Below are 72,089 nucleotides of genomic sequence, written 5' to 3' on the forward strand. Positions count from 1 at the left end.
CTTCCTTGAGACAAAGATTGAAGCCTTTGATGCAGCAACCTATGGTAATGTGATGACACAAACCGCTTTCTCATGTCTCCTTTCATTTGTTGCCATGTTGTGATAAAATCATCACCAACTCTCCTCCGGGTGCCTTGCTCATTTGTCCACCATTGGAGTGCATAATGGCCAAACTCCATTGCTGCTAACTTCACCTTCTTACCCTCCGAATAATTATGGCAGTCGAATATCATCTCCATCTTCTCTTCCCACTCCAAATATGCCTCGAGATCACTTTTTCCCATGAATGGTGGGATGTTGATCTTGATATTGCTAAGATTGTCATCTGTTTCTTCCCTCCTATACCTTCCACGACCAGCTCTCTCTTGGATAGCAAAGGTTTTGTCCATGCCTTCCTCAAAGTCTCCACCGAAATTCTCCTCCTCAAATTCCTCCCTCGGTCTTTCACGGCCTCCTCGTCCTCGACCTCGACCTTCATGGAATTCTTGCCTATTTCTTGTGTTCGAAATTCCTTGGGAAACTTCTAGCCTTCCCATCCTTTGATTCATGTGCTCAACTTGAGCACTAACCCGTTGTAATTGTTCCAAAACAGCTTTCAATTCCGTTTGCTCACCACTCCCGGTAGCTCGTGGATCACCATGAAATCCTACGGACTCCTCCTCATTAATTCGCAAAGGTGGGTCTCCTCTCCTCACCCTTGAATCTGCCATGTTAGTATGAATAATACAAAAATAAAATATATTCTCACCAGGTTCACTCCCTCATGTGTTTCACTTAATATAAGAACTCAACACTCGTGTTTGCACACTAATTTCGGCTTTTAACCCTCTTTTGTGCTCACACTCTCTTGCCTTTTTCCTCTCAATGAATTATCTCAAAGTTCTAATTAAAACACCCACAAAACAGTAATTAGATCACAAGTATGTTTTAATTAAACCTATCAACAAAACAGTAGATAAAAGTAGACAATACCGAAGAATTCAACAAAACCTAGTTTTCGGCTTTTCCAGGTGAAATAAAGCAAATTAATGAGAAAACTTTGGAATTTTGAAAAACTGGACCAGATGGTACACTACAAAAAAAAATGGGAATTAGCGACTATGTTGTCAGTGACGAAAAAGTAATGGTCACTGAATGAATAAAACAACGACCGATATTTAGTCGCAGAAACGATAGTAAGAGAAACGTGTAGAATTTTGGTTGACCTGTTATGGTGACCAGAAATTTGGTCACAAATATAAATTTTCACTATTTGGTAGTTAAAAAGGCAGGGCGGGAAGCTTTCCCACCTTTTTTTTTTGGCGGGAACATGAAGTTTCAACAACCAACCACTATTGGTCACTAAAAGTATTTATAAAGGACCAATATATTAATCACTAATTATATAAGTTAAAATTTGTTTTTAAGGAAAAATAGCAAATAATGTTAGCATAAGGCATTCCACGACCAAATTATTTTGGGTGGTCAAATGTTATATTTGTGACGAAAATATTGGTCACTAAATAGAATTTAAAATAATAAAATATAAAAAAAAAAGTTTATAATAGGTTTAGTTTAATGCCTTCAGCGACCAACTATGTTTGGTGAGTAAATGCAAGGGCGGGAAACCATCCACATGCTTTTCCATTTTGGCGGGAAGTGAGAACCTTGACTAAATGTAAGAAAAAGAAACATGAAATTGGTAATTTAATGGTTTGAGCTACCATGTCAGTGGCTATTAAATAGATACAAACGGTGTTAATAATAATATTAATAAAATAATCCACAATGAAGCTGCATTTTGTAAAGAAATATTAACTTAAAAAAAAAACAGATTTTATAATTATTTTAGATTTGATTACATATATAGTCCCTAACCTATATGAAGCTGCATTTTACTCCCTTCTAGTTTGTACTTACTTGACAATTTTTTCAATATTTTTGGATGAAATTCATTATGCACTAATGATAGTAGGCAATAGAGTTTAGGGTAAAATGATAAGAAAAAGAATTTAAAATCAAAGTGTGAATCATGGTATACTCAACCACCTTGTTTAAATAGATGTTTCTTAATAATTGTATACTTGATTAAATTTCTGTGAAGTAGTTATATTAACCACTGTCCACACATATAATTTTAGTTAACAATTGATACTTTAAATATAACTAATAACATTATTATATGAATATTTTATATTGAAGCATTTATCATACAAAATATCAAAATTGACATTTCTAAAACAAAATAAAAAATTAAATGTTTACAACCAAATTGCAAATATATCCTTTTTAGGTGAAAAGCTAAAACCAGTGGATGGTTTGATAACGCTCCATATAGACCCATAGATCAATTTATTTACTTTTTGTATTTTTGGTTACAATCCCCATAGAACCATTTTTGGATGGATGATCCCCATAAAACCCTTTAGATGATAAAATTGCACCGGCCCTATTTCCTTTCTAAAACTCTTTCCAAGAGTTGTGCTGCCCCCTTTGGATTGCCTCACCTCTCTGACCTTTCGTTGCTTCTGACTGTTTGGATTGGCATCTCTCTCAAGCTCCATCTCAGGTGTGTTTCCTCTCCCATTTTCTCTCTGTGCTTTTTCTTTTATCTGTTTCTTCATTTTTCCCTAAGTTGCTCATTCCATGAAATGTAGGTGAAAGATGGGTTAGTTCTTTGTTACGTATGAAAAAGAGTCAACTGGATTTAATGAGCTGATAAAGGAAGGATTGAGGGATTTATTAGGGACGTGAGAGGAAGTAAATCTATTCTTAGTAAGAGACATCTATAACTTCTTCTTTTTTTCCCTCTATGTTTGTTGTGGTGTTTTGTGAGAGATAGGTATATTGAGTGAGAGGAGTCTCTGGCCTTATATGTTATTAGTTTTTGGCAATGTGGTTGATATTTTCAAACGATAAAGTTCTAGAAATTTTTCCCACATGTTGATACATAATTGCATTTTTATCTTTTTTCCTATGTTCTTAACATAATGTAATGAGTTTTCATGGATTGGAATTTTCTTGAACTGCTTTGTTGCTTTTGAAAAAAACACAAGCATCGTAATTTGATTGCTTGAGATTTTTTGTTTTTGAGAGATACTGAATCAAAATGTAAAAAAAGAAATAGAAAAGAAAAAAGAAAGAAAAAAAAAAAGGGTAACTGAAAATGGGAAGAAAACTTGAGGTAAAGAAGTAAATATGGTTTTCCAACCTATAAACAAATAAGACAGTTTCTAGATTTTTACTATATTTTGGTTTTTTTGGATTGGGACTTTTAAGAACTTCTAAATTGTTGAATGTTGAATAATGGACTCTGTAACTTGTCTAATAATAAACACCAATAACATAGCAAAATGTAATTGAATATCAATATATAATATTATTGCATACTGGGAATTGAATGGAGAAATCCAATGAGAATAACTCCTGTTGAATATATATAACTAATTGTCTAATTATTATTTATGATCACCTTGTGTAGGCATGGTGCATAATTTGTGGAGATTGGAATACTGATGGCATCCTCCATCTATATAGATGTATATACATATATAAATATGTGGGTTTGAGAAATAGAATAAGAAGGGACTATAACATTTCCACAAGATCAGTGATGATTGCTTCATTTATGCATATATACATGTATGTATATATATATATATACGAATAACAAAAGGATTGAATGATTAAGATTATTGACAATATCAATCCCTTAGATATAGTATTGATATTATTTTTTATGCCTGCAGGATGGTAATATAGGGGAAACAAATATTGCCAAAATATTCCTTTAAATATTCCACCTAAGAGATCAACATATGTACCAGGAAGAGAGACTTTGGTTCCTAGGAGAATTCCTAGGACTACCCCAGCACAAAGAGAGACTTTGGTCCCTAGGAGGTCTCCTAGGATGACCCCAGCAGAAAGAGAGACTTTGGTCCCTAGGAGGACACCATCACAAAGAGAGAATTTGGCTCCTAGGAGGTCTCCTAGGATGACAGCATCATCTAGAAGGACTGCATCGCCTATGGAGACCCCGTCCCCTAGAGGTCAACAACCTATGCAAACACCAGATCATTCCACAACACCAACGCCTAGTGAGACATCAATACCTAGTGGTCTAGAGTATGTGGAAACACCAATTCCAAACATTACATCGTCTAGAGGTCATTCTCCTATAGATCCTATAGATGAGAGTACTGAAGATACACCTGTATCCACTGGTATGTTGGTAATCTATCATATATGTTATGTAAATTGAGAATCTATATTACATAGTATTATTAATTAACATTATTTCACTTTGTAGGTTTAATGAAGAAAAATACACGTGGTATTACGTGTTGAAGTATGGCAATTTTGCCACTTGATGGTGCATGTCACCGGCTAGCATGCACACCTTGGTATCAAATCATTTCCTTTTATGAGTTTATATTTTTTTTTTGTATGTTTTAATTTATGCAAGGTATATTTTGATAATGTTTTGTGCCTAAGTTATGTATGCAAAAGTATAGGCAAAATTATGCACAAAAGAGTAGGAATGTTATGCTTGAAATGCCTATGGTGCTGGATTCATAATTTCCAGCAACATAGTTCCACTATTTATCTTATATCTCAGGTTGCAAATGGAGTTGTGGGCTGAAATTTTGAGGGATGTCTACAGACATATATAGAAGACTATGGTTCACATTTCAGGTCCAAATGACATGGGAAAGTCCATTTTCTATTCCAAACAGATTGCTGTATCTGATGGGCCCAGTATGCAGAGTATGGGTCAGCTTTGGAGCTGTTTGGCCCATGATCCGGTACCAGAACTTTCCTAGCTCTTGGAACAATATTTATTGATGACCAAGGATGCTTCAAACCAAGTTTCATAAGCAGATACAAAGGGGAACTACGTAGGTGAAGCTAGTTTGGTTGTTTACCCAAACTAGTTAAACAATAGGAACTTAGTTCAAACCATGTGCCACTTTTTACTATATTTGGAATAGACATGTTGCAGCTGGTTTTTGACTCTTTTGTGTATGAAAAGTTAGGTGTTGACCATTTTATTTTTTAAATTTCAAATACTTTACTCATTTTGTAAGCTCACATGCTTGGCATGTGTGAACTAGTTGTAATTTCAAGCTTATATAGTAAAATGAATGAAATGGCTACACATCCAAGCCTTATTTTCAAAAGCCAACATGTTCCTCTTCTTCTTATCTCTTCTTCAACACCTTAGAACACTCTAGGAACCCTAAAAACCAGAAAACACCATAACCAAAACCTAAAAACACAACTCACACACAACCATTCCCAAGAGCATCACCAAAAGCTTGCTTGTTGCTAACACTTCAAGCTAGCTTGCTCTTGGTCATAACCTTCTCACCCTAACAAAGTGGTATCAGAGCCAGGTTTATTTTTGTGAGATTTGTGAGGTTTTTGGGCTGGTTCGTTCCATGAGAGTGAAGAGATACTTGAAAGCACAAATATATTTTCATATTCTTTCATACTCGAAAGCAACATTCACATGGCTTCTTGATACGAACCTAGGACGACCTGCTCCTAAACCCGTATTATATTAGCCCGGATCTCAATTAAGTTCAAGTTCTAATGGAATGGACCTCAACCCCTAACCAACCTGTGGTTAGAAACCTTGGTATAATGTAGACGCCACAATAGGGGATGGAAAACCTATTGATAAGTCAAGCTAAAACAACCAATTCTCTAATGGTGTTTTAGGTGTTCTCAAGGAACAAAGAGATAATTAATCTCACAAGTATTTTCTTAATCAAATCAAAGTTTAAAGTTATATTATTAATGAAAAATAAGCCTTTAAATAGGCTTTGAAAGAAACAAAATAAACCCTAAAAACCCTAGGAAAAACCGGCCACTCAATGAAGAATTCTACCTTGGCCGAAACTTTCCTTTTCCTAATCTAATTTGGATTAATTAATTCCTTTATTTTGAATTAGGAATTAATTAATTTACAATGAAAATAATAAAATAATAACTTTCCTAATCTTATTTTTCCAGAAAATTAATAAATAGAAACTAAAAATAATGGTAGTTTCCTAAAACAAAAAGTAGAATAAAATTAGGAAACTAAAATACTAGCTTTTTGACTACATTGACTTTGACCAATTCTTTGACCTCTTTGAGCTTCAAATCAGCTTCTAGATGATTTGTAGGATGCCAAATAAGCTGAATATGAAGTCCCACACGTTGCCCATGCTTGGAAAAATAACAAAAGGCTAATACAGTAAAATACAGTAAAGCCAGCAAGCAATACAGCAAATTCGGCCAAATTGTTGAGGCTGTCCGTACAAGCCCTTTTTGATTGCATTTGAGGCTGCTTTAACTTGATTCCATGACCTCTTAGGCATATGAATTGAACCCATAAAGCATTGGAACCATTTCATGCTTCCCGGACTCCAAAAATGTACCAAAACCGTCACCCGGGTCCGTATCGGCTTCCACCACTTGGATGCTTCGAATAGGGTTTGTATCTTCAAGTATGGACAAGCTCTGTTGAGATTGATTACCCTCTGTATAAATACTCCCAGGTTGCCCTTAAATCTCTTAATTTGAGCTCTTGTGATTGGCCTAGTCTTCATCCGTCTCGAGTCAGCACCCCAGCGGGTTATCGGTTGAGCGGCCTCGGGCGGAATCACATCATTCCCCTCCTCTTGAAAAGGATTTGTCCTCAAATCAAGATCATCACCTTCAGCAAAAGGAGTTAAATCAGCAACATTAAATGCAGCACTCATGTTATACTCACCCGGTAAATCAAGCTTGTAGGCATTCTTGTTATTCGGCTTCAAAACTTGAAAAAGTCCATCCATAGGCGGTATGAGCTTTGACTTTCTTTGTTTAGGAAACCTTTCCTTTTGTAAGTGCAACCAAACCAATTCTCCTGGGTCAAACACTATTACAACAAAATCTAGAAATACATGCTCATTATGGTAAAAATTACACTTTTTAAAGTTAGCAAACAATATTTCCCAAATTTTCAAATTGCCACTAAGTAAAGCTCTCAACAATGCAGATAAAGTTCTATGCAATAAAGACATCTTTAAATAAGTATCTTTAAAATTCATGGTCAGCAATGATTTCTTATTCATAATTACTTTATTAACATCACCAAAGCTAAGATAAAAATTTATATTCTTCCTTTCTTGTCTTCCTTTTCCTTTCTCACTCAATGTCATCTCACCTTCCTCACTCTCGGCTTTTGCACCAAATATTTCACTCTTGGTTTTATTAAAATCTTTCCACACAACCTGAGTATTAGAAGACTTACCTTGGATAGCAAGCTCACCTTTTCCCTCTTGATTGGATGGTAGTCCACTTGGAATTTCATTTGGGAAGACATCTCCAAATTCCTTCAAAAGAGAAATCATTGAACTTGGCAATTCAAGTTCTTCAAAGTTAGTTTGATCATTAAAATAATTTTCTTTATAAATCATGACCAGCAAAGGTTTCTTACACTCAATAACCTTATTAATATCCCCTAAACTCAAATAAAAATTCTGGTTTTTCCTCTCTCTTCTTTCTTTTCTTTTTCTTCCCTCGGTTTGGCTCTCATTGGCGGAAATTTCCGGATTTTGTAGGCTCTCAGGTTTGTTCTCTTTTCTCACCTCTCTCTCGGCTTTTTCTTGGTCTTCCCACTCAATATGAACCTTAGAAACCTTACCTTGGTCAGCAACCTCAACCTTACCTTCTTGAATGGATGGTGAAGCCGTTGGTGCCATGCTTGCTTTTTCCTTGAGCTTTTCGGCTTCTCTCCTTTGTTGCATTTGTAATTGATCCTTGTAAACCTCTTTAGGAGATAATGGTTCCAGCTTGATCTTCTTCCCTTTAAACCTGAAAACAATACTATTTTCTCGACCAAAATGAGTAGCATCTTTATCAAATTGCCATGGTCTACCTAATAGTATATGTCCGGCAATCATAGGCACAATATCACATAAAACTACATCCTCATATCTACCTATATTAAATTTTACTTTGGCTTGTTTGTTTACTTTCATCTCACCACTATCATTAAGCCATTGTAATCTATAAGGTTCTGGATGTTTAATTGTTTTCAAGCCTAATTTATCAACTACAAGATTACTTATCACATTAGTACAACTCCCACTATCTATAATCATGCTACAAATTTTACCTTGTATTTCGCAGCGAGTGTGGAAGATGTTTTCTCTTTGTATCTGCTCCTCATCTTTGTAGACAGCAAGTACTCTCCTTGAAACCAAGCTCAACTCGGCTTTAGATGTATCTACAGGTTCGGTTTCATCTTCATTACATTCCTCCTCTTGCTCGGTTTCAGCTCCACTTTCTTCACTTGCAGATTCCAGCTCACCATCACCCTTTAATACCATGATTCTTCTATTTGGGCATTGGCTGGATATGTGTCCTCTTCCTTGGCACTTAAAACAAATTATTTCTCTAGATTTTTGAGGTTTAGGATCAGATTTTATCTCACCTCTAAGTGCTTGGACAGATTCGGTCTTGACCTCCCTTCTTGGCCGGTTGGTAGATTCTTCTCCTAATTTCGGCCTCAACTTATTTTCATAAGTGGAATTGTTTTTCCAGCCACTTGAACTTGTGCTTCCACTGCTAGAAACTCCTCCAAACCGTGTACTAACACCCCTCCTCTTGAATTGGTTCTCAAGTTTAATGGCTACATGCAACATCTCCTCCAATTCCAAGTATTGTTGTAATTCAAGTTGGTTGGCAATGTCACGGTTTAACCCTCCAAGAAATCTTGCCATTGTTGCCTCTCTATCCTCCCTCATGTTTAACCTCATCATTAACATCTCCATCTCTTTGTAATAATCCTCCACGGACCTACTTCCTTGAGACAAAGATTGAAGCCTTTGATGCAGCAACCTTTGGTAATGGGATGGCACAAACCGCTTCCTCATGACTCCTTTCATTTGTCGCCATGTTGTAATTAAGTCTTCACCAACCCTCCTTCGGGTGCTTTGCTCATTTATCCACCATTGGAGTGCATAATGGCCAAACTCCATTGCTGCCATCTTCACCTTCTTACCTTCCGAATAGTTATGGCAGTCAAAAATCATCTCCATTTTCTCTTCCCACTCCAAATAAGCTTCGGGATCACTTTTACCCATAAAAGGTGGGATATTAACCTTGATATTTCCCAAATCTTCATCTGTATCCTCCCTCCTATATCTCCCACGGCCAGCTCTATCTTGGACAGCAAAGGTTTCGTCCATACCTTCCTCAAAGTCACCGTCCAATGGCTCCTCATCAAATTCCTCTATCAGCCTCTCGCGACCTCCTCGTCCTCGGCCTCGTCCTCCATGGAATTCTTGCCTATTTCTTGTATTCGGCCTTCCTTGTGAGGCTTCTAATCTTCCCACTCTTTGGTTTACATGCTCAAATTGAGCACTCATTCGCTGTATTGATTCCAAAATAGTTCTCAAGTCCACTTGGTCTCCACTTTCGGTAGCTCGGTCATCGCCATGAAATGCTACGGACTCTTCCTCATTGATCCTCAAGGGTGGATCTCCTCTTCTTATTCTAGAATCTGCCATGTTAGTAAAATACTGCAAAAATAAAATAAATCCTCACAATATTCACTCCCTCACGTGTTTCACTCAAACAAGGTCTCGACACTCGTGTTTGCACACTAGTTTCGGCTTTTACCCTCTTTTAAGCTCACACACTCTTGCCTTTTTCCACTCAATGAATTATCTCAAAGCTCTAATTAAAACACCCACAAAACAGTAATTAGATCACTAGTATGTTTTAATTAAACTTATCAACAAAACAGTAGCAAAAAGTAGGCAATACTGAAAGAATCCAACAAATCCTAATTTTTCGGCTTTCTAGACAAGAAAACACAAAATAATGGGAAAACGTTGGAATTTTTGAAAACTGCACCAGTTGTTAGTAGATTATGAGTTCAAGAATAAAATTCCAGAAAAAGAAATTCAAATACGAACAAGAATCAAAGAGAACAAAAATATAGAAAACTGTTGGTTGTTGTTCTTGTAATTCAAGTTTTGTATCAATTCCTTTAACTAATTTTAATCCAAAAAATTTAAGCACCCAAAATCCAAATATCCAGCAGCAAAAATAATTCTCCAGCAACTCAAATATTGAATAAATAATCAAAAAACCAGCAGCTCCAACAAATTTCCAGCAAACAAATCAAACTCCAACAAGCCGAAATACTTTTCTTTTTTTTTTTTTTTTTTTTTAATTCGGCTTTACCTCTTCTTTTTTTTTTCTTTTTTTTTTTTCACTCACAGAACATAAACAACTGCAGTAGCAAGAATAATTACCAAAATTGCAATTCCAACTCCAAAACAAACACCAAACCCGTGACCTCCAAATAAACAAAATGTGCAGTTTTTTTTTTTTTTTTTAAATGTTGCCACAAACTTTTTTTTTTCCTGTTTTCTTTTTTTTTTTTTTTAATATATGAATGCAAATATTTAAGACTAAAACAGCAAAGAAAAATCAACAAAAACCAAATTAACAAGAACAATGATAAAAGAGAACCAACAAACTAGGAAACAAAAATACGATAAAACTAGGAAATCCTAATTCAACTAGGAATGAAATATATATATATTTTTTTTTAAGATGCTGAACGTGTATAGGATGGATGCAACCTTAACCTAATGCTAAAATTGCAGAATAACACAAAAACAAATAAAGCAAATAAAGATAGATCAAACCTGAACAAAATTTAGCTCTGATACCAAATGATACGAACCTAGGACGACCTGCTCCTAAACCCGTATTATATTAGCCCGGATCTCAATTAAGTTCAAGTTCTAATGGAATGGACCTCAACCCCTAACCAACCTGTGGTTAGAAACCTTGGTATAATGTAGACGCCACAATAGGGGATGGAAAACCTATTGATAAGTCAAGCTAAAACAACCAATTCTCTAATGGTGTTTTAGGTGTTCTCAAGGAACAAAGAGATAATTAATCTCACAAGTATTTTCTTAATCAAATCAAAGTTTAAAGTTATATTATTAATGAAAAATAAGCCTTTAAATAGGCTTTGAAAGAAACAAAATAAACCCTAAAAACCCTAGGAAAAACCGGCCACTCAATGAAGAATTCTACCTTGGCCGAAACTTTCCTTTTCCTAATCTAATTTGGATTAATTAATTCCTTTATTTTGAATTAGGAATTAATTAATTTACAATGAAAATAATAAAATAATAACTTTCCTAATCTTATTTGTCCAGAAAATAAATAAATAGAAACTAAAAATAATGGTAGTTTCCTAAAACAAAAAGTAGAATAAAATTAGGAAACTAAAATACTAGCTTTTTGACTACATTGACTTTGACCAATTCTTTGACCTCTTTGAGCTTCAAATCAGCTTCTAGATGATTTGTAGGATGCCAAATAAGCTGAATATGAAGTCCCACACGTTGCCCATGCTTGGAAAAATAAGAAAAGGCTAATACAGTAAAGCCAGCAAGCAATACAGCAAATTCGGCCAAATTGTTGAGGCTGTCCGTACAAGCCCTTTTTGATTGCATTTGAGGCTGCTTTAACTTGATTCCATGACCTCTTAGGCATATGCATTGAACCCATAAAGCATTGGAACCATTTCATGCTTCCCGGACTCCAAAAATGTACCAAAACCGTCACCCGGGTCCGTATCGGCTTCCACCACTTGGATGCTTCGAATAGGGTTTGTATCTTCAAGTATGGACAAGCTCTGTTGAGATTGATTACCCTCTGTATAAATACTCCCAGGTTGCCCTTAAATCTCTTAATTTGAGCTCTTGTGATTGGCCTAGTCTTCATCCGTCTCGAGTCAGCACCCCAGCGGGTTATCGGTTGAGCGGCCTCGGGCGGAATCACATCATTCCCCTCCTCTTGAAAAGGATTTGTCCTCAAATCAAGATCATCACCTTCAGCAAAAGGAGTTAAATCAGCAACATTAAATGCAGCACTCATGTTATACTCACCCGGTAAATCAAGCTTGTAGGCATTCTTGTTATTCGGCTCCAAAACTTGAAAAAGTCCATCCATAGGCGGTATGAGCTTTGACTTTCTTTGTTTAGGAAACCTTTCCTTTTGTAAGTGCAACCAAACCAATTCTCCTGGGTCAAACACTATTACAACAAAATCTAGAAATACATGCTCATTATGGTAAAAATTACACTTTTTAAAGTTAGCAAACAATATTTCCCAAATTTTCAAATTGCCACTAAGTAAAGCTCTCAACAATGCAGATAAAGTTCTATGCAATAAAGACATCTTTAAATAAGTATCTTTAAAATTCATGGTCAGCAATGATTTCTTATTCATAATTACTTTATTAACATCACCAAAGCTAAGATAAAAATTTATATTCTTCCTTTCTTGTCTTCCTTTTCCTTTCTCACTCAATGTCATCTCACCTTCCTCACTCTCGGCTTTTGCACCAAATATTTCACTCTTGGTTTTATTAAAATCTTTCCACACAACCTGAGTATTAGAAGACTTACCTTGGATAGCAAGCTCACCTTTTCCCTCTTGATTGGATGGTAGTCCACTTGGAATTTCATTTGGGAAGACATCTCCAAATTCCTTCAAAAGAGAAATCATTGAACTTGGCAATTCAAGTTCTTCAAAGTTAGTTTGATCATTAAAATAATTTTCTTTATAAATCATGACCAGCAAAGGTTTCTTACACTCAATAACCTTATTAATATCCCCTAAACTCAAATAAAAATTCTGGTTTTTCCTCTCTCTTCTTTCTTTTCTTTTTCTTCCCTCGGTTTGGCTCTCATTGGCGGAAATTTCCGGATTTTGTAGGCTCTCGGGTTTGTTCTCTTTTCTCACCTCTCTCTCGGCTTTTTCTTGGTCTTCCCACTCAATATGAACCTTAGAAACCTTACCTTGGTCAGCAACCTCAACCTTACCTTCTTGAATGGATGGTGAAGCCGTTGGTGCCATGCTTGCTTTTTCCTTGAGCTTTTCGGCTTCTCTCCTTTGTTGCATTTGTAATTGATCCTTGTAAACCTCTTTAGGAGATAATGGTTCCAGCTTGATCTTCTTCCCTTTAAACCTGAAAACAATACTATTTTCTCGACCAAAATGAGTAGCATCTTTATCAAATTGCCATGGTCTACCTAATAGTATATGTCCGGCAATCATAGGCACAATATCACATAAAACTACATCCTCATATCTACCTATATTAAATTTTACTTTGGCTTGTTTGTTTACTTTCATCTCACCACTATCATTAAGCCATTGTAATCTATAAGGTTCTGGATGTTTAATTGTTTTCAAGCCTAATTTATCAACTACAAGATTACTTATCACATTAGTACAACTCCCACTATCTATAATCATGCTACAAATTTTACCTTGTATTTCGCAGCGAGTGTGGAAGATGTTTTCTCTTTGTATCTGCTCCTCATCTTTGTAGACAGCAAGTACTCTCCTTGAAACCAAGCTCAACTCGGCTTTAGATGTATCTACAGGTTCGGTTTCATCTTCATTACATTCCTCCTCTTGCTCGGTTTCAGCTCCACTTTCTTCACTTGCAGATTCCAGCTCACCATCACCCTTTAATACCATGATTCTTCTATTTGGGCATTGGCTGGATATGTGTCCTCTTCCTTGGCACTTAAAACAAATTATTTCTCTAGATTTTTGAGGTTTAGGATCAGATTTTATCTCACCTCTAAGTGCTTGGACAGATTCGGTCTTGACCTCCCTTCTTGGCCGGTTGGTAGATTCTTCTCCTAATTTCGGCCTCAACTTATTTTCATAAGTGGAATTGTTTTTCCAGCCACTTGAACTTGTGCTTCCACTGCTAGAAACTCCTCCAAACCGTGTACTAACACCCCTCCTCTTGAATTGGTTCTCAAGTTTAATGGCTACATGCAACATCTCCTCCAATTCCAAGTATTGTTGTAATTCAAGTTGGTTGGCAATGTCACGGTTTAACCCTCCAAGAAATCTTGCCATTGTTGCCTCTCTATCCTCCCTCATGTTTAACCTCATCATTAACATCTCCATCTCTTTGTAATAATCCTCCACGGACCTACTTCCTTGAGACAAAGATTGAAGCCTTTGATGCAGCAACCTTTGGTAATGGGATGGCACAAACCGCTTCCTCATGACTCCTTTCATTTGTCGCCATGTTGTAATTAAGTCTTCACCAACCCTCCTTCGGGTGCTTTGCTCATTTATCCACCATTGGAGTGCATAATGGCCAAACTCCATTGCTGCCATCTTCACCTTCTTACCTTCCGAATAGTTATGGCAGTCAAAAATCATCTCCATTTTCTCTTCCCACTCCAAATAAGCTTCGGGATCACTTTTACCCATAAAAGGTGGGATATTAACCTTGATATTTCCCAAATCTTCATCTGTATCCTCCCTCCTATATCTCCCACGGCCAGCTCTATCTTGGACAGCAAAGGTTTCGTCCATACCTTCCTCAAAGTCACCGTCCAATGGCTCCTCATCAAATTCCTCTATCAGCCTCTCGCGACCTCCTCGTCCTCGGCCTCGTCCTCCATGGAATTCTTGCCTATTTCTTGTATTCGGCCTTCCTTGTGAGGCTTCTAATCTTCCCACTCTTTGGTTTACATGCTCAAATTGAGCACTCATTCGCTGTATTGATTCCAAAATAGTTCTCAAGTCCACTTGGTCTCCACTTTCGGTAGCTCGGTCATCGCCATGAAATGCTACGGACTCTTCCTCATTGATCCTCAAGGGTGGATCTCCTCTTCTTATTCTAGAATCTGCCATGTTAGTAAAATACTGCAAAAATAAAATAAATCCTCACAATATTCACTCCCTCACGTGTTTCACTCAAACAAGGTCTCGACACTCGTGTTTGCACACTAGTTTCGGCTTTTACCCTCTTTTAAGCTCACACACTCTTGCCTTTTTCCACTCAATGAATTATCTCAAAGCTCTAATTAAAACACCCACAAAACAGTAATTAGATCACTAGTATGTTTTAATTAAACTTATCAACAAAACAGTAGCAAAAAGTAGGCAATACTGAAAGAATCCAACAAATCCTAATTTTTCGGCTTTCTAGACAAGAAAACACAAAATAATGGGAAAACGTTGGAATTTTTGAAAACTGCACCAGTTGTTAGTAGATTATGAGTTCAAGAATAAAATTCCAGAAAAAGAAATTCAAATACGAACAAGAATCAAAGAGAACAAAAATATAGAAAACTGTTGGTTGTTGTTCTTGTAATTCAAGTTTTGTATCAATTCCTTTAACTAATTTTAATCCAAAAAATTTAAGCACCCAAAATCCAAATATCCAGCAGCAAAAATAATTCTCCAGCAACTCAAATATTGAATAAATAATCAAAAAACCAGCAGCTCCAACAAATTTCCAGCAAACAAATCAAACTCCAACAAGCCGAAATACTTTTTTTTTTTTTTTTTTTTTTTTTTAATTCGGCTTTACCTCTTCTTTTTTTTTTCTTTTTTTTTTTTCACTCACAGAACATAAACAACTGCAGTAGCAAGAATAATTACCAAAATTGCAATTCCAACTCCAAAACAAACACCAAACCCGTGACCTCCAAATAAACAAAATGTGCAGTTTTTTTTTTTTTTTTTAAATGTTGCCACAAACTTTTTTTTTTCCTGTTTTCTTTTTTTTTTTTTTTTAATATATGAATGCAAATATTTAAGACTAAAACAGCAAAGAAAAATCAACAAAAACCAAATTAACAAGAACAATAAAAGAGAACCAACAAACTAGGAAACAAAAATACGATAAAACTAGGAAATCCTAATTCAACTAGGAATGAAATATATATATTTTTTTTTTAAGATGCTGAACGTGTATAGGATGGATGCAACCTTAACCTAATGCTAAAATTGCAGAATAACACAAAAACAAATAAAGCAAATAAAGATAGATCAAACCTGAACAAAATTTAGCTCTGATACCAAATGATACGAACCTAGGACGACCTGCTCCTAAACCCGTATTATATTAGCCCGGATCTCAATTAAGTTCAAGTTCTAATGGAATGGACCTCAACCCCTAACCAACCTGTGGTTAGAAACCTTGGTATAATGTAGACGCCACAATAGGGGATGGAAAACCTATTGATAAGTCAAGCTAAAACAACCAATTCTCTAATGGTGTTTTAGGTGTTCTCAAGGAACAAAGAGATAATTAATCTCACAAGTATTTTCTTAATCAAATCAAAGTTTAAAGTTATATTATTAATGAAAAATAAGCCTTTAAATAGGCTTTGAAAGAAACAAAATAAACCCTAAAAACCCTAGGAAAAACCGGCCACTCAATGAAGAATTCTACCTTGGCCGAAACTTTCCTTTTCCTAATCTAATTTGGATTAATTAATTCCTTTATTTTGAATTAGGAATTAATTAATTTACAATGAAAATAATAAAATAATAACTTTCCTAATCTTATTTGTCCAGAAAATAAATAAATAGAAACTAAAAATAATGGTAGTTTCCTAAAACAAAAAGTAGAATAAAATTAGGAAACTAAAATACTAGCTTTTTGACTACATTGACTTTGACCAATTCTTTGACCTCTTTGAGCTTCAAATCAGCTTCTAGATGATTTTTAGGATGCCAAATAAGCTGAATATGAAGTCCCACACGTTGCCCATGCTTGGAAAAATAAGAAAAGGCTAATACAGTAAAGCCAGCAAGCAATACAGCAAATTCGGCCAAATTGTTGAGGCTGTCCGTACAAGCCCTTTTTGATTGCATTTGAGGCTGCTTTAACTTGATTCCATGACCTCTTAGGCATATGCATTGAACCCATAAAGCATTGGAACCATTTCATGCTTCCCGGACTCCAAAAATGTACCAAAACCGTCACCCGGGTCCGTATCGGCTTCCACCACTTGGATGCTTCGAATAGGGTTTGTATCTTCAAGTATGGACAAGCTCTGTTGAGATTGATTACCCTCTGTATAAATACTCCCAGGTTGCCCTTAAATCTCTTAATTTGAGCTCTTGTGATTGGCCTAGTCTTCATCCGTCTCGAGTCAGCACCCCAGCGGGTTATCGGTTGAGCGGCCTCGGGCGGAATCACATCACTTCTTCAAGTTTTTCAACTCCTTCTCCTCCTATCTTCAATGGGGAGAACTACAACATTTGGAGTATCAAGATGCAAGCCTACTTGAAGGCTTATGGTCTTTGGGAGATCACCATAAATCCCCAAGGACCCGAGCCTTTGAGACAAGGGGCAACGGTCAACCAAATCAAGCACCATGAGGAGGAATTGGCTAAAGGTTTCAAGGCTCTCACCGCCATTCATTCTTGTATTAGTGATACCATTTTCACAAGGATAATGGCATGTGAGAGTGCCAAAGAAGCTTGGGACAAACTTCAAGATGAGTTCCAAGGGAGTGCAAGGACAAGGCAAATGCAAATCCTTAACCTAAGGAGGGAGTTTGAGACTATCAAGATGAAAGACAAAGAAACGGTTAAGGAGTTCACCACAAGGCTTCTTAATGTGGTGAATCAAATTAGGGTGCTAGGTGAAAGATTAAGTGACCAAAGGATTATGGAGAAGGTGTTGGTCTCCTTGCCCGAGAGGTTTGAAGCTAAGATATCTTCATTGGAGGAGTCAAGGAACCTAAATGAAATTTCCTCGACCGAGTTGGTGAATGCCTTGCAAGCTACGGAGCAAAGGAGGAGGATTAGACATGAAGAATCAATGGACGCTGCATTTGTGTCTAAACAACATCAAAAGACACAAAATCAAAAGAAGAACAAGCTTAAGGTCATAAAGGAGAAAGGTGAAACTAGCAAACCCGAGAGGAAGTCCTATGAACCTTGTCACCATTGCAAGAAGAAAGGTCATCATCCAAGAAGGTGTTGGTGGAGGCCGGATGCATTTTGCCATAAATGCCAACAAAAGGGTCATGTGGAGAGAGTATGCAAGGCTAACAAGAAAGATAAGCAACAAGCAAATGTTGCTAAAGATAATGCAAGTGATAGTGAATCCGAAGAGTTGTTTGTTGCTACTTGTTTTAGTAGCATCAAGAATGATGAAGGATGGATCATTGATAGTGGAGCAACACACCATATGTCTCACAAGCATGAGTGGTTCACAAACTTGGATAGGAGCAGCCACAACAAAGTCAAAATTGGAAATGGAGCCTTGATGGAAGTGAAAGGCAAAGGAGATGTGGTGATACACACTACCAAAGGTATCAAAACTATCCATGATGTTCTCTATGTACCTTCTTTATGTGAGAACTTACTTAGTGTAGGTCAAATGCTTGAGAACAAATATGCATTACACTTCTCAAACATGACATGCACTATAGTTGATCCACATGGAAATGAATTAATGTGTGTTGGAATGAAGAACAAGAATGTTAGGTTGAATATGGATGAAAATGGTGCATCGATTGCATTAAATACCAAAGTTGAGAACATCTCTCAACTTTGGCATAAAAGACTAGGCCATGCTAGCTTTAAGTCATTGGTAGGCACACATGAACTTGTTAGAGACATGCCATTGGTGGAGAAGCAAGAACATGTGTGTGAAGTGTGTCAAAAAGGAAAGCATACTAGGCTAGCATTTCAATCTTGTTCTTGGAGATCAAAGGAGAAGTTAGGACTTATACATTCGGATATTTGTGGTCCTATGAGTGTTCCATCCTTAAATGGTAGCAAGTATTTCATAACTTTCATTGATGATTACTCAAGAATGTGTTGGGTGTATTTCCTTGAAAGAAAATCACAAGCTTTGGAGAAGTTTGTAGAATTTATGATGTTAGTGCAAAATCAATCCGGTTGCACTATAAAGGTGTTAAGGACGGACAATGGTGGGGAATACACAAGTGAGGCTTTCAAACAACTTTGTAAGGATCATGGTATAGTTCATCAATTCACTACACCATACACACCACAACAAAATGGTGTATGTGAAAGGAAGAATCGTACCATCATGGAGATGGCTAGATGTTTATTGTTTGAAAGTGGCTTGCCAAAGAAGTTTTGGGCCGAAGGAGTTAATACATCCATCTACATCCAAAATAGGCTTTACTCCAAGTCTTTAAGGAGTAAAACCCCATTTGAGCTTTGGTTTGGATATAAGCCTTCTCTTGATCATCTAAGGGTATTTGGAAGCATTTGTTACATCCTAGTACCACAAGAGAAGAGAGGAAAGCTTGATGAAAGGTCACAAGTTGGTGTCTTGGTTGGCTATAGTGATGTGACCAAGGGATATAGAGTGTATAACTTGGAAACCAAGAAACTTGTGATAAGTAGAGATGTGAAAGTTGATGAGGAAGCTAAATGGGTTTGTAGTAAGGAGGAGTTGGCTAGTATGGATGAAGACAATCGGCTTGAGCTCATGATAATGATGAGGAACAAGGAAATGATGAAGGTGCCGCCCATGATGATGAATATGATGAGAATGAGCTAGAAATCTCCATAGGGGCTGATTTGGAGATTGGTGATGGTGTGAGAGGCACAAGACCTCTTAATGAGATTTATGAAAGGTGTAATGTGGCATTGAGTGATCCAATCAATGTCCATGAGGCTATGGCAAGAAAAGAGTGGAGACAAGCCATGCAAGATGAAATCGATGTGATAAACAAGAATGACACTTGGAGCTTGGTAACAAAACCGAAGGGAAAGCATGCTATTGGGGTGAAGTGGATCTTTAGGACCAAGTACAATCCGGATGGGTCCATAAAATAAGCACAAGGCAAGGCTTGTTGTCAAAGGATATGCACAACAAGCCGGTGTGGATTATGGAGAGACTTTTGCACCGGTTGCAAGGATGGAAACCATAAGACTTCTTCTTGCAATTTCGGCACAAAAGTCTTGGAAAGTATATCACCTTGATGTGAAGTCAGCCTTCTTGAATGGAATATTGAAGGAGGAGGTCTATGTTGTGCAACCCGAAGGTTTTGTGAAGAAAGGAAGTGAAGAGAAGGTATACAAGCTACACAAGGCCTTGTATGGCCTTAAACAAGCTCCTAGGGCATGGTATGCCAAGATAGATGGTTTTTTGACAAAGCATGGATTTAGGAGGAGTCCTAATGAGCCTACATTGTATATTAGGACTCATGGTTGCATGGTGTTGGTTTCTCTTTATGTTGATGACCTCCTAGTGACCGGTGGTAATGAGAAAGAAGTGAGCAATTTCAAAAGTGAGCTAGAATTGAACTTTGAGATGTCTAGCCTTGGAGAGATGAAATACTTTCTTGGAATTGAAGTTGTCCAATCATCCAAGGGCATCTTCATATCTCAAGAAAGCTATGTGAAGGAGTTGCTCAAGAAGTTTGACATGGAAGATTGTAATAGCGTTGCCACACCTATGAATGAAGGCACCAAGTTGGTGAAGGATGATGATTCTCCAAAGGTAAATCCTTCCATCTACAGAAGTTTAATTGGTAGCCTTTTATATGTATGCTCTACTAGACCGGATATCATGTTTAGTGTGGCTGTTTTGTCAAGATTTATGCATAGTCCATCACAAAATCATCATAGTTGTGCAAAAAGAATCCTAAGGTATTTGAAAGGTACTAGTGATTTTGGTATATGGTACAAGGATGGCATGAATGAAGCTTTGCTTGGTTATAGTGATAGTGATTGGGCTGGTTCTTTGGATGATAGCAAGAGCACATCGGGCTACATTTACACTCTTGGAAATGGTCCTTTCTCATGGAATTCCAAGAAGCAACAAACCGTTGCACAAAGCACCGCGGAAGCCGAGTATATTGCTTGCTCAAGTTGTGCTAATCAAGGTGTTTGGCTTAGGAAATTATTGGAGGACTTGAGCTTGAAGCAAGAGGAAGCCATGGTGATATTGTGTGACAATACTTCAGCAATAGCAATTGCACAAAATCCAGTCCAACATGGGAGGACCAAGCACATACCGGTCAAGTATCATTCCTTAAGGGAATTTGAAGCAAGTGGTGAAGTGAAGTTGGAGTATGTGACTTCCGAGGAGAACTTGGCGGATATCTTCACCAAGCCATTGGGAAAGAAGAGATTTGAGATATTGAGAGGACTTCTCAATGTCTCATACAAAATTGCCAAGGAGGAGTGTTGAAGTATGGCAATTTTGCCACTTGATGGTGCATGTCACCGGCTAGCATGCACACCTTGGTATCAAATCATTTCCTTTTATGAGTTTATATTTTTTTTTTGTATGTTTTAATTTATGCAAGGTATATTTTGATAATGTTTTGTGCCTAAGTTATGTATGCAAAAGTATAGGCAAAATTATGCACAAAAGAGTAGGAATGTTATGCTTGAAATGCCTATGGTGCTGAATTCATAATTTCCAGCAACATAGTTCCACTATGTATCTTATATCTCAGGTTGCAAATGGAATTTTGGGCTGCAATTGTGAGGGATGTCTAAAGACATATATAAAAGACTGTGGTTCAAATTTCAGGTCCAAATGACATGGGAAAGTCCATTTTCTATTCCAAACAGATTGCTGTATCTGATGGGCCCAGTATGCAGAGTATGGGTCAGCTTTGGAGCTGTTTGGCCCATGATCCGGTTCCAGAACTTTCCTAGCTCTTGGAACAATATTTATTGATGACCAAGGATGCTTCAAACCAAGTTTCATAAGCAGATACAAAGGGGAACTAAGTAGGTGAAGCTAGTTTGGTTGTTTACCCAAACTAGTTAAACAATAGGAACTTAGTTCAAACCATGTGCCACTTTTTACTATATTTGGAATAGACATGTTGCAGCTGGTTTTTGACTCTTTTGTGTATGAAAAGTTAGGTGTTGACCATTTTATTTTTTAAATTTCAAATACTTTACTCATTTTGTAAGCTCACATGCTTGGCATGTGTGAACTAGTTGTAATTTCAAGCTTATATAGTAAAATGAATGAAATGGCTACACATCCAAGCCTTATTTTCAAAAGCCAACGTGTTCCTCTTCTTCTTATCTCTTCTTCAACACCTTAGAACACTCTAGGAACCCTAAAAACCAGAAAACACCATAACCAAAACCTAAAAACACAACTCACACACAACCATTCCCAAGAGCATCACCAAAAGCTTGCTTGTTGCTAACACTTCAAGCTAGCTTGCTCTTGGTCATAACCTTCTCACCCCAACATTACGCGAGGATTGGAAATTCTTAAAACAATGGCATGCTATACTAAACTTCGCGTCCAAGTAAGTGATGGGGATATGCATGCATATTGTGACCATTGTTCTCCCTTTGCCAATCAGATTGGCATTGCTGTGTGTAACTTTGTTTCACCAACATTGAAGGGATGGAAATATGCTTCTGATGATGAAAGGAAAATTGTCTACAAACATATTGCTATAAGTAAAACTTAGACTCATATCATTAATATACCATATCAGTATTATAATAACTAACAAGGTTTTATTTTCCTTTTGTGTATAAGGATCGGTTTGACATTGATCTGAATGATCCTCAATGGATAGAGATTGTTCAGAGGCATTGTCGTGATAGGTACAAAAACAATAGGAGTTATTGCAACAATCATTTCAAGCTATGTAAGATGCAAGGCAAAGACCCATTGCAATTTAGACTAAAAAGACTACGATGTCAAGAAGATTGGGAGTGGTTGTGTGCTCATTTTGAGAGTCCAGAATTTTTGGTGAGTTAGAACTATTTAAATTGTTTCAAACTTTTTTTAAATTCATGTGTATATTTTATCATATTCTAAACCATTTATTTTATATATACAGAAACGTTCTAAAGCAGGGCAATGTAATAGGGCTAAAAGGCTATATAATCATCATGCTGGATCAAGATCGTTTATTGCAACAAGGGTAGCACTGGTTTGACATTCTTCAACAATTACTTTAGTTATATTTGAGAATGGATTATTTTTTCTTTATTATTTGTCCATATTATGGTAAATAGTCAGTTCATAAAGTGCTTGGCATCCAACTTTAGCTGCTGAGTGACATTACATTTGGATACCCCATGCACTGAAAACGAGAGAATTTCGACATTCCATTTAAACAATACAATGCTAGAAGTGATAGAGACATAAAATGTCACACCACACCAACAATCCCATCCTAAACTGAAAAACTGCTTTATTTTACTTTAAATAGACAAATATTTTAATTTAAAAGGTTAAAAGAAGAAAAAGCCTTTGCTTGAAAAGATATTAAATTGAAATTATTAAGAGATTCTTGTATTCAGCATGTATTCCAACTTGTTTAACTTTTCATATCATGTAGGAGTTTTTCTTCTTAACACATTCAAAGACCAAACATACAAGTGACACACAAAGATCACCAAAGTACATAATATAATCTGATATGGAAGAAAGATGAACTCACTGTTATTTGATCCTCTATATCGAGCATGCCAACATTGTTTACCAACAAATCACCATATTCACCAATACACCAAACTGCCACTTGAACAAGGCATTCCTGAAACATTGAAACATAAGTAAACTTAGTATATGTAAGACACAAGCCCAAATACTCACAATACTATGAATTTTTTGTTGCGCATTTAACCTATCAATAATTAAATTTTGTTCACCTATTCAGCTGAGGTTTGGAATGCTCTGTATAATGCCCTAACTGTATATCCATGGAGATCGGAAGCATTGCTTATCACAACAATAAGGGCATGCCATACTTCATCTTTCACAAAATTTCCTGCCTACTAAGCACAGCATAAAGATTAATATTTCTAACTCACTTGGCTGAAAAACTGACAAAGTTCCATTTAGATTTTATACCTCAGAAAGAACCTTAAGCATCTGATCAATGTACCAAATTTTCTCAGGGGAAAACCTGAAGCATGAATAAGTGAATACCAATCAATTAATGATAACAATTAATATAAACTCACCAACAACATTGAACTATCTTGCAATGATTGTGCAAGTCTCAATGGAACGGATCAAGAGTATCAGTAGTAATAAGACTGAAATTAGAAACAAGCATGGACATTAATCTCATCTCAATAGATCCTAAGCTATGAATCTTGGTGATTCATTGGGATGTTGAATTGAAGTTGGAGATTATGATTATAATGTTATATAAGTGTCTATATATACATATATATATACATACAGAAGGTTTAGTCCCAAATGTGAAGGTGACTTTCTTTTCGTTTAAGCATGCAAGTAAAATTATTTTTCTTTTTATTTTGTAGTCATCTCTAAATGAACCAATTGGTGAGATTAAGTTTTTCAAGAGAACACACTGGACACAAAAAAAAGGATGGAATAATGTTATAGCTGAATCAAGATATGTAAGTTTTACTTATCACTCCTTAACTGGTTTGACATACTTGTAATATCTTATAATGACATTTTTATACCTTTCATGTTGTTAGAATGAGATGGTTCGGCTACAAGAAGCACAAACGCAGCAGACACAAGATGATGCTTCTCCTGATGATACTGGTGCACCGATTTTTTTGACAGAAGCTGACATTCGTGCACAACTCCTAGGTAGAAATGTTGGATTCATTTCTGGTGTTGGACCAGCTCCAAGAAAGAGCTATAGCAGGCTGCTTAACCAACCTACCCCTCAGTTGGCTACAGAGTTTGAAGATTACAAGGTTGAGGTAAAAAGACTTGCACAACTTATGGATCAACAGGCAGAACTCATTGCCAGACTTTCTGCATTCTTGGATGTGAGTCAGTATCCTTCAAGTCCCAGCCAGTCGCTGCCACCACCACCACCTACTGCAACAATGACTTGATGTTATGGTTTCTGCTTGTGATGTGCATAGCATTAAAATTCACCTATACATAGTTTTTTGATAGTGTACATAGTTAGAATGCAAAATATTTGCATTCACAGGTGAATTTTTGGCACTATGCATGGTTATAGACATTTGCAATCACAAGTCTTTTTGCAAAGCATGTACAGGCACAAGTGCTCAGCTTATAGTCCTTTTGATACAGTACTTTATGTTTGTAGTGTAAGTATATAAATGTATGCAATGACAATTATATGTAGGCAAGGACACTACTTTATAATCCTATAATTATGACATGGATTTTGACTGAATTCGATACTATGCCCTCTCCATGGTAGAACAACATTTAACTGGAATGTTTTAAAGGTTTAGGAGGTTAAACGAACTTGAGGACAAAAACGCAAACTTAAATAATTAAATTAAGGATAAAACATGCAAAATGAAAAATAGTTTGTGGGATTCCATCTCTCCCCTACATGATTTTAATTTTGTTTTTCTATTATTTTTTTTTTTTACATTTTATTGTTCTCAATAACAAGAATAAACATAATGAGACAAAAAAAAAAAGCTTGTTTATATTAATGTTGTTTAAACTCGAGAGGAGGCAAGCTGCATTTTCTTTATTTTGCACTAGTTCGATTTTTTTTTTTTTGTTTTTTTCACTAACTTTAATGTTATACTTATTTTTGAAGTAACTTATTTTTAATTTTTAATGTATTCTTAACTGTTCACAGGCAAAATTATATGTATACACATATATATATATATATGTATATATATTTTGTGCCTCAATGAATGCTTAACTTTTGACTACGAATTTATAATAAACGTGTTGTGAATTAATAATTGGTTCTATGCCAGCAAAAACACTTTTAATGTAATTGATTATTATTTGTCAAATCTTTTTGTTTTCACAAATTAGTGCCACGATTATTACCGACATAACGTAATAATTATTTATGATTATATATTTTTTATTTTAATAATTAATTATAAAATTTACAAATTCTTACTCCCTTAATGATTAATTGTGAAATTTATATTTATAAGTTGTTGGAAGATATTTTGATTGTACAAATAGTTTGATGGAAACGTCTAACATTCACGGTCTTAGTGTATTTTTCTAACATCAAATTATAACAAACCTTATTACACATCTTAAGGGCTTAGATGTATTATAGCATAGTTTTTATAAGTAACTATATGTATATAGGGGAATGTACTGTGTACAAATTAGGGGTTTGACACATATTCGCGATCCATAACTGTTATTAGCTAATGGTAAATAATCGCTTATTTTTATTAAAATAGATAGTAAAAATAATTCTTTTTCAAAATTATAATATATTTAAAATATATCAATTTTCAACTATTGAATGATCCTGCAATTGCTAGTGCGATTTGTCAAACATATTTGTCAAATATTTTTGATAGAAAACGACCCCATATATATAGATAGTCCGCAAGTTATTTGAGATACTATATGTCGCCGTATAATTATATATAAAATATGTGTTTAATTATTATGATTTTGATCCTTCTTTGTTTTCTCAAGGAACATTTGTTATGTTATTATAATTTTTATCATACAAAGAAATATGTTATTTACATACTAATCTACAAAGATACTTGTACATTTATATATATATATATATATATTTTATCATTAGTGTTTAAATTCAAACTCATGATCATGATATAAAATAATTGCAAATGCACATAAACTTTTCTGATACTTAACCACATTATAAATATGTTTCCTAATAATTTACACTTGATTAATTAAGATGGACAAAATACATTTTTCACTTTCCATACATATAGCTTTCAATGTTATTTAACATATATATATATATGGACATTGTTTTGTAGAAAATGAATATTACAATATTTGTCATATGAATATTAAATTTTTATATGGTTAATTCTTAGGTTCATATGATTTGGACAGAAGAAAAAAAGAGAAAAAGAAAGAAAAGAAAGCAAAATAGAGAAAGTAAACCAAAATTTATATTGGAAAGTGAAACCCAAATATGAATTTCTACTTTGGTGGGAAGTTTTGCCACCTTTTTCCATATTTCCCATTTATTTCATTTTGCTAAAATCCCAATCTCTCCCTCATGTTTACGTTTTAGCAAAAGCAAATCCCCATTTGAAACATTTTGTGTGATAGGAGTCCACCCCTCTGTGCGTCCATTTCGACCGGTAACACTCTCAACCTCTCTCTCAGTTTTGTTTTCTTCTTTTCAAAATACAGCTTATTACCTCTACTACCACCTATCAAATTTCGTCCAATTCCAGAATTTTGGCTGAATGAAGAAGTCATTCTTCATATGTATTTTTACTAAGCTTGTAAGGTATTTCTGTACGTGAATGATTGGGTTTTATACATATCAAACGAAAGCAACTGGATTGAGGAGCTGGTTGGATTTTCAGCTGGATGTGATGAGCCGAGAGGGAAAAGGTTCTTCATGACCTAAGGAAGGCATTCTTGGTAAGAGACATTTTCTTTCTAAGTTTGTGGTGTCTTTATGTAAATGACAGAGTTCTAGTACTGTAAATATTGAAAAATATATCAGATTTTTGTTTTTGGGTTCATACCAAACTACATGATGAGTCAATAGGAAAATAAATATATGTAACCTGCATTCTTTGTTGGAACAACTTACAGCTTATTGCAGCATATATAGGATTAGGTGAATACCTTTAGTTACTATGACTTATACAAATTACATTTCCATATCCTATTTGGTTTTCATAATTTCTAAGCGTAATTATATGTCATTTCCTGGAATTATGGTTTGGTTATTTGTGGATGAGGTGGTTTTTTCCATTTGACTTACCCTCCAATAAGATTGAAAAAACTAATTTATTATTTTGGCAAAAACAATAAAAGTAGTGCATCTGAACTTGAGCCCAAATATCATGTGGCAGAGCAATTGAAATAACCAAATGTAGGGATACTTGCCAAACTCCAAATCAGCTTGTAAACCAAGTCATCATAGAAACATAATAACATTGTCCACATTCTATTTAAAATATTATGTTACAAGATAACTCTATATCACACGGTTTAGCCATAACTTAATTCCTAGTAAGCTGGAAATTTCTATTCTTATTTTTTTCAAGAAAGTATATCTACATACATATAATTTTTATGTGATACATAAATATATATTAGGAGCTCCTGACATTGTACTTCCACTACCTTGCTGTCACCTTTAAAAAGGATCATGCTATAAGAAAACACACTGGACACAAGGTCATTGAAGTTTTATCTTTATTATGATAAAGTGAAGTTGATTATCAATGTTAATTCTAGATGGCTATGTATATACTCCAAAAAAAAATATTAGTGGAATGAATAATGCTTAGTATACCTATCATTGTTCTTTTTGTTGTTTTTTTTTTTTTAAATAGACCATTTCATGTCTTTGAGTATATGAATATTGCAATATCTGTTCTCCTTTTGCAATTTAACTAGTTTATTATTCTTTTAATTTCCTATCCTTTAATGCTATTTTGCTGTGTATTGAGACACTTAAACCCATTTTAGCTTCAATATTGTACAAGTTAAGTTATTTTAAGTGCTTGATATATTATATCCTTATAACTATACTATTGGTTTCTTCTAGGAAGTTATGGAAAAAAAATGGATATGATGTCATGATAAGCTGTCAAATGAATACACAAATGGTGTTAAATCATTTATTGAATTGGCTAAACATCATTTAGATGAAGATAATAGGACTAGATGTCCTTGTCGATATTGTCAGAATGTGTATTTCCAAGATATAAGTGTAGTTGAACGACATTTATGGGTGAAAGGATTTTCACCAGATTATCACAATTGGATTTATCATGGAGAGGCATTGAATTTTCAAGGTATTGAAATGGGTTTTGAGGAAGATGATGAAGCTGTTGATCATGATAGGGAAGAAGATGATAATGATGATATGATGGTAGCATTGCAAGATGCTGCAGGTGACATGGATATTGATGTAGATGCATATGAAGGTCACATTGGAGATCAAGATCATAGAAATAAAGAATTTTCAAGATTATTTGCTGAAGTTGAAAGCGAGTTATATCCAGGGTGTACAAAGTTCTCTGCATTGACTTTTTTGGTCAGGTTAATGCATATAAAAGCTTTAAACCATTGGAGTAACAAGTCATTTAGTATGTTGCTTGAACTTCTCAAGGAAGCACTTCCAGAGGGTACTAAATTGCCAAAGTCTTACTACAAGGCAAAATGTACACTTCATGCAATTGGATTAGGATATGAAATGATTCATGCTTGTAAATGGGATTGTACATTGTTTTGGAAAGAATCAGCTGAATTGGATAAATGTCCAATATGTGCTGAACCGAGATACAAATTTCAAGGTACTGAGGGGAAAAGGATCCCTCAAAAGGTGCTTCCATATTTTCCTATCACTCCAAGATTGCAAAGATTATTCATATCTCGCCATACTGCTATTGATATGAGATGGCACAAAGAGAAGCGTCCTAACGCAAATGGAGTATTGAGGCATCCAGCAGATGGAGAAGCATGGAAGCACTTTGATGAACAATATCCGATATTTGCTATGGATCCTCGTAATGTCCGGCTAGGTGCTGCCATTGATGGATTTAATCCTTTTAGTAACATTAGTACTTCGTATAGCATGTGGCCAGTGATGTTAGTGCCTTATAACCTGCCACCTTGGAAGTGCATGAAAGAGACTTTTTCGATGATGTCACTATTAATACCAGGCCCAACGGCACCTGGAAAAGACATTGATGTGTACTTACAGCCTATGATTGATGAATTGAAAGATCTATGGACAAATGGTGTCACCACTTATGACATCTCTAAAAAGGAGAGGTTTACAATGCATGCAACAGTATTGTGGACAATACATGACTTTCCAGCATATGGAACACTTTCTGGATGGAGTACCAAAGGATACAAAGCATGTCCGACTTGTAATGAAGATACTTCTTCCCAAGCTTTAAGAAGTAAGATTTGTTACATGGGACATCGTCGATATTTATCCATAAATCATGCATGGAGAAATAATCGACAATATGATGGAAAGCCTGAATGAAGGTTAGCTCCAAGGCAGTTACAACAGTTAGATAGGACAATTGAGAGCAGATCGGGGAAACATCCTAACAATGTGGATAAAAGGAGAAAACATGCTGCCTGTGAATTAAATTGGACAAGGAAAAGCATATTTTTTGAACTAGAATATTGGTCTAAATTAAAATTTCGGCACAATTTGGATGTGATGCATATTGAGAAAAACATTTGTGATAATATAGTTGGAACAATGTTGGACATCAAAGGTAAGTCGAAGGATACTGACAAGGCACGTATGGATTTAAAGGATTTGAAAATTCGAAAAGAATTGCATTTACAAGAAACCGGCGGTAAAGTTTTGAAACCGTTGGCATGTTTTTCATTAACAAGGGATGAAAAACATGAGTTTTGTAAATTTTTGAAGTCTATCAAATTTACAGATGGCTATGCTGCTAATATTTCAAAGAATGTGAACATTAAGGATGGTAAGATATCAGGTTTGAAAACTCATGATAGTCATGTTCTTTTGCAACAACTTTTTCCCGTGGGTATAAGACCTTACATTAAGAAAGAGGTTTGTGGAACAATTATTGAAATGTGCGTGTTCTTCCAAAAACTTTGTGCACGAACTCTATCTGTTTCAGACTTGGATATGTTATAAGAGGGGATAATACTTACATTGTGTAAATTGGAAAGAATATTCCCTCCAGCCTTTTTTGATATCATGGTTCATCTAGCAGTTCACCTACCATATGAGGCAAAAATGGCAGGACCAGTACATACTCGTTGGATGTATCCTTTTGAAAGGTAAAGCCTTTGGTTATTAAAGTTGATCAATCAATTTACATTCTTTTAATTTTTTTATCTTTTTACTTTTTTTATTTTTATGATATTTTTTATTCATTATTAGAGCTTTGGGAACATTGAAAAAAAATGTGAGAAATAAAGCTCATCCAAAAGGTTCAATAGCAGAGGGTTATGTTGTTAATGAGGCATTAACTTATTGTTCAATGTACCTTCATGGTATTGAAACTCGATTCAATCGGCCAGAACGTAATAAAGATGGTGAGAATCAGATTGCTTCGACTTTGTCAGTATTCACTCAACCTGTGAACTTGTTGGGGAAACCTCAATTTGTTGAACTGAAAGATGATGATTATAAAAAAGCTCATTGGTACATCCTTTACAATTGCTGTGAGTTGCAGCCATATTTTGAGTAAGAACCAAAACTTATATATTATTAGTTGAAGTTCAAAATAAGTAAATTATAAATCCATACTTCTAATTAAATTACATTTTGCCAGTGAGCACACCAAACTATTGCAAAACAGGGGTGTCACAAGTATTCTGCAGGTACAAGAAAAGGAATTTCCACAATGGTTTGAACAACGGGTATGTGTTTTTTAGTTATGAAAGGTAAAATTCCAGCTTGATATGTAAGTATTGTTAATTAATTAAAATTACATTTTCACAGATAAAATATTTCAGTAGATGTAAAGATCCAATGGTAACTGATAAGTTGTACTCACTAGCATGTGGTCCTGATTATGGAATAAGATCATATAGTGGATGTGTAGTAATGGGAGTTCGATATCGCACAAAAGTTCGTAATGATAGGCGTGTCACTCAAAATTGTGGAATTTGGGTTATAGGTGATCATGATGGTGAATCTTATGACTTTTATGGGGTAATAGAAGACATTCTTGTGTTAGACTATAGGTCCAAACACTCTGTTGTACTTTTTAGATGTGCATGGTTTGACACAAATGTGAAAAAGAAAAAGATGATCAGAGAGTTTCAAATCACAAGCATTAATGTCACTTCATATTGGTATAAGAATGACCCTTTTGTCCTTGCCTCACAAGCTAAACAAGTGTTTTACGTGGATGATTACAAGATGGGTCAACATTGGAAAGTGGTTCGAAAAGTGCATCATCGTCATCTGTGGGATTTTCCAGACCGATTAGATGAAGGTGATGATCATGGTGATTCATTTTAAGTTTATGAGTTGGATGCTTATCAAGAAAATGATTCAATGGACATTCAAATTTTATTTGAATCAATTGATATTGAACGTCTTAATCGTGAAGATATTGACCCAATAGAAATTAATTTGAAAAGTGCAACAAACTATGAAGATGCAGATAGTGAGGCAGAGAGTGGAGATTTTGAAGATGCAGATAGTGGTGCAGAGAGTGAAGATTATGAAGATGCAGATAGTGGCACAGAGAATGAAGATAATGGGGAGTACAATGAGGAAACCGACAATGATAGTGAAGATGAGTTGTTAAGTAATGGTGAAACCGGTGAGGATACTGACTCATTTGCATAAATAACTTTATATTTTTTTTCCTTTTTTCAGTTTCCTATGTAATGATTTATGTTCACGTTAAAGATGATTATGCTCCATTTCAAACTAATTTAATATAACTATATGTTGCTTTTTTAATATATCTTACTAGCATATATATATATATATATATATATATATATTAAGTCCAGAATGTTCATATTGTCAGCTAATAATTCATTTTTGTTTTTATTGTCATCACTTTACATATACTCTTATTTTTTAAAGTTTTATCACAATATGATTATAATTTATGCACCATGTTATCACCTTGGACATATTAGGAAGTTCCTTCACTTTGCATATACTAATTACTTGTACTGTTGTATTTATGTAATGATTTCTCTTCATCATACTGTTGTATTTGTGTAATGATTTATATTCATGTTTATACTGATCATGCTCCATTTTAACTATAAGTTAATATAACCTACACTGTCTTTTGAATGTGGTTTATTTGCATATATTAATTACTTATATTTATATTCTCACTTAATAATTTCTTTATTTTTATGTCATCATCAATTCCAATATGCTTTTATTTTTTAAAACAGGGGTGTCATCATAATAAAATATATTGCACCATCTTACCACCTTGGACAAGCACCTAATGACAAAAAAGAGTACTTTTTTTTTTTTTGTTGCAATTGATTACATCTACAGTGCCGAACATGATCCTAATAGGATATTTCTTAAAGTGAATTAGGACGATTAGATATATAAATATATATATATACATATGTATATTTGTTTTTATTCCAATTCATGATAATATTTAGAGTAACAGTGATTCTATTTCCTTCAATGTTTTACCTTGTGCAAGTTATTTTTAGATTGAGAATTACTTGTATATTTCTGTAGAGTTTGTTTTGATTGAAAATTAATTATGTATTTTCATTTGTGAATTTATGCTCAATCATGAATGTTATTGGCTTAATAAAAAGTGTTTTATTGGTGAAATTATTATTTTCATTTTTTAGAGTTTGTCTTTTTTTTCCTAAATTTTATTATTGCCTCTATTTGTCAAATATTCACAAATGCATTTAGTGTTCTTGGAGAATTTCAATGGAAGTGAGGGATATTTATTATAGAATACTATTGGAGCTGAATCAGTTATGCACATTTTTTTCCCCAATATATCAATCAATAAGTAATTTGTTTCTAATTTGTTTCGTTTGTATTTTGTCTTCAATTTTTTTTAATGCTTTTTGATATTTAAGAATGAGATGGTATGATTACAACAAACATGCGTTGATACAGTTTATGGTACGATTACAATAACCATGGATATTGGTGCGTGCTTTTCAAATTACATTGTAGCATCTCACAAGTATAAATTATATTGTTTGCTTTATTCATGTTATATACAGATGCTTTTTCTTCTTTGATATTTTGTGTTTGCAATGTAAATATAGTGTGATATCAATTTTATGTATGTAATGAAATTTATAATAATATAATAAGTTTTATACTTTTTGGTTAAACATATAATTGAAATTATATAATATTATTAATATTTATTAACATTCATAAGCATAATTCACTACCAATCTATTGGTCACTCAAATTATATTTCACCAACCAATTCAATGGATACCAAAATAAAGGTTTATAGAAACCCAATATTGGTAATTGATAATGCCCTTTATTTTGGTATACAGTGAAAAAGGGATACAGTGACTAATATTTTTGTCATTAAAATGCATTTCAAATTGGCAATGATTATTATTAACCACAACATTCGTTAGTGAAAGGTTTCTCGACGACCAAATAATAGTTACAGAGTAATAAAATTTGCCACCAATTGTAACTAGGCACTATACCAACAATTTTAGTGACTATAAAAATGTGTCACTCAAACACTATTTAAGGACCAAATAATAAGTGGTTGAAACTAAATTCTTCGACCAAATCACATTGCTGCTAAAACCATATTTTTGCAACCAACTACATGGTCGTTCAAAACCTCTTTTGATGACTGGAACGTTTTGTCATTGAATACGGTTTTTAGTGACCATAATTTTGGCCATGAATATTTTAATAATTGGTCCCATAACATTTTTTGGTTACGAAGTTATAAGTTTTTATGACTAAAATATATGCTTAAATTTAATATTCAAGGAGTTTTAAAGACTAATTTATGGTCACAAAATCCTTAAAAACTAGCCGCTAAAACCTCAACTGATTTAGCAACCAACATATATTAGTTACTAAATAGAATCTGTTACGACGTTTAAGCGACCACGTGGTGACCACGGTTTTTTGGTCTCTAAAAGCCACTGGCGACCAAAATAGGATGTTTTGCAACCAAATTAATGGTTGTTAAAAGGCATTTTTTTAGTAGTGGTAATAGATTATGAGTTCAAGAATAAAATTCTACAAAAAGAAATTCAAATACGAACAAGAATCAAAGAGGTAATAGATTATGAGTTCAAGAATAAAATTCTAGAAAAAAAAATTCAAATACGAACAAGAATCAAAGAGAACAAAAATATAGAAAAGTTGTTGGTTGTTGTTCTTTGTAATTCAAGTTTTTGTATCAAATCCTTTAACTAATTTTAATCCAAATAATTTAAGCACCCAAAATTCCAAATATCCAGCAGCAAAAAATAATTCTCTAGCAACTCCAAATATGTAACAAATAGTCAACAATGCAGCAGTTCAAAGAAATTTCCAGCAAACACCAAACTCAACAAACTGATTTTTTTTTTTTTATTTGGCTTTTTCTTCTTCTTCTTTTTTTTTTTTTTTTTTTCATTCACAGAACATAAAACAACTGCAGTAGCAAAGATCAGAACAAAAAATTGCAATTACACATAAAAAATCCACCAAACCCGTGGCCTCCAACAAAATACAAAAGTGCAGTTTTTTTTTTTTTTTAATATGTTGCCGCAAACCTTTTTTTTTTTTTTCTTGAATATATGAATGCAAATATTTAAGACTAAAAGAGCAAGGAAAAATATACAAAAACCAAAATTAACAAGAATAATGATGAAAAACAACCAACAAATTAGGAAACAAAAATACGATAAAACTTGGAAATCCTAATTCAACTAAGAATGAATTGTTTTTTTTTTTTTAAAGATGCAGAATGTGTATGGGATGGATGCAACCTTAACCTCATGCTAAAATTGCAGAATAACACAAAAACAAATAACGCAAATAAAGATAGATCAAACCAGAACAAAATTTAGCTCTAATACCAAATGATACGAACCTAGGACGACCTGCTCCTAAACCCGTATTATATTAGCCCGGATCTAATTATGTTCAAGTTCTAATGGTCACCTTGACCCCTAACCAACCTGTGATTAGAAACCTTGGTATATAATGAAGACGCCACAATAGGTGATCGAAGGCCTATCGATAAGTCAAACTAAAACACTCATTCACTAATGGTGTTTTAGGTGTTCAAAAGAACAAAGAGAATTCAATCGCACAAATAATTTTCTGTATAAAATTCAAGCTTCCTTCTCAATCATAAAATAAGCCTTTAAATAGGCTACAAAGTCACAAATAAAACCCTAAATGTCTAAGGAGAAAATTTTGGCCAACATTAGGAAACATAATCATGGTAGCCAAACCTCACTACTTTCCTAAGTCTAATTTCTAATTAATTAATTCCTTAATTTACAAAAATATCAACTTTCCTAAACAATGAAAATAAAATAACATATTAACTTTCCTAAATCAACTTGTCCAACCAATAAATAAATTAAAAAAAAAGAAAGTCAATCGTAAATTAGGTAACGAGTTGACTTTGACATCTAGGCTGAATTATGTCTTCAACCGAGCTAACTCATGATCGAGCTTGTCTTCCATCCAAGTTAGCTTGTGTCCGAAGATGCCTTTCATCCGAGTTAGCTTGTGTCCAAACTATATAGTGTCAACTGGCTGAGATAGCTTATGTTGTCCAAGAGTCAAATGTCCGAGATAGTTGGACAAGAGTATTATGTCCGAAATAGTTGAACAAGAGTCAGATGTCCGAGATAGTTGATAGCCGAGGTGGAAAGTTGTCCAAGGTATGAATGTGCTATTGATGTCCAAAGAAAATGGTGTTGTACGAGACATGGATGACACCAGTGTTGTCCGCGACATGGATGGACTGATGTTGTCCGAGGTAAAATGCTCCCCGAGGTGTGGATGTCCTTCGACGTATGGATGCCCTTCGAGGTATCTGAGGTATGGTTACCCTCCGAGGTATGGATGTCTTCCGAGACATGGATGGATGTGTTGGCACAGGCAGAATCACACCAGATACAATAGGCATTGCGATGCGAAGAGCTTTGCTTGGAGAAATAGAAGGAACATGTATCACACGCGTAAAATTTGATAAAATACCACACGAATATTCTACCATAGTGGGTATTCAAGAATCTGTACATGAAATTTTAATGAATTTAAAAGAAATTGTATTGAGAAGTAATCTTTATGGAACTCGTGATGCATCTATTTGTGTCAAAGGTCCCTCATATGTAATTGCTCAAGACATCATCTTACCACCTTCGGTGCAAATCGTTGATAATACACAGGCTATAGCGAACCTAATGGAACCAATTAATTTGTGTATTGAATTACAACTCCAAAGGCATCACTGGTATCATATAAAAATGCCAAATAACTTTCAAGATGGAAGTTATCCTATAGATGCTATATTCATGCCTATTCGAAGTGCGAATCATAGTATTCATTCTTATGCGAATGGGAATGAAAAATAAAAGATACTTTTTCTTGAAATATGGACAAATGGAAGTTTAACTCCTAAAGAAGCACTTCATGAGACTTCCCAGAATTTGATTGATTTATTTATTCCCTTTTTATATGCAGAGTATAAAATTTCCATTTAGAAAAAAACCAACACAAAGTTACTTTACCCACTTTTACTTTTCATGATAGATTGGCTAAACCACATAAAAATCAAAACAAAATAGCATTAAAATCTATTTTTATTGACCAATTATAATTGCACCCCAGGGTCTATAATTGCCTTAAAGGTTCCAATATACATACATTATTAGACCTTTTGAATAACAGCAAAGAAGACCTTATGAAAATGAAACATTTTTCATACAGAAGATATAAAACATATATTCGACATTCTAGAAATAGAAAAGCATTTTGCATAAATTTTAATGGATTATTTATTTTTTTTCTTAAAAAAATGATAAAAATGAGTTTTGAATCTTTAGCGCATTCCATATATTCGGAATAGATCCAAAATTGAATTGAATAAATAAATATATCTAGGGAGAATTCACTTTGAAGCGACTATTCCTTAGCTACACATCGTGTTTTTTTTTTTTTTTTTCTTTCACAGTTGAATCAATTTAAAAAAGACCTAGAGTTAGGGATTTATCAATAGGTAACATTGCTCCAATATCCAACCAAAGGGCTACTATGGTACCAATCAAAAAGACGGTTGTCGCTACTGGACGACGAAATGGGTTTCGGAATTTATTAACGTTCTCCAAAAAGGATACTGTTGATAACCCCGCAAGTATGGAAACCATTAAAAGAATGCCCAATAATTTATTAGGCACTGTACAAAGAATTTGAAATATGGGAAAGAAATAACATTCAGGCAATATCTCCAAAGGAGTTGCAAATGGATCCGCGGGCTCGCCAATCATTGATGGTTTTAGAACTGTTAAACCTATGTTACATGCAATAGTACCTAAAATTAGTACCGGAAAAATATATAAAAGATCATTGGGCCATGCGGGCTCTCCATTATAATTATGCCCCATCCTCTTAGCCAACTTAGCTATTAATACATGATCATTCAAGTCAGGTTTCTTTGTTATTAGGATAGATGAATTATTCTAGAGCCATTCCCCAAAAGAACCGGACATGATAATTTTTCATCATCCAGCTTGAGTGAGAATCAAACGAACCAAATAGATCCATATAAAAAATAAAAAAAATTGATACGGTATCCACACCTATATGAATGATTCTATGTAAGAAAAAGAAAAAATTTACCAAATTTCCTTTTTCAGAGTTTCAACAACCATCCATTGTAAGGAATTAAGTTATTACTGATAAATGCTCAATACCCAAGTAGGCTTACAAATCATGATCAAGTGCTTTCTGGGTCGTCTCAGACCTTGCAATTGGACTTTATCCCTAAGAAAATCAAAAAATTTTACATACAAAGGATTTAATTTCTACTAATCTAGTTTATCCCCTATTCTTCTTATTCTTCTTTAGATCCTGATGCGAATCCGCCCGTGCTCGCACAACCGAGAACCTGTTGGGGTACTGACCCGATACCGATGAAGACCAGGCTGATCATTAGGGCTCAAACTAAGATATTTAAGGACAACCTAAATGCTTTTATATAGGGAGTAATTAATTCTCAAAAGGGCTTGACAATACCTGAAGATACAAGACCCATTTTAAGTATCTAAGTGGTGGAAGCCGATACGGACCCGGGTAACTATTTGCGTGCAAATTTGGACTCCGAGAAGCAAGGAATGGTTCCAACACTTCATGAACTCAATGAATATCATTAATAGGACACTTAATCCATCCAAGGAAGAATCAAAAGCATCTAAAAAGGACTTTTACTGACAGCATCTCAATTTGGCTGAAAATATACTGTTTAGCCTCTAACTTTGACTTTTCTTCTTGTTTGACTTATTCCAATCAATGTGCAACGTCTGGGAATCATTATTAATTGTATTTGGCATCCTAAATGGCATGTGGAAGCTGATTTGGAGCCCAAACAAGCTGGATATTGGTCAAAGATACCTTAGTGGACAAACTAGTCAACTAGTTTCCTAATTTGGTTTCTACTTTTTGTTTTAGGAAATTACCTTCACTTTTTGGTTTTTATTTATTTATTTGCTGGAAAAATAAGTTTAGGAAATTATTATTTTATTATTTTCATTGTAAATTAATTAATTCCTACTTCATAATAAAGGAATTAATTAATCAAAATTAGATTAGGAAAGGAGGAGACTTTCGACCATATTAGAAATCTTCATTGCATGGCCGGTTTTACCTATTGTAATTAGGGTTTATTTTGTTTTATCTTAACCTATAAAAAGGCTCATTTTTGAAGAATAACAGACCATTAATAATATTCGGAATTTATTTTGTGAGATTGAATTTCTCGTTGTTCTTTTGAACACCTAAAACACCATTAGTGAATGAGTGTTTTAGTTTGACTTATCAATAGGATATCCATCACCTATTATGGTATGTTCATTATACGAAGGTTTCTAATCACAGGTTGGTTAAGGGTCAACGTGACCATTAGAACTTGAACATAATTAGATTCAGGCTAATATAATATGGGTTTAGGCACAGGTCGTAGTAGGTTCGTATCATTTGGTATAAGAGCCAAATTTTGTTCCGGTTTGATCGATCTTTATATGCTTTATTTGTTTTTATGTTATTCTAAAATTTTAGCATTAGATTAAGGTTGCTTCTATTATCATAGACGTTCTACATTAAAAAAAGAAAAACAAAAAAACTCATTGCTAGTTAAATTAGGATTTCCTAGTTTTACCCTTCTTTTTTTTTGGTTCCTAGCTTGTTGGTTGTTTTGATCATTGTTCTTGTTAATTTTGGTTTTTGTTGATTTTTCCTTTGATGTTTTAGTCTTAAATATTTGCATTCATATATTAACAAAAAAAGAAAAAAAGAGGAAAAACCGAACGGATATAAAAAAGAAAAAAAAAACTGCACAATTTGTATTTTGTTTTGGAGGTCACAGGTTTGGTGATTGTTTGGTGTTGGAATTGAAATTTTGAAGTTTATTCTTGATACTAAAGTTGCCTTATGATCTGTGAGTAAAAAATAAAAATAAAAGAAGAAAAAGCCGAATAAAACAAAAAATTTCGGTTTGTTAAATTTGGTGTTGAAATTTGTTGCTGGACAATTTCTTGGTGCTGCTGGTTTGTTGATTATTTATTCAATATTTGGAGTTACTGGAGAATTATTTTTGTTGCTGGATATTTGAATTTTGGGTGTTGGAATTATTTGAATTTAAATTAGTTAAAGGATTTGATACAAAACTAGAATTACAAGAACAACAACCAACACTATTCTTTAATTTTGTTCGAATTGATTCTTGTTCGTGTTTGAAATTTTGTCTCTAAAATTTTATTCATGGATACTTAATTTTGTATCATCTAATCCAGCTCTTATTGATTCCAAAATTTTCTTGTAATTTGCCTTATTTTGCCTAAAAAAGCCAAAATTTAGGTATTTTAAATTCATTCGGTATTACTTATTTTTTTACTACTGTTTTGTTGATAAGTTTAATTAGAACATTCTTGTGATCTAGTTTTTGTTTTGTGGGTGTTTTAATGAGAACTTTGAGATAATTATTTCAGTGGAAAAAGGCAAGAGTGTGTGAGCTTAAAAGAGGGTAAAAGCCGAAACTAGTGTGAAACAAAAGTGTCTAGACCTTGATTGAGTAAAACACATGAGGGAGTGATTTTTAGTGAGAATTTATTTTATTTTGCATTATTTATACTAATATGGAAGACTCAAGGTTGAGGAGAGGAGATCCACCACTACGAATTAATGAAGAAGAATCCATAGGATTCCATGGTGATTCCCGAGCTACGAGGAGTGGTGATCAAACGGACATGAGGGCTGTCTTAGAACAATTGCAGTGGATGAATGCTCAATTTGACCGCATAAATCAAAGGATGGATAGAATAGAAACATCTCATGGTGGATCAAATTTGAGGCAAAAGTTCCATGGAGGTTGAGGTTGAGGTCGAGGAGGCCGTGGACGACCTAGAGAGGAGTTTGAAGAGGAATATTTTGGAGATAATTTCGAGGAAGGAATGGATGAAACACTTGCTGTCCAAGAGAGGATAGGCCATGGGAGGCATAGGAGAGAGGAGGTAGATGATGATCTTGGCAACATCAAGGTAAAGATACCACCTTTCATGGGGAAAAGTGACCCGAAGGCTTCCTTGGAATGGGAGGAGCATATGGAGATGAACTTCGATTGTAACAACTATTCGGAGGCTAAGAAGGTGAAATTGGCAGCAATGGAATTTGGTCATTATGCACTCCAATGGTAGACCAATGAGCAAAACACCCGAAGGAGAGTAGGTGATGAATTGATCACTACATGGCGACAAATGAAAGAAGCCATGAGGAAGCGATTTGTACCATCACACTATCATAGGTTGCTACACCAAAGGCTTCAATCTTTATCTCAAGGAAGTAGGTCCATGGAGGATTATTACAAGGAGATGTAGATGCTCATGATAAGGCTAAGCATGAATGAAGATAGAGAAGTAACCATGGCAAGGTTTCTTGGTGGTTTGAATTATGAGATAGCCAATCAACTAGAATTGCGACAATATGTGGAATTGGAGGAGATGTTGCATGTGGCTATTAAATTAGAGCATCAATTCAAGAGGAGAGGTGTAATCTCATGGTTTGGAGGAGTTACAAACAGCAGGAGGTCAAATCCAAGTGCTTGGAGAAGCAATCCCATCTATGATTCAAAGCCAATACTGAAACTATGTGAAGAAAGCTCCAATCGGCCAAAAAGGGAAGCCAAAGAATGAGGTAAAATCTGATCCTAAACCTTCAAGATCTAGAGAAATTATTTGTTTTAAGTGCCAGGGACGAGGACACATTGCTAGCCAATGCCCGAATGGAAGAATCATGGTGTTAAAGGACAATGGCGAGTTGGAGTCCGATAGTGATGATGCTGAAATTGAGACCGAGCATGAAGAGGAAGGAATTGAAGATGAAGCCAAAACCCTAAGGGTTTCAAATTTTGATTTGAGCCTAGTTCCAAAGAGGGTCCTTACTGTATACAAAGATGAGGATCAAATTCAAATAGAAAACATCTTCCACATCCGATGCGAAATTCAAAGTTACACATGTAGTATGATCATAGATAGTGGGAGTTGTGCAAATGTAATTAGTAGCATGGTAGTTGATAAATTAAGCTTAACAACTATTAAACATCAAAAACCATATAGATTACAATGGCTTCATGATAATGGAGAGATGAGAGTAAATAAGCAAGCCAAAGTAAAATTTAGCATAGATAAATATGTGGATGTTGTTTTGTGTGATATTGTGCCTATGCATGCCGGACATATTCTATTAGGTAGACCACGGAAATTTGATAAAGATGCTACTCATTATGGTTGAGAAAATTGTATTGTTTTTAGATTTAAAGGTAAGAAGGTCAAGCTGGAGCCATTGACCTAGAAGGAGGTTTTTAGAGACCAACTACAAATGCAACAAAGGATGGAAGCCGAGAGGCTCAAAGAGAAGGCGAGTATGGCAGCAATGATTCCACCATCCATTCAAGAGGGGAAAGGTGAGCTTGCTGTCCAAGAGAAGTCCTCTAAAACCCAGGTTAAGTGGAAAAATTTTAACAAACCCGAGAGTGAGACATTTGGAGAAAAAGCCAAGAGTGATGCAAAATTCAGTGAAACCTTGAGTGAGAAAGGAAAAATAAAAATTTTTATTTGAGTTTTGATAAAGCTATCTTGAGTAAAAATTCATTGCTGGTCATGAATTATAAAGATGCTTATTTAAAAATGCTTTTGTTGTATAGAACTTTATCTGCCTTGTTGAGACCTTTACTTTGTGGAAATTTGAAAATTATGAAGAGATTATTTGCTAACTTTAAAAAGTGTAATTTTAGCTATAATGAGCATGTATTTCTAGATTTTTTTATGCTAGTGTTTGACCCAGGAGACTTGGTTTGGTTGCATTTACAAAAGGAGAGGTTTCCAAAACAAAGGAAGTCAAAGCTTATGCTGGTGGTGGATGGACCTTTTCAAGTTTTGGAGCAGATTAACGAAAATGCCTACAAACTTGATTTCATAGGTGAGTGTAATGTTAGTGCTAGATTTAATGTTGCTGATTTTTCTCCTTTTACTGCAGGTGATGACTTTGACTTGAGGGGAAATCCTTTTGAAAAGGAGGGGAATGAAGATCGGACCGCACAGCCGACAACCTGCTGGGGTGCTGACCACATAAGGATGAAGATTGGACCGATCACTGGGGCTCAAACTAAGAGATTTATGAACAACCTAGATGCTTTTATATGGGGAGTAATTAATTCTCAGAAGGGCTTGGCAATATCTGAAGATACAAGACCCGTTTTAAGCATCCAAGTGGTGGAAGCCGATACGGGCCCAGGTAGTTGTTTTCATGCAAATTTGGAATCCGGGAAGCAAGGAATGGTTCCAAAACTTAATGAAATCAATGAATATCATAAATAGGATATAGAATCCAGCCAAGGTAGAATCAAAAGCATCTAAAAAGGATTTGTACAGATAGCATCTCAATTTGGCATAAAATGTGCTGTTTAGCCGTTGACTTTGACTTTTCTTCTTGTTTGAGTTATTCCAATCAAAGGGCAACATCTGGGAATCATTATTAATCATATTTGGCATCCTACATGGCATATGGAAGCTGATTTGGAGCCCAAACAAGCTGTAGATTGGTCAAAAGATACCTTAGTGGTCAAACTAGTCAAGTAGTTTCCTAATTTGGTTTCTACTTTTTGTTTTAGGAAATTACCTTTACTTTTTTGTTTTTATTTATTTATTTGCTGGAAAAATAAGTTTAGAAAATTATTATTTTATTATTTTCATTGTAAATTAATTAATTCATAATTCATAATAAAGGAATTAATTAATCAAAATTAAATTAGGAAAGGAGGAGACTTTCGACCATATTAGAAATCTTCATTGCATGGCTGGTTTTACCTATTGTAATTAGGGTTTATTTTGTTTTCTCTTCACCTATAAAAGGGCTTGTTTTTGAGGAAGAACACACCATTAATAATATTCAGAATTTATTTTGTGAGATTGAATTTCTTTTTATTCTCTTGAACACCTAAAACACCATTAGTGAATGAGTGTTTTAGTTTGACTTATCAATAGGATATCCATCACCTATTTTGGCCTCTTCATTATACCATGGTTTCTAATCACTGGTTAGGGGTCAAGGTGACCATTAGAACTTGAACATAATTAGATCTAGGCTAATATAATATAGGTTTAGGTGCAAGTCGTCCTAGTTTCGTATAAGATCCCTTGTTTCACTCCGATAGTATAATAAATCGAGTCAATGTAGAGGAAATGAATACATTTCTATACTATTAAGTAAGTGAAATATATAGACCATGCTTCGAGATCATGTCACATCACTTCAATTATTCTTTCTACTGGATCTCACAGGGCTTATTCATACACGACATGATCGAATCTCATCATAGAAAATATTCGCTTCAAACAAACCAGCCTATACCTTTGTATGGGGCTTACGTGGTGGCTAGAAGAAAGACATATTTTTTTTATTTTAGTTGTGAATTCAAATGTGGCAGATAAGGGCATATATTTTGCATGGCCCAATCAATAGTTCAAGTCACACACTCCCATAATCCATTTTATCTTCAAAAAATTCACTTCAACTATGAGTGTCAAACAAATAAAATTAATACATTATTACATATTTACGGAGTTGAAGAGAAATATCCAAATATATGTCTTATTCGTTTAAATAAGACATATTTGTAGCAATGAAATACTATTGGTCCTACCCCAATTGATAAATGATTGATTAAAAATAGGTATGATATAATATATTTTTAATATTATTTACATTATAAATTACATTACATTATATTATAAAGGGCTAGAAATCCCTTGCTTACAAATCACTAGGAAGTGCATTAACATGAATACGATAGTAAGAAGAGGTTATACAAAAGTGTGTAAACCATAAAACCGAGTCAAAGTGGATTGTCCCACACTAGCACTTCTGCGTAATAACTCTACCAAGGGTGATCCTATTACAGGAATAACTTCTGGCACACCTGTTAGAATTTTTACTGCCTAATAACCAATTTGGTCCCGAGTTAAGGAATAACCAGTTACACCAAAAGATGCGGTCAATACCCCCAAAACCACACCTGTAACCCAAGTCAATTTGCGAGGTTTTTTAAAGCTGCTGACACACACGAAATACATGCAGGATCATCATTAGGACCATTATATTGGCCGACCATTGATCAACTGATCGGATTAACAAACCAAAGTTAGCTTCAGTCATTATATATTGAATAGAAGCAAAAGCCTCCGTAACGGTCGGACGGTAATAAAAGGTCATAGTAAACCTTGTAGCTACTTGTACTAAAAAACAAGTAAGTGTAATTCCGCCTAGACAATAAAAGATGTTGACATGAGAGGAACATATTTACTAGTTAGATCATCTGCAATTGCCTGAATCTTAAGACGTTCTTCGAACCAATCATAGATTTTATTGGGATAGGTAAACGGAGCAGACCCCCCCCCCCCCCCGAGAACTGTATATGAGAATTTCATCTCGTACGGCTCAAACAGAAACACCAAAATACTAGTTCTACTGGATATGTCATACGAACCTAGGACGACCTGCTCCTAAACCCATATTATATTAGCCCGGATCTTTAATTAAGTTCAAGTTCTAATGGGATGGACCTCAACCCCTAACCAAACTGTGGTTAGAAACCTTGGTATAATGTAGACGCCACAATAGGGGATGGAAAACCTATTGATAAGTCAAGCTAAAACAACCAATTATCTAATGGTGTTTTAGGTGTTCTCAAAGAACAAAGAGATAATTAATCTCACAAGTATTTTCTCAATCAAATCAAAGTTGTATTCATATTGAAAAATAAGCCTTTAAATAGGCTACAAAGCCATGAAATAAAACCCTCAAAATAAAGAAAACCGGCCACCACACATAAAGAAACCTAGTTGGCCGAAACTATACTTCCTTTCCTAATCTAAGTTTGATTAATTAATTCCTTTATATTAAATTAGGAATTAATTAATTTACAATGGGAAGAATAAAATAAAAACCTTCCTAAAGTTATTTGTCCAGAAAATAAATAAATAAAAGCCAAAAAGTAATGGTAGTTTCCTAAAACAAAAAGTAAAAACAAATTAGGAAACTAAAAAATGCTAGCCTTTTAATCAAGTTAACTTTGATCAATCTTTGACCTCTTTGAGCTTAAAATCAGCTTTTAGATTCTTTTTAGGATGCCAAATAAGCTGAATATGAAGTCCCACACGTTGCCCATGCTTGGAAAAATAAGAAAAGGCTAAGACAGTAAAATACAGTAAAGCCAGCAAGCAATACAGCAAATTCGGCCAAATTGTTGATGCTGTCTGTACAAGCCCTTTTTGATTGCATTTGAGGCTGATTTAACTTGATTCCATGACCTTTTAGGCATATGTATTGAACCCATAAAGCATTTGAACCATTTCATGCTTCCCGGACTCCAAAAATGTACCAAAATCGTCACCCGGGTCCGTATCGGCTTCCACCACGTGGATGCTTAGAATAGGCTTTGTATCTTCAAGTATGGACAAGCTCTGTTGAGATTGATTACCCCCTATATAAATACTCCCAGGTTGTCCTTAAATCTCTTAATTTGAGCTTTTGTGATTGGCCTAATCTTCATCCGTGTCGAGTCAGCACCCCAGCAGGTTATCGGTGGAGCGGGCTCGGGCGGAATCACATCAATATGTGTAATAGAAATTTAAGTTTACAACTTCTTAATCCTCTGATTCAATCATTTCTGAAGATATAAAAGAATAAAAATCCAGACTTTCTTTCTTGTGGTTATAATGCCATAGTATCAAGTCGGCACATTTATCTTTATGGTGATGATTATAGGCCTCTTGAATCTTATTTTTACCTATTTTATATTTTTTTTATTGTGTGTAATGTGCCTTTAACTACTGTTTTCTTTATTGTGCCTTTAACCCTTTCTTTATAAACTAATTCCAAAAATTCCTTGTGTAAAAACTGTTGGATTATCATTTATTCAATGAATAACTAGAATGAATAAAAATCCAACGACACCCTTGTCCTTTGATCAAAATAAGCGTAAATAGGAGTTTGAAAAAATAAAATATTTCGATTTATAACTTCTAAATCTAACTCTTTGAAAAAAAAGAAGAAAAAGGAAGTCCAGACTTGTGGTCTGAAAATTAGGGATGAATCATAGTGTTAATAATACTTTGGACTCTATTTCCTATATTCCGTGCTTCAGAATCTAAAATGAATATCCGACGAAGTAAAACCACCTCTATCAAGATGACAGACACATTCTCTGTACTATCCATTGGATCAATTATAACAAGTCACCCACTCATATTCCAAAACTATAGAAAAAAAGAAATTTCACGATCGAACTACCAAAATAGAATGGGGTAAAAATCAGAGACCTAAATGCTTCACTTTGTATTGAAAAGCTAGTTACTAGTTCTTGTGAATCTAATTCATTCCAATAAAATGGAAGAAGTGTAAATCTCGAAAATAATAGACAGGAATACCATAAAAAGGGCCATTGTGATACGCATCAAAGGAGTAGTTCCCCACACAGGAGCTACTTTACCGTATTCTGAATTCAATGGTTTCAATAAACTCCCTACAGCAGTTCTTCTTGGACCAGATCTAGAAATACTCTCAACGGTTTGTGTAGTCATAAATCGTATTTTATCTTCATTCAGATATGTTGACTTTGTATACCATTTTGTTGTAAATAAATGATCTTATCATAGACCCATTGTGGTCTTGAAACTATATAATAATGGAAACAGCAACCCTAGTTGCCATCTTTATATCGAGTTTACTTATAAGTTTTACTGGGTACGCCTTATATACTCCTTTTAGGCAACCCTATCAACAACTAAGAGATCCATTCGAGGAGCACGGAGACTAGTTGAAGTAATGAGCCTCTCAATATTGGGAGGCTCATTACTTTCTATTGAGATAATGAAAAATCATTTCACCTTTTTAGTTGGAATTTTAGGTGGTTCTCAAAAAAAGATAGCTAAAAAAATTATTCCTAAAGTTGAGACTAAGAGGAATGTATAAACCAATGCTTCCATAGATTCGATCGTGGTTTAAATACAATTATAGCTTCCATACCTGTTTATTTGGGATCGTCTCCCATATAAAGAAAGAGCAAGAGTCAAAGAAAAGGTACTGATTCAAATCAAGATTTATCTAGTACCCTAATCAAACACAATATTCTATTAGATTACTTGTCTTCTTGTAGTTGGATCTTCAAGTTTCTAGAATGCTCCAAATTTTATTTGAGCATCCAAATTGGGGTCAATACCAGTAAAAACATCTTTGAACAAGGTTCTAGCACCATGCCAAATGTGTCCAAAGAAAAAGAGCAAAGCAAATGAAGCATGTCCAAAAGTAAACCAACCCCCGGACTGCTATGAAAAACACCCTCGGATTTCAAAGTAGCACGATGTAATTCAAAATTTTCACCCAATTGAGCACGTCTAGCATATTTTTTCACGGTAGCGGGATCACTGTAACTGACTCCAATGAGTTCTCCGCCATAGAACTCAACAGTTACACCTACTTGTTCGACATTGTATTTCGATTCTACCCTTATAAAAGGAACATTGGCTTTCACAATTCTGTCTCCGTCTACTAAAACAATCGGAAATGTTTCAAAAAAAGTAGGCATACGACATACAAAAAGTTCACAACCCTCTTTATCTCTAAAAATAGGGTGTCTTAACCACCCAACAACAATTCCATCCCCATTGTCCATTGAGTCCGCTTTGAATAATCCCCCCTTTGCTGGATTATTGCTGGATTTTAGGAATTTTAGACAAAGCTTTGGATAAACTTTGATTTTTGGCTAGCCCAGCACCAACTCATCAAGTAAGCATTACACAATCTTCAAAATTATTATTTAGGAAAAAAGAGAATATATTCGCTATTTTATTTTAGACTGCATATCCTACTCTTTTTATTTTGTATTTTGACACCAAGAAATAAAGTTTTTTTTAGAAATAGAAAATGAAATTTTCAAAAACTTCATTTGTAATATTTATAATATAAGTGGATAAGTGGAGTTTTTCATTACTGAATTTTTTTTTTCATACCCACAATTTGACATTGTGAGTACTCCAATAAGGCCTTTCAATGGAAAAAAGGTCATAATAAGGAAATGGGTTGATCCAGATTTCTCGCGGCTGTACAAAAATTTCAATATTGGAATCGAGAGTTCATACTCTAAAACTTATCTAATCTTATCAGGCTTTATGTTAGATTTTTTATTTTTTTTTGAATCAATCATGAATTTGGCGAGGACTTCTTAAAGATCTCATCGAAAACTTACAGCAACTGCCAAACAAAAGCTAAGAGAAAAAATAGCACAGTTATTACTCGCATAACATCTATGATTGGATTCAAAAAAGCATAGGCCTCTGGTAATTTGGCGACCAAAAAACCATTTGAATAAAGGGCAGAATTAAGACAGATCCAGATCAAACTAAATATATTAAGCATAACGAATATTTTGTTATTTTTGTTATTGAAGATAATTGTATTATTTTGATTGAGTTATTAATAGAAGGGAAAATGAATAAAACTAAATAAGATAGACCCTAAAAACCTTCTTTAATTTGAACTCCTTTAATAAAAAATCCTTCAATTCTCAAATCAAAAGACAATAGAATAAATCATACTTTCATACAATATCTTAATTGAATTCTATGTAATGATCAATAAATTCAACTTAATTCTGTATTAACACATCTTAAAATTCTAGCAACAATCTATATATTTTATAGATATTTATACTGGAGTTGACGAACAACCAATACCAATATTAGTGTTTATTAGGGTCGAATAGAGGGCGTGGCCAAGTGGTAAGGCAACAGGTTTTGGTCCCGCTATTCGAAGGTTTGAATCCTTCCGTCCCAAAGCATGCCCAACCCATTATAGCGTTATAATATATATAATGCTATACTTCAGAAAAAGATTGCCTTTTAAAATAAAACACCTTTCTGTTTAAGAGTATAATATTGGAGTGGAAAAATTTTATTAGTATTCTTAATAATTCTTCTTTGAATTATATCTTTTTCACAAACTGAATCGTGTTCAAATAACACGCAGATATAATTGGATCCATTTGTGATCCCTAAATGTTAAATATTTAACATAAAATATCTATAATTCCTTTCAGTAACATTTTTTTAGTCTATCTGTATAGGGGGCCCATATTATTTTTATTTCGATTCCAATTTTAGAAATCAGTATGAAATAAAAACAACCTTACCTTACACCAGTCTTTATCCACTAGTTCACTAAAAAAATAAATTGGATTTTTTAGCTATCTAGTTTTTTAATCATTGATTGTTTAATACAAATATGGGTTTCTCTTAGGATGCTAAAATGTGGTCCTTACTTTAAAATTTTATTCAAATAATGATCTTGAGTCCGGAAATTTTTCAATTACTTAAATCTTTTTGATGATTTCTTATGAGTTCGAAGTACTCGAAGAAGTGTGAAATTGGTAAATTTATCCTATCACTATCAAGTTACTCGAAGGTGCAGATTCAAAAAGAAATTTTTTTATTTTATTCATGGTATTCATATTTTATTTATATTTTATTATATTAAATAAATAAAAAATGAAATAAAATATATGTTAAAATAAATATTTGTATTGGGTGTTGGGGATTAAACTGAATTTGTTTTGAGACTTCGTTAGAACCTAGCCATTCATATTTTCATATAGAAAGAAAAAGTATAGATTACTATGTACCGACCGAACCAATGACTATTCATGATTCCATAATTGAATCAATTACATACTGGTTCCAAACTAAAGGTGTTATGGTAAAACTTCATTTAGAAAGATCGGTAGAAAGCAACGTGCAACTTGAAGGACACGATCCATTGTGGATTCTTACATCCGCCATATTTTACTACATAGGAATTATAGATGAATGAAAGTGCTCTTGACTCGACATCGTTTCTTCTGTTTCAATAGAAGTCTCATTTTTTTTTTTTTGTTGGGGCGTGATGTAAATCGTACATGATGGAGCTCGAGTAAAAAGTATTGATTCATTTCTTGGAGGCAAGAACCTAGGGTTAGTATTAATCAATAAATTGGGACAATTTCATAAATATATTTGTAAATATATTTTCATATATAAATCAAAAGGATCCAATTCAAGCAAGTTTCAAATTCAAAATTCCAATTTTTTGGAATTGGTAAAACTTTTTCAATCAAATCAAAAGTGTATTACATAAGAATCACTCAATCGTATGATTCTTTGATAGAAAGAAATCATAAAAAAAGGGTATGTTGCTGCCATTTTGAAACGATTCAAAATCACCGAAGTAATGTATAAACCCAATGATTCAAGGCAAAGATAAAGGATCCTGGAACAATGAAATACTGCTTTCGATTGTCCCAATAACTAGATCAGAGTCCAGAATCAAAGAGACAGACAAAAGGGAGGTTAGGGAATACTCAATAAATGAAATGCTTAAAAGGTTTCCTTGAGTTATTTGAGAGTTATCCAACTTGAGTTATGAGGGTGCAAATTGTAAATATGAATAATTTTTTTGGTGGAGGAAAGAATAAATATTTAAATCATAGTCTAGTTGATTTGATGATTTTATGGATATATTTGACCTTATCATTTTATACATAGATATAATTTACAATTTTCTTGAGCCATACGAGGAGAAAACTTCTTATACGTTTCTAAGGGGGGGTGGGGATTGTTCATCTATCCCAATGAGCCATTTATCAAATCATTGCAATTGATGTTTGATCCAGAAGAGAAGGAAGAGATCTTCGAAAAATGAGTTTTTATGACCCCGATAAAGAATCATACCCATTTAAATGTTCCTGCTATTCTATATTTCCTTGAAAAAGCCGCTCAGCCTACAGGAACTGTTCATGATATTTCAAAGAAAGCGGGGGTTTTTACAGAACTTACCCTTAATCACTAAACAATAGTCAATTAATGAAATATATCAAAATGAAATATATAAGAAATATATAAATAAAGAAGGTGCAGATCACTTGTAGAGAGCTCTATATAGTCTTTTCTCTGCTATTCTCTTTTAATTTGTTATTCCTACTTTCGACTTTGGGTATTACCATTAATGGTAATGGGGGTTAGTTGGATTTCTATGAACAAATAAAAAGGGGGACTAAGCTTTTTTCTTTTACTTATATTGATTGATTGACTAAATTCGAGCTTTTTTCTACTTCTTTTTTTTTTTTCGTTATTACTTTTTTCTTACATCTACATCCCTTATTTGTCTATATGTCGATTAGCTATGTAGTGCCAATTCAACACAAATCCTTATTTTTTTAATTTAAATTTATAATATTTTATTTTTTTCTAGTTCTCCATTGTATTAATTTCTCAAATACTCATATTGACAATAGTGTATCGAATAAATATAATTCGATCATGGATAAATGGATCTATATTTGTTTGTGCCATAGATTTGATTTCATTCAAGGAATGGTTCATTGGATTTTCTATAATACAAGAAGTTTTTTCTTTTTTTTGTATGATACAATTTGTTTTTCCATTTCAAATTCAATGTTGTGATTACGCCGTGCAAATCAGCCTCTTTATTTATTTTATTGGGATTCTGATTGTATCTACACATTCTAATAATTTTATTCGGGTTGCTAACTCAATGGTAGAGTACTCGAATTTTAAGTACGGCTAGCATCTTTTACACATTTGGATGAAGCAACAGACTTGTCCATACCACCGGTAGAGTTTGTAAGACCACGACTGATCATGCAAGGAATGAATGGAAAAAGTAGCATGTCGTATCAATGGAGAATTCTGAGAATATTTCATTCATTATGAATATGTCCAAAACCTTGTTTAAATTGTTTGAATTCTTGGTATGCCAAAAAAAAAAAAAGAAATTGGAAAATCAATTTCAAGTCGGGTCGAGTGAATAAATGGACAGAGCCCAACTGTGGCCCCAATTATATGGTAACAAAGAGTAACAAGTTTTTGGTCTTCATTTTTTAATGATTATCCAAATGATTACCCGAACTAATTGGACGTTAAAATATATTAGTGCTTGATGCGAGAAAGGCTTTTCCATGAGGGATTATCCATTTTTTATGAGTCCTACCTATTAGGTATTCTCCATTATGAGGTGGAGGTAAATGTGTAGAAGAAGGAAGTATATTGATACAGCGGTTTTTTTCTTTTCTCTTTTTTTTTGTTCAAAATCAAAAGAGTGATTGGATTGCAAAAATAAAGGATTTCTAACCATCTTGTTATCTTAGACTGAACATAAACCACTTAGATGAAAAAAAAAGGATATAGAGTCTGCCGATGGTCTTACCTTTTTCCGAGGTATCTATTTTTTTGGTACAATAATACCTTATTTTGACTATATCGTACTATGTATCATTTGATAACCCAATAAACCCCTTATCTCCGGTTCAAATCGAATTTCAAATGGAAAAATTTCAAAGATATTGCGAACTAGATAGATCTCAGCAACACGATCTCCTATACCCATTTATCTTTCGGGAGTATATTTATGCATTTGCTCATGATCATGGTTTAAATGGATCAAGTTTGCTGGAAAATGTAGGTTATGACAATAAATATAGTTTACTAATTGTAAAAATGTTTAATTACTCAAATGTATCACCAGAATCATTTGATTATGTCCGCTAATGATTCTGACCAAAATAAATGTTTTGGGTACAACAAGAATTTGTATTCTCAAATGATATCCGAGGGATTTGCAGTCATTGTGGAAATTCCATTTTCCTTATGATTCCTACTACTAGAATCTTCGAGGCCAGAAATCATCAAATATTCTAATTTACAATCAATTCATTCAAATTTCCATTTTTATAGGACAAATTTCCACATTTAAATTATGTATCAGATGTATGAATACCCTACCCCATTCATCTGGAAATCTTGATTCAAACCCTTCGCTATTCAAAAGATGCCCCTTCTTTTCATTTATTACGGCTTTTTCTTCACGAGTATTATAATTGGAATAGTTTTATTACTCTAAAAAAAACTATTTCTTTTTTTTTTTGAAAAGTAATTCAAGATTTTTCTTGTTCCTATATAATTCTCATGTTTATGAATATGAATCCATCTTACTTTTTCTTCGTAATTGATCTTCTCATTTACAATTAACATTTTCTGGGCTATTTTTTGAGCAAATTTCTTTCTAGGGAAAAATAAAACATCCCGTACAAGAAGTATTTTCTAATGATTTTCCGACGGTCATATGGTTCTTCATGGAGCCTCTCATGTATTATGTTAGATATCAAGGAAAATCGATTTTGGTTTCTGTCAGGACCCGTCCAGAATTCCTCCTCCGGAACCCTAGACAGCCCTGATCCCAGGGAAATACCACCGAACCTTCCAACGGAAAATCCGGCAGCACCTCCCCTAAGGGATTTACTTACCACAAATTTACCTGCACTGAAAACACACTTCAAAAATATCCCCTTATTCCTCCCACAAACTACAAATTGGTTCCACAAATTCCAGCACTTCAAAACAAAAATACAGTAATCCAGTGCAAAATAAATACAACAAGAATGAAAGAAATAGTACAACCGCAATAAAGAAGAACAGGGTACTTCACGAAGTAAAACAGCGAGGAAGATCAAGTCCACTCCGAATGAACACCGACAACCTGGTACCTAGAGGAACGGAATTTAAGAGTGTGAGATGCTAATCATCTCAGTGAGCGACCCTACTACTATACCATATAATATCACAGTAATACGTATAAATACTAATGATTTGGAAATAATATTTTCTCTCAAAACCCTTACAATTCTCTCAGTTGGAAAGGTTCCCCTTTTAAAACAATTTCACAAAACCCTTTATCCATATTCCCCGAAAACCAAGACATCAATTAAATACCAGAAGCGGTAACAATTATATTTTTAATTCCAATTCAGTTTCCAAACATTTTATTTTTAAAACACAGTTCTGAAAATCATTTGATGCACCCACTATATACCAGTGGCGCCAACAGTACCCAGCGTCCCAAGGTATCGCCAGACAGGAGGTTATAGAGAGAAACCGGCATACGGTCGCGTGGCGTCCCACAGCGCCGTTGCTAACCTGGTGTCCCGGCCAAAGGGGGGTGGCCGCCCTCTCCGATGGCATCCACAGGACACCCTCATAATATCAACCGCGCGCTACTCACACCCACCTGCGCGCTAATCACAACCGTGTGCACACTAACCATATCACATATACCATATCACATAATCAGAACACCAGTACGTGCACGGTGCATCTAAAAATTATAAAATCCATAAATTTAAATCATAAAACAAATTTCACATTTTTCATAAGCATAGCGGGCATAATCCATCCGCTTGAACCGGGAAATTCTCCACAATTTCCTTATAATCCATACCATAAATTCCATGATTTTCAAATCCACCAACTCCCAAATCCATCAATTCAAATATCCACATTTTTTCCAAGCATAAATAATTTCTCGAAATATCATAATCAAATCCCATAATATTTTATGGGCATATTTCATAAAAATTGAAATCACCAACATAACCAAATATTTTCTTTGAAATATTTGAAAAATCAAATCATGCCCAATTTACCATTAAAACCACACCAATTTCAAAATCCTCAAAACCATAAAATAATTCCACATGGCATAAATTGTAGAATTCGCATTTTCTTAAATCCAATAAATTCATAAATAATTCTACAATAAATTCAATAAATATTTGGCACATAGAAATTAAATTCCAAATATTTAATTCACACATAATATATTCATCAATTAAATTCCCCAAAATTAATTTGAAGGTGGGTCACTCACCTGGAGCACGCAATTAACCCATGATCCACTACGGGATCAATTCTACGACTCACCGGTGCTCCTAGAACAAAATTCACAGACAGTCAAATAAATTAATATTTTATTCGGGTAAATAATACCCGGTACCCGGGGGGTCAAAACACAAACGATATCTAGAATTTACGAGTTATATACCGAATCGAAGCTCGAGTGATGCTAATCACAGATCCGGTCTTAATTTCCGATGATCGTACCCGACGGGGTCGGAATTTTATCGGGAAGCTTTTCGGGTTTCGGCTCCGCAATTCTCCCAAACCGTCGCGAATTGGTGGAAACGGAAGTCGGATTTGGGTTCAGGAGGTCGAACACTGCGGACTGGAGCTGGCCGGAATTTTCGGGGTACTCGCCGGAACAGTAATTTCCGGCAGACCGCCACGTCACCGGCAACAGTCGCCGGAACAGTAATTTCCGACGGTGGCCGTTTGCTGTGAAATTTTGCAGATTTGTATATCGTGAGGAGAGCAATCCAACGGGACCGACGGTGAGCAAAACGGAGGTCGGACGGCGGAGAAATCACCGTTTGAAGATTTTCGACCCCTCGCCGGAAAACGCTCCGATCCCGGCGCGTCGGTGGTCCGATGGCCGTGATTTTTGGTGGGTAGGCCGGACTTGAGGAGAGGATCAAGGCTGTCAGGCGCGTGTGGCCGGAAAATGGCCGGAACAGTGCCGATTCGCGGTGGCCGGCGGTGGAGGGGAAAAATCGCTGCCAAACTTCGGACGTCCGATCCGGGCGCGTCCGGCGGCCGTTCGCCGTGAAATTTGGAGGTTTTGCCGGAAATGAGGTGGGCAAGCTTTCTGTCCGGCACATGTACAGTAACTCGGCCGGAACAGTGGCAAAATCCGGTGGCCGGCGGGTCCTCTCTCTCTCTTTCTCTCTCCTCTCTCTCTTTCTCTCTTCTCTCTCTTTCTCTCTCTTCCCCGAGAGTTTTTCAAAATTAAAACCCTGCGTGACACTGTTCATGCCACATGGACCAATCAGAAACTGACACGTGGTGTTTCACTGTTCACCGACCCAAAAAAAATATTAAAATAATACGGTATCCGGTAAACTTCAAACGTCCATAACTTTTTAACCGGATGTCCGTTTTGAGCGTGCCGCTAGTCTGTGAACTCGTATCGACGAGCACTTCACAACCATGCATGAGTCAAAGCTCAATTCCCCATAAACAAAAAGTCAACTCCGGCACCCCTTGGACAGTTTGGACCGCAACTTGTTTCGTCCATAACTTTCAAACCGTAGCTCCGTTTTCGACGTGCTACCAGTCTACGAACTCAGGGCGTCATGCACTTCGCCACGGTACCCTAGTCAACTCAAAATTCTCACCGAGTCAAAAAGTCAACTTTTGACCCCCTTCGGTCAACGGTCAACGGTCAACCTCGGTCAACGTGCACGGATTCCGGTGCGATTTGGGACGGGGTGTTACAGTTTCAAAAGATATGCCTCTTCTAATGAATAAATGGAAATATTTTCTTGTCCTTTCATGGAAATGTCATTTTTATGTGTGGTCCCAACCAGGAAGGATCAATATAAACCAATTAGCTAACCATTCTTTCGACTTTTTAGGCTATCATATTTCAGTGGTACAGAGTCAAATGCTAGAACATTCATTTATAATGGATAATGCTATAAAGAAGCTTGATACATTATTCTAATTAGCCCAGTGATTAGATCATTGGCTAAAATGAAATTTTGTACTACATTAGGACATCCTGTTAGTAAGTTGACGTGGGCCGATTCGTCAAATTTTGAGATTATCAACCGATTTGCCCGTATATGTTGACATCTTTCTCATTATTTCAGCGAATCCTTTAAAAAAAAAAAAAGAGTTTGTATCAAATAAAATATATACTTCGACTTTCTTGTCTTAAAACTTTGGCTCGTAAACATAAAAGTACTATACGGGTTTTTTTTGAAAAGATTAGGTTTGGAAGTATTGGAAGAGTTCCAATCATGAACGATTGGCTGTTCGACCATGGAAATGGAAATTATCCTTAAATGCTGAAGAGATAACAAACAATTTATTTAGTCATCTATTATGAAATGTTCATGCAGTGAGAGTAAGGGTTGATCAACTGAATATTCAACTTTCTTAGAGGCTTGTCTAGTGAAGGAGCTGGATTTTAGATGTATACATAGGGAAAGTCGTGTGCAATGAAAAATGCAAGCACGATTTGGGGAGAGATTTTTACCTTTTTTTTTTTTTTCTAATTCTATGAATTAAAATTATTTACTCCATCCTACTAGTTACCGGTTCGAGTGCCCATTCTAACTATTTTATCGAAATCATATGTATCTAAATTAAATCTGAATTTTAATCCAAATTTTGAAACTTATTTTATATTTATTCAATTTATTTATTTAGTTTATTAAAAAAATGGATGAATCTAGATAGATAAAAACCTTGATATATCTATGGATGTTGAATATTGGTTGACATGGGTATATAAGTCTGTTATACTATTGAATAACAAGCCCTCGATTATCTTTTTATAGAAAATTCATGTGCTTGGGAGTCCCTGATGATTAATAATTAAATAAACCAAGATTTTACCATGACTGCAATTTTAGAGGGATGCGAAAGCGCAAGCCTATGGGGTCGCTTATGTAACTGGATATCCAGCACTGAAAACCGTCTTTACATTGGATGGTTTGGTGTTTTGATGATCCCTACTTTATTGACCGCAACTTCCGTATTTATTATCGCTTTCATTGCTGCCCCTCCAATAGATATTGATGGTATTTGTGAACCTGTTTCTGGATCTCTACTTTATGGAAACAATATTATTTCTAGTGCCATTATTCCTACTTCTGCAGCGATAGGTTTGCATTTTTACCTGGTATGGAAAGCGGCTTCTGTTGATGAATGGTGGTCCTTATAAGCTAATTGTTCTCACTTTTTACTTGGTGTAGCTTTTTATATGGGTTGTGAGTGGGAACTAAGTTTCCGTTTGGGTATGTGCCTTTGGATTGCTATTGCGTATTTAGCTCCTGTTGCAGCTGCTACTGCTGTTTTCTTAATCTATCCAATTGGTCAAGGAAGCTTTTCTACCGCTATGCCTCTAGGAATATCTGGTACTTTCAACTTCATGATTGTATTCCAAGCTAAGCACAACATCCTTGTGCACCCATTTCACATGTTAGGCATAGCTAGTGTATTCGACGGTTCCCTATTCAGTGCTATGCATGGTTCCTTGGTAAATTCTAGTTTGATCATGGAAATCACAGAAAATGAATATGCTAATGAAGGTTACAGATTTCGTCCAGAGGAAGAAACCTACAATATCGTAGCTTCTCGTGGTTATTTTGGACGAGTAATCTTCCAATATGCTAGTTTCAACAACTCTCGTTCTTCACACTTCTTCCTAGCTGCTTGGCCTGTAGTAGGTATTTGGTTCACTGTTTTAGGTATTAGCACTATGGCTTTTAACTTAAATGGTTTCAATTTCAACCAATCTGTAGTTGATAGTCAAGGTTGTGTAATTAATATCTGGGCGGATATTATCAACCGTGCAAACTTGGGTATGGAAGTTATGCATGAACATAACGCTCATAACTTCCCTCTAGATCTAGCTGCGGTCAAAGTTCTGTTTACAAATGGATAAGACTTCGGTATTAGTGTATACTGAGTTATTGAACATAAAGGAGCAATAATCAATTTCTTGTTCTAGCAAGAAGTTTGGTATTGCTCCTTTACGAGTTTTTTTACTTAAATTTTTTTCACGCTAGTACTGTAGTAGGTAAACTTAAAGGGGAAAGAGACATCACTTTAGGCTTTGTTGATTTACTACTCGATGATTTTATTGAAAAAGATCAAAGCCATGGTATTTATTTCACGCAAGATTAGGTCTCTCTGCAAGGTGTTATCCCTGTGGCTTCAGGGGGTATTCATGTTTGGCATATGCTCGCTTTGACCAAGATCTTTGGAGATGATTTCGTACTACAATTCGGCCCAGGAACTTTAGGACACCCTTAGGGAAATGTTCCCGGTGCCGTAGCTAATCGAGTAGCTCTAGAAGCATGTCTACAAGCTCGTAATGAGGGACGTCATCTTGCTCGTGAGGGTAATGAAATTATCCATGAGGCTAATAAATGGAGTCCTTAACTAGCTACTGCTTATGAATGGAAGGATATCAAATTTGAATTTGAAGTAATGGATACTTTGTAATCCAGTAATTACTTACTGTTTGTTCTCTTTATTGTAATTGAAATTAAACTCGGCCCAATCTTTTAGTAACAGGATTGAGCCGAAAACAAAGATTTTATCAATTTTTTATAGATACAGACCTATCTAGATATACAAGATCTTAAATACAAAATATAAGGCAAAACAACTTAAACGTTTCTATTGTTGTGTTGGATCCACAATTAATCCTATGGATCCTTAGGATTGGTGTATTTTTTTATTTTTTATATTATATATTTTAATTATCATTTTATAATAATATTTTTATTTTATATATTATTATATATTGCCGTTTCGGACCATGGATCGAGTCGAGTATCATAATTTCTTCTACCCATCCTGTATATTGTCCTTTTCATTCTGTGTTGGAATAGAAACTGATTAGTAGGCAAGATTTTACAAAAAAAGGTTCTTCATATTCATATGAGAAAGCAACTTTTTCTTTTTTAGATGTGAATTTCACACAACATGGAGGAACCCGCTATTTGCTATTTATAATATAAAAAAAAAACCTTTTTCAATTATTTTGAATTGAAAAAAGATTTCATCCTATTTTATCATATATAAAGAAGAGATACTCCGGATTCTCGCAAGGGAGAATCACTTTTTTTTTTTTTTTTAGTATCTACTTGTTATTAGTTAATAATCGTAGCGATTGGATTTATATGCTTATTCTGATTCTAAATTCTAATCGGAATATTCAAATGATTTTTATCAAATGACTATTCATTTATTGTATTTTCATGTAAATAAGGGCAAGAAAGCTCTATGAAAAAATGTCGGTTCGATTCGATGTTGTTTAGGAAGGGGTTAGAATATAGGTGTGGGTTAAGTAAATCAATGAATAATTTTGGTGGTCCTATTGAGAATGAAAATACCAATGTAAATAAAGATCCGATTATAAATCATATGAATAAAAAAATTCCTAATGTTGATCATTTAGTCGGCGTCAGGAGATACATTTGAAATTTCATATCTGATCAAACTTTTTTCTTTAGGGATAGTAATAGGGACCATTAACAAAATATTTTGATATTGACAATCAAATTTTTGAGACTGACACCGATCGTTCTTTTCTTAGTGCACCAAAAAGTTCTTTTTATAGTTATCAGAATTCTAGTTATCCGAATAATGTATCTAAGAGTGAGGATCCTCACTCTTATCGTTACATGTATGATACTAAATATAGTTGGAATAATCACATTACTAGTTGCATTGATAGTTATTTTCGTTCATAAATCAGTACTGATCATTATATTTTAAGTAGTTGTATCAATTCTAATGACAGTTACATTTATAGTTACATTCGTGGTGAAAGCGATAAGAGTAGTAAAAGCAGGAGTTCCAATATACGAACCAATACGGATGATAGTGCAAAAACTCTAAGAAAAAGAGAGTTCAAGAGAGCTCTATCTGAAATAAGAAAAAGAAAAAAGGGATTTAGAGAGAGCTCTAACTCAACTAAAAGAAAACAAATTAAAATTAAATAAAATTTTAAAAGAAAACAAATTAAAGAAGACTCTAGCTGAAATAAGAGAAAGAAAAAATGATTTAGCATTTTCTCTAAATCAAATACAAATAAGAGACAGAAAAAGTGATTTAAAGATAACTAAAAAATACAAATATTTGTGGGTGCAATACGAAAATTGTTATGGATTAAATTATAAGAAATTTTTTTAAAATTTCAAATGAATATTTGTGAACATTGTGGACGTCATTTGAAAATGACTCGTTCAGATAGAATCGAAAGTTCGGTGGATCTAGGTACTTGGGAGCCTCTGGATGAAGATAAGGCCTATACGGATCCCATAAAATTTCATTTGCGGTAGGAACCTTATAAAGATCATGTTGATTTTAATGAAAGAATGATAGGATTAATTGGTGCTGTTCAAACAGGCATAGGTCGACTAAATGGTATTCCTATAGCAATCGGGGTTATGGATTTTCAATTTATTGGGGGTAGTATGGGATCGGTAGTGGGTGAGAAAATCACACGTTTGATCGAACATGCTACCAACAAATTATTACCTCTTATTCTAGTTTGTGCTTCTAGAAGGAAGTTTGAGTTTGATGCAAATGGCTAAAATATCTTCTGCTTTATATTATTATCAATCAAATAATAAGTTATTTTATGTATCAATCCTTTCATCTCCTACTACAGGTAGGGCGACAGCTAGTTTTGGTATGTTGGGAGATATCATTATTGCCGAACCAAATTCCTATGTTGCATTTGTGGGCAAAAGAGTAATTGAACAAACATTGAATAAGACAGTACCCGAGGGTGCACAAACAGCTGAACATTTATTCCATAAGGGCTTATTCGATCTAATCATACCACATAATCCTTTAAAAGTCATTCTGAGTGAGTTATTTCAGTTCCATGCTTTCTTTTCTTTGAATCGAAAAATGAAATCAAAAATAAAATTAAAGAGAGTCGTATATCCTTATCCTTAATTTTATCCTTAATTTAATATTTAATAAATTCAAAAATTGATTACTTGTTTTGTGGTAACCAAGTAGTTATTTAGTTTATAGGAAGCAAACTCAAAATTCCAAGAATGAATTTTTCTTTGGTAATGTAAGATTAAATTGGAAAAGGAATCATGTGGATACTTTTTTTTATCGATAGCCAGTCAGGAAATCTCTATCAAACAAAATAAAAAGAGCGAATTCTATTTCTTTCATCCATAAAATTAGGCAAGGGGGTCTTGCATCTTTCTATATCCCTCAAGAATCCCCAATTTTACTAAGGATCTCTTTTGTCGGATCGTATTATAACGAATTGTTTTGCGAAGGGAAAAACAAAAATGAAGAATAATAAAAATAAATAATGAACATAATAAAAAAGTGAATTATCATACATATATTGCATGTAGAAAGATGAATAAGCCCATTTATTTACTTATTTTATTTACATATTTACACTTTTGATTTACATTAATTATATTATATACGTACTTAGTATATTCTAGTCTATTATATACTTTACAGACTTATAATATTTTTTTATTTAATATAAATTAAATATATATATATATATATTAGTCTATAGACTCTTATATTATAGACTCCTTATCATATCCTTATTTTATTATCTTATTTTGTTATATCTTAGTATATATACATTATATACCCTTTATTAATAATTAATATTAATTAGTGTATATACTCACTAAGGTATACTCAATATAACAGTATAATTATTATATGAATTATAAGATATCTTTATAACAAGTTAAAAGATTAATGTAACAATAAGTAACAGGTATAAATCAAATATTAAATCGAGGTACCCATTCTATGAAAATTCTTACCACCTTACCCACTATTTTTGTGCCTTTAGTGGGCTTAGTTTTTTTGGCAATTGCGATGGTTTCTTTATCTCTTCATGTTAAAGAAAAAAAAAAAACAAATTTTTTTAAATACGATGGGGCAAAATCTTATCTATTTTTTTTTTCAAGACTTACGTGATTCATAGCACGGTTATCTATTTATTAGAATATGGTATAATGTGTGGCTTCTTTCGAGCATAAGCTCGTATGAATGTGTAAACATGATATATGAGTAACTGAATTAGAGCTATTTTCAAATGGATAGATATCGGAATGAACTTTTGAAATGTAAAGTCGATATATGTATGTGGATATCTAGAAGATATCATATGAAAGCGATGTTCGTATTTTAGTATACATATAGGCAATTCGATGAATTACTCCTAAAAGTTCACATCATAATAGTGCTAGTTGATGAAAGTTACATCGAAAACAAAAAAATGAAAGTAAATTTTTGTTTGGTTATTCCTCAATTCCAATAAAATGCAACTAGATCTAGTATAGTATGAGTTGGCGATCAGACCGTATATGGATAGAACTTATAGCGGGGTCTAAAAAAAGGAGTAATTTCTACTAGACCTTTATCCTTTTTTTAGGTTCATTAGGATTTTTATTGATTGGAACTTCCAGTTATTTTGGTAGGAATTTTATATCTTTAGTTCCCTCTCAGCAAATAATTTTCTTCCACAAGGGATCATGATGTCTTTCTATGGAGTCACAGGTCTTTTTATTAGTTCCTATTTGTGGTGCCGAATTTCGTGGAATGTAGGTAGTGGTTATGATTGATTCGATATAAAAGAAGGAATAGTATCTTCCTCCAATTCCTTATGAAAGACATTCAGTCCATTAGAATAGAAGTTAAAGAGGGTATTTATGCTCGTTGTGCCCTTTATATAGAAATCGAAGGCCAAGGGTCCATTTCCTTAACTCGCACTAAAGAGAATTTGACTTTACGAGAAATTGAGCAAAAAGCTACCAAATTGGCCTATTTCTTGTAACTAAAGAATGACAACTTTCTTAGCAAGAGGGAAAAAATAAAAACTCAAGAATCCTTCTTTTTATATAGCACAACTTAACTAAAGTTTCTTCAAAATGCTCATTCGAGCTAAACGTAAACGAACAAGGAACAATCATAAAACGAAATTGCTTTTTTTATTTCGAATTTGAAGTGCACTCTTTCTTATTGTATTTCGGTATTGTTTTTCTGTATTCTTTCTAAATTCAAGGACTAACCACTTTACTGAATCACAAATAAAAAATAGGAAATAGATTCATGGGCTATATAACCTTTAATGTAATAGAACTGCTGCTTGATAGAAATATAAATAGTAGTATCGAGTCGACAAATGAGGCGAGTTCATTTAAAAATTCCAAGATGAAAAAATGGCAAAAAAGAAAGCATTCATTTCCCTTATATATCTTTCATTTATAGTATTTTTGCCTTGGTGGATCTCTCTCTCATTTAATAAAAGTATGGAATCTTGGGTTACTAATTGGTGGCATACTAGACACTCCGAAATTTGTTTGAATGATATTCAAGAAAAAAAGTATTCTAAAAAAATTCATAGAATTAGAAGAACTCTCCCTTTTGTATGAAATGATAGAGGAATACCCAGAAACACATTTACCAAAGCCTCACCGTAGAATCTACAAAGAAACGATCCAATTGATCAAAATGCACAATGAGAATCATACGGATATGTTTTTTCATTTCTCGACAAATATAATCTCTTTCACTATTCTAAGCGGTTATTCTATTCTAGATAATGATGAACTTGTTATTCTTAACTCTTGGGTTCAAGAATTCCTATAAAACTTAGGCGACATAATAAATGGGTTTTCAATTCTTTTATTAACTGATTTATGTATAGGATTCCATTTGCTACACGGTTGGGAACTAATGATTGGCTCTATCTACAAAGATTTTCGATTTGCTCATAATGATCAAATTATGTTAGGTCTTGTTTCTACTTTTCCAGTCATTTTAGATACCATTTTTAAATATTGGATCTTTCGTTATTTAAATCCTATATCTCCATCACTTCTAGTCATTTATCTTCAATGAATGACTGAAAAATGATAGATCGATTCAATTATAATGCTTGTTACTTTGTACATAAGCAACCCATTCAAAATTGTAGTTATTCTTTCTACCCATATGGGGGCTTCCTTTAATGTTTCAGTAAAATTATTTTAGTAAATAGCAGAATCATAGATAGGGAACTATACTAGTGAGTTATCTAATTTTATTGTAGAAATTTTCGGGATCAATGACTGGACCATGCAAACTAGAAATACCTTTTCTTTGATAAAGGAAGAGATTACTCGATCAATTTCCATCTTGCTAATTTCCGTCTTGCTCATGATATATATAATAACTTGGGCACCCATTTTAAATGCATATCCCATTTTTGCACAACATGTTTATGAAAATCCACAAGAAGCAACCGACCGTATTGTATGTGCCAATTGCCATTTAGCCAATAAGCTCGTGGATATCGAGGTTCCACAAGCAGTACTCACTGATACTATATTTGAGGTAGTTGTTCCAATTCCTTACGATCTGCAACTGAAAAAAGTTATTGCTAATGGTAAAAAAGGAGCTTTGAACATAGGGGTTGTTCTTATTTTACCTGAGGGGTTTGAATTAGCCCCTCCCAATCGTATTTCACCTGAGATTAAAGAAAAGATAGGCAATCTATCTTTTCAGAGCTATCATCCCACTAAAAAAAATATTCTTATGATAGGTCTTGTTCCTGGTAAGAAATATAGTGAAATCACCTTTCCTATTCTTTCTCCGGACCCCACTACTAAGAAAGATGTTCACTTCTTAAAATATCCCATATACGTAAGCGACAACAGGGGATGGGGTTAAATTTATCCTGATGGAAGCATCGGGTATAGTAAGCAAAATCATATGAAAAGAAAAAGGGGGGGATACGAAATCACCATAGTGGATGCAACGAATGGATGTCAAGTGGTTGATATTATCCCTCCAGGACCAGAACTTCTTGTTTCAGAGGGAGAATCCATCAAACTTGATCAACCAGTAACAAGCAATCCTAATGTGGGAGGATTTGGTCAGGGGGATGAGGAAACAGTACTTCAAGATCCATTACGTGTCTAAGGACTTTTGCTTTTCTTGGCATCTATTATTTTGGTACAAATAAAAAGAAACAGTTTGAGAAGGTTCAATTATCCGAAATGAATTTCTAGATCCGAAGATTTATCCACACCAAGCTCTAAAAAGAATCCAACTTTTGTTGCCAATTATGTTATGTAATTATGGATGATAAAAAATGTTTTGCAAAGTTTCTTGTTTTTTTATATTTCTTCTACCCGAGTTCAGGAATTGAATTACTTGGACCGCACTCCTAGTATGTATACTGTGAAGAAGACTATTTGAGTTTACTCCCCTCTTCTTTATTTCTTTCTTTTTTATTTCTTTGTTTTTTAATCCAAATTGAAGCGGTATGATTATGTCAATATTGTCAGATATCAATGTCATAGAATGAAACAATAGTATTCTATTCAATTGGATACTAAAAATTAAGAGATAAATAAGCATAGAATAGAAACAAAAGTATAAAATAAATGAGAGTAACATAAGTAGTGATAGTGGACAAACAAAAAGTATAGGAAACTTTAGTGAGCAAAGAGAACTTCTTCAATGAACTTACAAAACTTATTAAAAAAAAAGAAGATATAATTGTTGTTGTGTCGTCCAAAAAGAGGAAATAGAGTGATTCCTTCGTGATTTTTGAAAGTATCACCAGATACTATTGAGGAACAGATGTTCTGAATCAAGTAATGAAGTGAGTTTTCCAAAAACATCATAAAAAAATGAAATAAAGTTTTTTGAAACATCGGAAATAGTGATCCATTTTTTTGACAATTTAGACGAATAAACTATTATGATTATTCAGAACTCAACAGGCCTACCCCCTCTTTTTTTGTCTGACTTGAGGGGGCACCATTGAGTTCTTACGCTTTCATGTCATGTCTACAACTCGGTTCATCCGATTACTAAAAGGATGAACCTAATCTAGAATATGAACCATAAAAGAAAATACCAATTAAACCGATCACAAGAATACCAGTTACAGTACCTATTAGCCAAAGAGGAATCCTTCTGGTAGTATTGGCCATTTTTCCTACTTTCCTCCACCTTTCATCATGGGGTCATGCTAAAGACATAAACAGCCATAGATAATTATAAGATTATATCCTTCCAAATGAGGTAAGAGAATTCCTACTATATTTTTACTCTTCTCTTTTCTTCTTTTAATTGAAGCATTAATTGGAAAATAAAACAGCAAGTACAAATATGAGTAATAACCCCCAGTAGAGAGTGGTACGATTCAATTCTATAGTTTGTTTGTTCAAGTTTGATTGTGTTGTAGCTCTATGGTTCGGATTATATTTATCGTTGGATGAACTGCATTGCCCATATTGACCCCAAAAAAAAAATGGTAGGTACAACTAGTCCGTGAACAGCTAACCATTGCACTGTAAAAATTGGATAGGTTCTATTTATAGTCAAAGATTTACTAAATTCATCAAGTTGTTCTAAAGGATCAAAATGGCCAATTATTAATGGAATTCCTTGTCGGCCCTCTGTAAAATACTCGTTTGGATGAGGGCTTCCAAATACATCATAAGCTAAACCGGTGCTGACGAATAGCCAACCCGCAATGACTAGGGAAGGTATAGTAATGCTATGAATGACCCAGTATTAAATACTGGTAATAATATCAGCAAAAGAACGCTCTCCTATGCTTCCAGACATGTTAAGCTCTGCATATTCTTGTACAGTCAAAGGGGGATCGATTCCCTTTAAAATCAGTAAATTTCCATTTACTAAAATCGAATCTTTTCTTTGTGAGATCATCAATATTGTACCAAAGGTGTCGTTAAAGTATACCGAATTAGCATAGCTATCCTTCTTCCGACACAGCAACAAAATTTCACAATCCGTATTGAAATGACGTGTTAGATAATTTCTTTCTTCTTTTCTTGTTGCTTATCCATGTAGAATTATGTACTATTCAATAGAAAATACCTCAAATTCCTGTAGTACCATAGTAGTACTTGTAATATAAGGGTTTTCTCTATTATTGGCTTTGGGTTCGAAACTGGGATCAGGTAAAATGTGAATCTGACAGTTTCTTGGTTTCTAATAATTTATGAAGCAGATTATCATATTCTCAAGATTCAATTAGATGTTCCATTTTAAAAAAATACTTTGTTGGTTGAAGAAAATTTTTTTGTTGGATTTTTTTTTTTTCATTTTAAGGAATTGGTTAGTCATCCATAAATAAGTAACAATAGTAGATAGTATTCAATGAAAGAACAAAGAAAAAATAAAAACAAATACTTGTGATATACGCATTGATGTTGTATTAGACCCAAAAGAAGGGGTCGTTCTTGATCTAGTTACAAGGATGGGGCTATGTAATATGGAAAGACAAAATGTAAAACCCCATTTTGAGTGATCTGATCATACGAGACTTTTTTTCTTTTCATTCGAGAGATTATGTGAATGAACGTGCTACCGAATCTAATAAGTTCAATTTCTATTTAAAGTAAATATAAATAAAAGGCATTTTCATTATAAGATAAGGTCACTTATCATTCTAAAAAAAAAAATGGATTCGTCGATACAATAAAAAAAGATCAAACTAGAAATTATTTTCTCATTTTTTTTCCATAGTCATTCAAAGAAAGTTTCATTTTTGAATGAAGTTCTAAACAAAGTTTATTACTTTAATATTAATAATATTAATAATATTTATAATAATAATTAATATTCTATACCTATATAGTATAGATATATATTGGTTATTAGTATTCTGACTACTATTCTATTAGTTACTAGTTTACTTGACTCAAGAGTTGCTCAAGGAATCTGTTGATTCCAACTTTCAGGAGGGCTAGATGTCCCAGACGATGAATTGATTTCTTACCTATGTTACTCTATTTTTGTCACTACTATCTATAATTATAATAATTGTTGAATCAAAAACTTTCAATTGAACTTATCCTTTCAATTGGCATTTTTGCTTATCCTTGTATCTTTCAAAAATGGAAACTTAGGGAAGTGCTTTACAAACATATGTATAAAAAAAACATATTGTATTTAAACTTATCCTCTTCATGCTTACTATAACTAGTTATTTCGGTTTTCTACTAGTAGCTTTGACTATAACCTCAGCTCTACTTATCGGTCTAAACAAGATACGATTGATTGCACGAACCATTCCTAAAAAAAAAAAACCCCTTATATGGTAGTTCATATATTTTATAGTTCCTTACCTGCTCAGTTTCCAATTCCTGGTCATTGAGATTCATGGGTAATACGGATTAATATTTAAGGGTAGAACAGATATATTTTCTCCTTTCAAAGAAATTGAAATGATTGAAGTTTTTCTATTTGGAATTGTCTTAGGTCAAATTCCTATTACTTTGGCCGGATTATTTGTAACTGCATATTTACAATACAGTCGTGGTGATCAATTGGACCTTTGATTAATGAACATCTCTTTTTTTTTATTGACCTCCTACTTTCTTTTTCTTTAATCTACAGGAGGTCAAATTAAGATTATTGTTCAAGTATTTCAGTGTACTTTTCAACGAACAAATAACAAGAATGGAATCACGCTTTGTAGGATTTGAACCTACGACATCGAGTTTTGGAGACCCACATTCTATCGAACTGAATTAAAAACGCTTTATTATCACAAAAATAATTTTGTGACCCAATTTGTCTTGCATGTATATATTATCATAAAAAATATAATAAAATTAAAGATTGATTTTGTGCATTCAATTTTAATAAATTTCAATTGATCCCTCGTTATTGCCCATAAGTAATAGGTAAGGATGATAGGATTTGAACCTGTGACACTTTGTACCCAAAACAAATGTGCTACCAAGCTGTGCTACATCCCTTTCAATTGGCCTACACTGTCATTGTAGAGAATCTTTGTCTTGTTTTCTACATCTTTATTTATTCCATTAATATACACAAACTATCTTGCTATTTCCTATTTTTTGTCTCATATATCATATACCATATAATAATAAAAGACTTATATTATATACGTATTAAATAAAGATAAAATCCGCCGTAAAGTAAAACAAAAAAATGAATATTTTTCAGGAATTCTTAGGTAGAAGTAAAAAGGGACTAATTTTTTTGTTTTAAGAAAAGGAATATCGACTATCTACTATACTGATTACTGTATTGAATCGTTGTACATTTCAATTTGAATTAGGGATTCTACATACAAATACAAGTGGTTAGTCGTTAACTACATATACACATCGGGTCATATATGTATTACCATTATGTAATACATTTTAGAATAAAATTACAATAACGAATAAAGAAGGAGGATTTTCAATGCGAGATCTAAAAACATACCTCTCCGTGGCACGGTAGTAAGTACTCTATGGTTCAGGTCTTTAGCGGGTTTACTGATAGAGATCAATCGTTTATTTCCGAAAGTGTTGATATTTCATTTTTTTTTCATTCTAGTTAGTGAGATTTTAGGGGGGGGGGGTGTGTGTGTTCAAATATCTGTGACTAATCCCTCTCCTTCTCTTCTTTTTTTTTTTTTTAAATGGAAATGTGATGGTTGTAGCAACAATATTACACAAGATACTTAAATGAAATACTGTACAGCGATTTGTATTTATTATAAAGTGTAAATTAAATATAGTTAGAAATCATTATATTTCTTATTATTATTATATTGATTATTGATTGATTGAAATTGAAAGGAAATCTTTCATAATTTTATTTTGAGTTAGCAACTACTATTATTTTTTTTTTTTTTGGGGTTCCTTTCTTCTTCCCTTCGGATTGGAAAATAGAAAAATGAAGTCAGTCAAAAATCCAAAGGAGGTTCATGGCCAACGGTAAAGATGTATGAGTAACAGTTATTTTGGAAGTTACTGCTTGTGTTCTAAACCGTGTTAATAAAAAATCAATCGGCATTTCGAGATATATTACTCAAAAGGATCGACATAATAGGCCCGATCGATTGGAATTGAGAAAATTCTGTACCTTTTGTTACAAACATATGATTCACAATGAAATAAAGAAATAGATCGAACCGATCGCCTCTGTGTCCGCCTTCCATTCCAAGGAAGGTGAAAAATGACATATTATATATAACATAACCATTTCTATAACATGTAGTAAATATAAACAAATCCTATTTATTGATTAATTCTAAATCATTTTTTATCAGTTTTGTTTTGATCCGATCAAAATAGGAGTAGGATTTTTTGGGATAAGGAATAACAAACCATGGATAAATCCAAGCGATTTTTCCGTAGGTGTTTGCCCCCGATCCAATCGGGGGATCGAATTGATTATCGAAACATTGGTTTAATTAGTTGATTTTGACTCTAAAACAACAATGATTAATTACCATCGCTATAAAACAAGCTTATATTTTATCTTCGTTACCTTTTCTTAATAATAAGAAACAATTTGAAAGAAGCAAGGCGACCACTCGAACTACTGGTCTGAGAACTAAAAATAAATAACTCTTCAATTGAATCAAAATAAAATTCCAATCCGGGTTTGATTATCGTGTCGTAAGAAAAAAAAAATAATTGGGAAAGAAGAATAAATCTTTTTTTATTGAACGTATTTGTTCATTTTGACAACTTTCTCATAGGATGATATTTTATCATACTAATTTCTACTCTACCTTCCCGAAGTTCATTCTCCAGGGAACTCCATTTAAAACATTCCAACAGATTCCTTCCAATCTCCTTATTTTATGATCTCATTAGAAATC

General features: G+C 34.0%; 1 protein-coding gene, 1 long non-coding RNA gene and 2 pseudogenes across 2 annotated transcripts; 2 read left to right on the forward strand and 2 right to left on the reverse strand.

Moving 5' to 3' along the window:
- Positions 1–23,232: 23,232 nt before the first annotated feature.
- Positions 23,233–23,796, reverse strand: LOC125419886 (uncharacterized). Its single transcript, XR_009635350.1, has 3 exons — positions 23,669–23,796; positions 23,467–23,589; positions 23,233–23,351 (listed from the first exon to the last, which is right to left on the reverse strand). It is a non-coding gene; the product is annotated as an uncharacterized LOC125419886 (long non-coding RNA).
- A 4,739-nt stretch (positions 23,797–28,535) lies between these two features.
- On the forward strand, positions 28,536–29,732 carry LOC125420525 (uncharacterized). Its single transcript, XM_048467165.2, has one exon. It carries the CDS (start codon positions 28,536–28,538, stop codon positions 29,730–29,732), a length of 1,197 nt encoding a protein of 398 aa, XP_048323122.2.
- Positions 29,733–37,384: 7,652 nt separating this feature from the next.
- LOC125418520 (uncharacterized) lies at positions 37,385–49,815 on the reverse strand (annotated as a pseudogene).
- An 8,440-nt stretch (positions 49,816–58,255) lies between these two features.
- LOC125418559 (photosystem II protein D1-like) lies at positions 58,256–59,360 on the forward strand (annotated as a pseudogene).
- Positions 59,361–72,089: the final 12,729 nt, after the last annotated feature.

This window comes from Ziziphus jujuba, chromosome 12 (genome assembly GCF_031755915.1).
Source record: "Ziziphus jujuba cultivar Dongzao chromosome 12, ASM3175591v1".
NCBI classification, from domain to species: domain Eukaryota; kingdom Viridiplantae; phylum Streptophyta; class Magnoliopsida; order Rosales; family Rhamnaceae; genus Ziziphus; species Ziziphus jujuba.

What these genes read in the sequence shown, in the direction of transcription:
- LOC125420525 (XM_048467165.2), top strand. Translation starts at nt 28,536, where the DNA reads ATGGGTTTTGAGGAAGATGATGAAGCTGTTGATCATGATAGGGAAGAA.